This window comes from Petromyzon marinus, unplaced genomic scaffold, assembly GCF_048934315.1.
Source record: "Petromyzon marinus isolate PM22_M1 ecotype Great Lakes invasive population unplaced genomic scaffold, UKy_Petmar_22M1.pri1.0 PM_G_Scaffold_57, whole genome shotgun sequence".
Classification (NCBI taxonomy): Eukaryota; Metazoa; Chordata; class Hyperoartia; order Petromyzontiformes; family Petromyzontidae; genus Petromyzon; species Petromyzon marinus.
The window spans coordinates 432,612-502,908 of record NW_027423010.1 but is presented as its reverse complement, the minus strand read 5'-3'; the positions used below and the strand labels follow the sequence as shown (position 1 = coordinate 502,908).

General features: G+C 48.5%; 2 protein-coding genes and 1 long non-coding RNA gene across 3 annotated transcripts; 2 read left to right on the top strand and 1 right to left on the bottom strand.

Annotated features, from left to right (window-relative positions):
* Nucleotides 1-38,147: 38,147 nt before the first annotated feature.
* On the bottom strand, nt 38,148-48,616 carry LOC142918208 (uncharacterized). The gene is made up of 3 exons (XM_076062338.1): nt 48,485-48,616; nt 42,498-43,658; nt 38,148-38,153 (listed from the first exon to the last, which is right to left on the bottom strand). Exons 1-3 carry the CDS (start codon nt 48,533-48,535, stop codon nt 38,148-38,150), a joined length of 1,218 nt encoding a protein of 405 aa, XP_075918453.1. The 5' UTR covers nt 48,536-48,616.
* Nucleotides 48,617-49,530: 914 nt separating this feature from the next.
* LOC142918207 (mutS protein homolog 4-like) lies at nt 49,531-59,424 on the top strand. The gene is made up of 7 exons (XM_076062337.1): nt 49,531-51,022; nt 51,445-51,608; nt 52,973-53,236; nt 54,881-55,071; nt 57,248-57,355; nt 58,530-58,645; nt 59,247-59,424. The coding sequence occupies exons 1-7, from the start codon at nt 51,018-51,020 to the stop codon at nt 59,422-59,424; spliced, it is 1,026 nt and encodes a 341-aa protein (XP_075918452.1). The 5' UTR covers nt 49,531-51,017.
* Nucleotides 59,425-60,825: 1,401 nt separating this feature from the next.
* LOC142918198 (uncharacterized) lies at nt 60,826-68,590 on the top strand. Its single transcript, XR_012937433.1, has 4 exons — nt 60,826-61,001; nt 62,877-62,951; nt 64,642-64,706; nt 68,424-68,590. It is a non-coding gene; the product is annotated as an uncharacterized LOC142918198 (long non-coding RNA).
* The last annotated feature ends 1,707 nt before the right edge of the window (nt 68,591-70,297 follow it).

Below are 70,297 nucleotides of genomic sequence, written 5' to 3'. Positions count from 1 at the left end.
TTTCTGGATAATGTTTGGAATTTCCGCAATTTTGACCGTGACACCAACATGCAATGTGCGTTGTGAATGACGCAACGTTATGTTTTACATCTGCCGTTTAGCAGACTGCGCATATTGTGGTGAATGTTACTGGGGTAGCCAGGTGTGCCTGTCAGATTTTAACCTTGAACCTCTGCAATAAATAGAGAATGTGCTACCACATTCTTGGTTCTTTCCATAAAGTCACGTAGATAGAAAATAAGAAAAACAAGAAAATTGGAAAATTATAAATTGATGAAAAGATGCCCATTGGTCGACTGAGATGACTGTGCCCCCCACAATTTACACACACACACAGTGCACACACAGTGCACACACCCTCAGTGTACACACACACACAGTGTACACACACAGTGTGTACGTGTACACACAGTGTACACACACACAGTGTACACACACACACAGTGTGTACGTGTACACACACACAGTGTACACACACAGTGTACACACACAGTGCACACACAGTGCCCACACACACAGTGTACACACACACACACAGTGTACACACACACAGTGTGTACGTGTACACACATAGTGTACACACACACAGTGAACACACACAGTGTATACGCACACACAGTGTACATACACACAGTGCACACACAGTGTGTATGTGTACACACACAGTGTTCACACAGTGTACACACACAGTGTACGTACACACAGTGTGTACACACACAGAGTGTACACAATAATTTCAGTTTATTTTGGTATACCACTGTGAGCCATTCGGCTCTTGAATCAAGTGCAACCACAACAAACACGAACAAGAAACACATCTTAAAGTGACTACTTTGTGTGACTGCAAACAGAAAATCCATGAATAAAAAACAGCAAAATATTCCTGAAAAAAGCACCGTACACCAACGCTGTGTGCTAAAATTCCCAGTGGGATGCAATGTCCACGTTGTTGTTGTTGCTGAGTTCAAGGGAGGGAGCAATGGAAAATGAATCTAAATAAACTTAAACTCCAATCCCGCTCTGTGACATCACTACTCAGCATCACCTCATCGGCGTGAAACGCCAGGGGGAGGTGTCCCTCGCTAGGACGTCATGTCACCAAGGTATTCACCCCACCCCGTCTACCGCGCCCTTGAGCGTGACGCCACCTCTGCCTGGGTCACTTCCGTTATCTGTACAATCCTTATTTGGGCAAAGCTACGCCCGGTGACTGGCGGCTCATTAACATAATATATTCGTGAAGGCCATCGCGAGTTTATTGCAACGGGTTTCAGCACCCACGCCCCATCCCTCCACGTATGGCCCGGGCTCATTAACATAATTTATTTAAATTAGGACCCGCTCGTTGCGGGAGGGGAGTGTCTTGTACCACGCAAGTGACGTCATCTCCTGCTGCCGGGTGACGTCACGATGTAACAGAAATCTGCCGCTCCGCGCGTGAACTGAAATCCGAGGTGAGAAATTCTCATCGCGGTTGTGGTGTTGGTCGTTGTGCTGGTGGTTGTTGTTGTTTACCAAGGTAGAGCCTCTCTTTCGTAGGGATGTCAATTGAGTAGCAGCGAGCATGGGAATCGATGTCCAGGTTGGAACTTTACAACGCGGGGCCTAGCCACGCGGGGCCTTGCCTCCTGCCCTCGCCTGATCGCGTTTGCTTCAATTATCTCGCTTAGTTGAGCAATCTTTGTAAGAAAGTAATCTACCAGGCTATGCGTTTATTGTGTGTTGACCGACTCTCTGTGTTGCATTGCATTACATTTCCAAATTTTACTCAGTTTGTTTGATTAAGTGAGCTTTTGATTTAAAGCTTTCTTGACTGCAGGGATTCATATTCTTGGTTCTGTCGGTAAAGTTACCACCACGTAGAAGGGAAACAATAAAATAATAAAAATATAAAACAATAAAATTCTCACGACATTTCGACTGCAACACAAGCAATCATCATCAGGTGTGAAAACCATCAGCAAGAAAATGTTCTTGTGTTGCTGTGGTTTTCACACCTGATGATGATTGCTCGTCTTGCAGTCGAAACGTCGTGAGAATTTTATTGTTTTATATTTTTATTATTTTATTGTTTCCCTTCTACGTGGTGACTTTACCGAAAGAACCAAGATTATAAGTGAGCTTTCTCTCTCTCTCTGCGTGTGCTCGTGTTATTATTATTTCCTGCAGTCACCAAAGTTCCAAATCTCTCATTGACACAAGGCCGTAATGATAATATGTTATAATAGTTATGATATATATTGGTGGGGGACATATCCCCCCCCAATAATCAAATATGCTCAAAATATATTGCATTAAAAATATTATTTAAAATAATAATTGCTATGCTATGTTAATAAAAACAATTTGCTAAACCTTGGCCACAAAATGTGGACTTGTCTTCACGTAACAATGCGTAGATTTGTGTTTGTATGATTGCCTTGTACTTTATGAATCCCTAATCTCTGCCAATACATACTATGAAACAAGAAAAGTTAAAGAATAAACAACACAGAGCAATGTAATACAATACAATATTATACATTATTGTATCAAATAAAACAAAAATTCCATCCCATGTGTTAGTGAAATTTTTCAATATTTTAGGAAATGTCAGGAAATTAGTTTTCAAATTTAGATTTTTCTTTCTGGGGGGGGGGGGACCCCAGACCCCCTGGTAGATTTGGTCCCCCCCAATGTTGACTCCATGGCTACGGCCTTGCATTGACTCGCGGATTTCTCTACACCCCCTCCCCTCTCTCTCTGCCCCCCTCTCTCTCTATTTAAGGCCTCGACACTGAGGCGTTGTTTCTCTGTGTGCCTACAGTGAGGGAAAAAAGTATTTGATCCCCTGCTGATTTTGTACGTTTGCCCACTGACAAGGAAATGATCGGTCTATAATTTTAATGGTAGGTTTATTTGAACAGTGAGAGACAGAATAACAACAAGAAAATCCAGATAAACGCATGTCAAAAATGTTATAAATTGATTCGCATTTTAATGAGGGAAATAAGTATTTGACCCCCTCTCAATCGGAAAGATTTCTGGCTCCCAGGTGTCTTTTATACAGGTAACGAGCTGAGATTAGGAGCATACTCTTAAAGGGAGTGCCCCTTATCTCAGCTCGTTACCTGTATAAAAGACACCTGTCCACAGAAGCAATCAATCAATCAGATCCCAAACTCTCCATCATGGCCAAGACCAAAGAGCTCTCCAAGGATGTCAGGGACAAGATTGTAGACCTACACAAGGCTTGAATGGGCTACAAGACCATTGCCAAGCAGCTTGGTGAGAAGGTGACAACAGTTGGTGCGATTATTCGCAAATGGAAGAAACGCAAAAACTGTCAATCTCCTTCGGCCTGGGGCTCCATGCAAGATCTCACCTCGTGGAGTTGCAATGATCATGAGAACGGTGAGGAATCAGCCCAGAACTACACGGGAGGATCTTGTCAATGATCTCAAGGCAGCTGGGACCATAGTCACCAAGAAAACAATTGATAACACACTTCACCGTGAAGGACTGAAATCCTGCAGCACCTGCAAGGTTTCCCTGCTCAAGAAAGCACATATACATGCCCGTCTGAAGTTTGCCAATGAACATCTGAATGATTCAGAGGACAACTGGGTGAAAGTGTTTTGGTCGGATTAGACCAAAATGGAGCTCTTTGGCATCAACTCAACTCGCCGTGTTTGGAGGAGGAGGAATGCTGCCTATGACCCCAAGAACACCATCCCCACCATCAAACATGGAGGTGGAAACATGCTTTGGGGTGTTTTTCTGCTAAGGGGACAGGACAACTTCACCGCATCAAAGGGACGATGGATGGGGCCATGTACCGTCAAATCTTGGGTGAGAACTTCCTTCCCTCAGCCAGGGCATTGAAAATGGATGGTGGATGGGTATTCCAGCATGACAATGACCCAAAACACACGGCCAAGGCAACAAAGGAGTGGCTCAAGAAGAAGCACATTTAGGTCCTGGGGTGGCCTAGCCAGTCTCCTGACCTTAATCCCATAGGAAATCTGGAGGGAGTTGAAGGTTCGAGTTGACAAACGTCAGCCTTGAAACCTTAATGACTTGGAGAAGATCTGCAAAGAGGAGTGGGACAAAATCCCTCCTGAAATGTGTGCAAACTTGGTGGCCAACTACAAGAAACGTCTGACCTCTGTGATTGCCAACAAGGGTTTAGCCACCAAGTACTAAGTCATGTTTTGCAGAGGGGTCAAATACTTTTTTCCCTCATTAAAATGCAAGTAAATTTATAACATTTTTGACATGCGTTTATCTGGATTTTTTGTTGTTATTCTGTCTCTCACTGTTCAAATAAACCTTCCATTAAAATTATAGACTGATCATTTCTTTGTCAGTGGGCAAACGTACAAAATCAGCAGGGGATCAAATACTTTTTTTCCCTCACTGTATGTATCTCTCTCTGTGTGTCTCTGTGTTATCTCTCTCTGTCTATGTGTCTCCGTGTCTGTGTTTTGTCTCTCTTTCAAATTGAGCAATCTTTGGAAGAACGTTATCAACCAGGTGGGGTGTTGACTCTTATGTTGGCCGACTCTCTGTGTTGTATTGCATTACATTTCTATTCTAGATTTTAAAGCTTTCGTGACTGCTAGGATCCATACTCTTTGGTGCTATTGGGTAAAGTCACGTAGGTAAAAAATAAAATAACAAAAATCACGACGTTTCGGCCACAACACAAGCGGCCTTCATCAGGTGAAGGGACGAGACTGTCTGGAGGACAGCACATAATTACAAGTTACCGTTGTAATTATGTGTAAGATGTACCCTTTTTTGAGCTGCCGTTTTGTATTTACAAGAGGTGGTCCTTTTTTGAGCTGCCGTTTTGTATGTGTAAGATGTTGCGTGTTTGAGCTGCCGCTCTCGCTCTGGCCCCTCCCCCCCTCCAACCGTATTTCCTATTTAAGCTTCTGTTCATCCCTCCCCCCCCTCTCTCTCTGCCTCCCTGTCCGTCTTTCCTCCCTCCTTACCTCTTGGTGGACTTGTATATGTATTTCTACTGACCGTGTACCTCGTATTTTTCATTCTATCTATGCTGGTATCTGCAATCCAAAGGTTGAACATGAAATTTAACACTCTTCTGAAATTCGTGGTCCGCCAGGAGATCATACAAACTCCACTCACTCTGTAGAACAGGGGGAGATCATACAAACTCCACTCACTCTGTAGAAGAGGGGGAGATCACACAAACTCCACTCACTCTGTAGAACAGGGGGAGATCATACAAACTCCACTCTGTAGAACAGGGGGAGATCATACAAACTCCACTCACTCTGTAGAACAGGGGGATATCACACAAACTCCACTCTCTAGAACGGGGATATCATACAAACTGCACTCACTCTGTAGAACAGGGGGAGATCATACAAACTCTACCCTCGCTAACTTTGCAAAACAGAAGGATAGAGGGAATTAACACAGATATACCAGGGGATACAGAGAGACGGAGCATCACACTAAATCAAACAGGGTTTAGCAAAATTTGGAAACTATGTAAAGCAACACAGATGGTCGGTTTAAGCACAATTAACGCATGGTCTAGTTGAATATGCTATTTCAAAGATTGTTAAATTGTAAGTTGAGTGTGAAATTTAAGATAGTGATAGAATACATACCGTAGAGAGACCTATGGGGGAGACACGCACACAGTTAAGAGGTGAAGCAGCTCTGTACCGAGCCCTTAAATAGCCAGAGATGAAGGGACTGGGTTTCAGAGACAATGGGACACAAATTAGCATGTACCCAGGCGCAAACCGTTTAGCTATTGCGAATCGTGTGTTGTGTTTCACATCGATATTCTCGGTCCTTTCGGTAAAGTCACGTAGACGTAACGGCAAATGAGGAATATTTTAATTCCTGCAGCCGCGAAAGTTCTCCGTCACGGCTAACCGTCAAGTGGCGGAGTGACACCTGAGCCAGACCTGGACACCGCCTCATTCAGTCAACCCGCACACTGTGTGTACAGTGAGGGAATGTATGTATGTACAGTGAGGGAAACAAGTATTTGATCCCCTGCTGATTTTGTACGTTTTCCCGCAGACAAAGAAATGATCAGTCTAGAATTTTAATGGTAGGTTTATTTGGCCAGTGAGAGACAGAATGACAACAAAAAAATCCAGAAAAACGCATGTTAAAAATGTTATAAATTGATTTGCATTTTAATGAGGGAAATAAGTATTTGACCCTTCTGCAATTTGTCGCTAATGTTTAGAATTCGCCAGCATGTAATGGCCTACTCGTTTTGAATGACACTACAATAGTATGTTTTACATCCACTGTTAAGCAGACGCTGCATATTTTTTTAAATAGCTTCTTAATCAGATGTTATCTGATGCAGTATATTTCACTGCAGTAATTAAATTTTGTTAAAATGCCTGTCAATTATTTCGATTGAACACTTGTCTGATTTTGTGTGTACATGCATCATTTCATTTATAAGGGTCACACATTGAATAAGTGATGTTAGGACAAAGTGTGTGTGTGTGTGTTTTGGAAGTAACCTGTACAGATAACTCAGGTGAGACCCGTTGTTCTTGTGATACAGGTCAAAGGGTATTTTGTGTTTCACGAAGCATCTGGAGCAACTCATTGTCTTTGAAATAGGAAGCACACTCGGATCATTCATCAGTTACAAGGCATACCACCTTAAAGTTACACGTAGAGGAGGAGGTACATTCTCTACAACACGAATTATAATTTTGTCTTACGTGTTGACGTAGATTTTGTCGAACTTGGACTAGAAATGCTCCTTGCTGATTAACGTCTGGATGTTCACGACCATGGCTTGAAGCAAACCCCACTGCTGTTGAGACATTGTCCACCAAAACCGGTCCACAGTTGGCTTGCACACACAGTGTACACACACAGTACACACACACACAGTGTACACACAATGTACACACACACTGTACACACACACAGTGTACACACAGTGTACACGCAGTGTACACACGCACAGTGTACACACACACATAGTGTACACACAGTGTACACACACACATTGTGTACACACACAGTGTACACACACACAGTGTATACAAAATAATGTCCACGTTGTTGTAGCTGAGCCCACGCACCCAAGGGAGGGAGCAATGAAAATGAATCTAAATCAACTTAAACTCCAACCCCGCTCTGTGACGTCACCACTCAGCATTACTTCATCGGCGTGAAACGCCAGGGGGAGGTGTACCTCGCTAGTGACGTCATGTCACCAAGGTATTCCACCGCGCTCTTGAACGTGACGTCTCCTCCGCATGGGTCACTGGCGTTATCGTTCCAGTGCCAATCCTTATTTGGGCAAAGCTACGCCCAGTGACTGGCGGCTCATTAACATAATGTATTCGTTAAAGCCGTCGCGAGTTTATTGCGACGGGTTCAGCACCTATGATATATCGCATGGTACATTAACATAATTTAATCATACTCTAATTTATTTATTTACGGAGCAGCTCATTGTGGGAGCGTGTCTCGTACCACGGAAGTGACGTCACGCCACCTGCTGCCGCGTGACGTCACGAGGTACAGGAAGCAATAGCTTCCTGTACTGAAATCCGAGGTGAGAAATTCTCATTGCGATTGTGGTTGTTGTGGTGGTGGTTGTTGTTGTTGTTTACCAAGGTAGAGCCTCTCTCTCGTAGGGATGTCAGTTGAGTAGCAGCGAGCATGGGAATCGATGTCTAGGTTGGAACTTTACAACGCGGGGCCTAGCCACGCGGGGCCTTGCCTCCTGCCCTCGCCTGATTGCATTCACTTTAATTATCTCGCTTAAGTTTAATTTGTCTTCACCCGGCTCGCCACTTTGTAACTTTGTTTTATTGTAAATATTCACGCAGTTTTTATTTTTTTCACCAGGCCAAGCCCGCTTGAGCTGCTATACCGCTCTTGTTATCAGAAGTGACCTGCCCACAACAACACAAGGTGAGGCTTTGGCAACGTGTGTGAATGTTTTGACTTAAAACTTTGGTGACTGTAGGAATTAATATTCTTGGTTTGGTAAAGTTACGTAGATAGAAAATAAAATGTAAATAGCAATAAATAATAAAACTAAATTGTAAATAAAGCACAACTCATGTCGTTTTGATCGCAACACAAGTGGTCTTTAATGTAATTGTATTATCTGTTATTGTTATTTTCTATCTACGTAACTTTACCAAAAGAAACAAGAATACGTGTGTCAATGTCTATCGGTCAAAGACGCTAAACGGAGTGACACACAAACCCACGACTTCCTGTATACCAGGTGAGGTAGTTAACATCTCACCACGGAGAGAGACACGCAAACTCCAGTTAGCCTCAGCTATGTTCGTTGATCCTCAATTAACTACTTGGTGGAGTGAGGAAGCATTCATGCCAAGCAGATGAAGGTGGCCAGGCGTGATTCTAGACACGCCACCGCCTGTTTACCCAGTGACAGTGTACAGTTTGTGTTTGCAGTAACGTCTATTAACTCTGTTGAACACGGAGGTTATATCATAACAATAGTTTACTTTTGTTTTCCTCTGGAACTCTTTATAAGAATGGAAACAGGAAGTTAACACAGCACCCACATGCAGCTGAAGTCGGAACTGTTCATCCCAGCATTCAAGGACATCTGAGCCTGGATTCACACCTCTAAGTTGCGATTGAACGTTAATTTATGAATTTCTGCATTACAGAAATAGTATTGTTTTCAACAGCCTCTGCTATGTCAGCTGAATTTAGCTCTCATAAATATTCCTTTTGTAGCCAGACAGCTGAAATTGTGTGCTCGGAGTTTTGGGTGAACATTCATTTTGAAGATACGAGGACTTCAAGGCATGTTTATAACCATTTGCCCTTTCATTGTGTGCCATAACAGCCCTGTGATGAATTTGGGAAACGTTTTACTACATCATGAATATATGAACAAGTATAGTATAGACGTGGAAGTCACATGTGACTATATATGCATTCCTCTGTGCCTCGATACTGACGTGTAGATGGTGTGGATATTATTTTTTTCTGTCTGCAGCTGACGCTTCCTCTGACGCTTCCTCCGCAGAATTGGTCTGATGGAGCAAATGCAGTCAGCGCAGCTCGGTATGACAAGTCAACAATGCGACCAGCGTGCATACAGCACGGATCGGACTGGAAATTTGACACAGCACCAGAGAACTCGCACAGGAGAGAAACCCTTCAAGTGCACTGTGTGTGGCAAGGCATTTTCAGATTCATCGACTCTTAAAAAACACCAGAGAACACACACGGGAGAGAAACCCTTCAAGTGCAGTATGTGTGTGAAGACATTTTCAGATTCATTTGCTCTTAAAACACACCAGAGAACACACACGGGAGAGAAACCCTTCATGTGCAGTGTGTGTGGGAAGGCATTTCCAGATTCATCTAATATTAAAAAACACCAGAGAACACACACGGGAGAGAAACCCTTCAAGTGCAGTGTGTGTGGGACGGCATTTTCATGGTCATCTGCTCTTAAAGCACACCAGAGAACACACACGGGAGAGAAACCCTTCAAGTGCACTGTGTGTGGGAAGAAATTTTCAGATTTATCTACTCTTAAAACACACCAGAGAACACACACGGGAGAGAAACCCTTCAAGTGCAGTGTGTGTGGGAAGGCATTTTCACGGTCATCTGCTCTTAAAACACACCAGAGAACACACACGGGAGAGAAATCCTTCTTGTGCAGTGTGTGTGGGAAGACATTTTCTGATTCATCTGCTCTTAAAAAACACCAGAGAACACACACGGGAGAGAAACCCTTCAGGTGCAGTGTATGTGGGAAGGCATTTTCAGATTCATTTGCTCTTAAAACACACCAGAGAATACACACGGGAGAGAAACCCTTCAAGTGCAGTGTGTGTGTGAAGGCATTTTCACAGTCATCTGCTCTTAAAACACACCAGAGAACACACACGGGAGAGAAACCCTTCAAGTGCAGTGTGTGTGGGAAGGCATTTTCACAGTCATCTGCTCTTAAAACACACCAGAGTACACACGGGAGAGAAACCCTTCAAGTGCAGTGTGTGCGGGAAGGCATTTGCACATTCATCAAATCTTCAACTACACCAGAGAACACAGAAGCATCAGAAGATCCACAATGAGTAGAGTCTGAAATCAGCTTGTGAAAGTCAAAGTGCCGCAATGAGCCCATCCCTCATGAAACACGAACCAGAAGAAAATTCCAGCTTGGACAGTTTTAAAGGTATCCAGGTGAAATATGAAGAAGTGAAGGTGAAGAGGGAAGAAGTGATGGTGAAGAGCGAAGAAGTAAAGGTGAAATGTGGTGAAGTGATGGTGAAGAGCAAAGAGGTGAAGGTAAAACATGAAGATGAAGATTCAACTCCAAAATGGGACCTTCACATCGTGAAGCAGGAGAATTCTGACTGTGAGGCAGAGCGAGGCAACTCCCAGCAGTTTGTGGAAGTGGAGGTTTGGGTGGACTTCCTCCGAGACAATACAAAGTCAAGTGGAGACCCGGTAGATGTGTAAGCCAGAGATGATGTCGCTACAATAAATGCACCTTTGTCACAGGCCTTTAATGACAAGAACGTGAAGTTGAACACTTTGTGGGCCCGTGGGTTGGGTAGATCTCTAACCAGGAGCAAGAGCCAATAAGCTCCCAAGCATTCACTATGTTACAATAATTGCTTTTACATGGTGCTTGCTTAATCGCCTCAGCAACTCGGAGTTTTGTATCTCATCTCACGCTCGTGCATCCCCAAATAGCAGCTGCCCCTGTGTGGTACAAGGTGGTGTCCCTGCACCGGCCTGCATGTGGACAAGAGCCTGTCATCTTCTTTGGTTCTTTCGGTAAAGTCACGTAGAATGAGAATAAAATAATAAAATAAAACAATAAAATTCTCAAGACGTTTAGGCCACAACACAAGTGGCCTTCAGGTGAAGGAACAAACCTGTCGGGACGTCAGAGCTACAATGAACGCTGCTAAGATTCTACGTGACTTTACCGAAAGAACCAAAGAAGATGAATCCTTGCAGTCACGAAAGCTTTAAATCGAAAAAAAGAGCCTGTCAGTAGGGGGCGATGATTGTTGTGTCATCTCAGTTGTGTAGTTTGTAGGTAATGTTTAGAATTTGCTACATTTTCACTCAGACGCCAGCATGCAATGGCCTACTCGTTTTGAATGACACAATAGTATGTTTTACATACACTGTGAAGTAGACTGTGCCACTTTTTTTAAAAGCTTCTTGTTAATACGATGTAACGTGATGCAGTATATTTCACTGCAGTAATCCAATTTTGTTAATATGCCTGTCAATAATTTAAAATGTATACTTGTCTGGTTTTGTGCTTACTTGTAACATTTGATCTATAAGGGTCAAACATTGAATAAGTGATGTTAGGACAAAGTGTGTGTGTTTGAAAGTAACCTGTACAGAGAACTCAGGTGGGACCCGTTGTTCTTGTGATACAGGTCAAAGGGTATTTTTGTGTTTCACGAAGCATCTGGAGCAACTCATTGTCTTTGAAATAGGGAACACGCTCGGATCATTCATCAGTTACAAGGCATACCACTTGAAAGTTACACGTATAGGAGGAGGTACATTCTCTACAACACGAATTGTAGTTTTGTCTTACGTGTTGATGTAGATTTTGTCTAACTGGGACTAGAAATGCTCCTTGCTGATTGACGTCTGGATGTTCGTTACCTATCGGTTGAAGCAAACCCCACTGCTGTTGTTGAGACGCTGTGCACCAATAATGGTCCAACACATTGACGGCCTTCAGGCCAGGAAAGTCACAACATTTGCACACGAAGGACGCATTCACGCAAGTACCCCATGCTCCGTTTTGAAGTTTTAAAATGAAACATCTTTGAATTGTGTTGTGTTTTGAATTAGATTATTTTATTTCTTCATTAAAAGCTTGTATCAATTTACATCTGGAAGACTTCATTGAAAAGGACATTTCGTGTGAATTTTCTCTCGTCATTAAGTAGATGGCCTTGCCGGGGGTTCGGTTCGATGCGGACACAAACAGTGTACACACACAGTGTACACACACACAGTGTACACACACAGTGTACACACACAGTGTGTACACACACAGTGTACACACACAGTGTAGACACTGTACACACGCAATGTACACACAGTGTACACACAGTGTACACACACAGTGTATACACAGTGTACACACACAGTGTACACACACAGTGTACATACAGGGTACACACAGTGTATACACACACACAGTGACACACATAGTGTGCACACATAGTGTACACACAGGGTACACACACAGTGACACAACAATCGCCATTCGCCACTAAGTGGCAGTGACGTCACCACGAAGCTTGTGCCAGGCACAGTGACACACACACAGTGACAGTGACACACAGTGTATACACATAGTGTACATACACACACAGTGTACACACACAGTGTATACACATAGTGTACACACACAGTATACACACAGTGTACACACACAGTGTACACACACACAGTGTATACACAATAATGCCCACGTTGTTGTTGCTGAGCTCACACACCCAAGTGAGGGAGCAATGGAAAATGAATCTAAATCAACTTAAACGCCAACTCTGTGACGTCACCACTCTGCATTGCCTCATCGGCGTGAAACGCCAGGGTGAGGTGTACCTCGCTAGTGACGTCATGTCACCACGGTATTCACCCCTCCCCCGTCCACCGCGCTCTTGAGCGTGACGTCACCTCCGCTGGGTCACTGCCGATATCGTTCCAGTGGCAATCCTTATTTGGGCAAAGCTACGCCCAGTGACTGGTGGCTCATTAACATAATGTGACCGTTAAAGCCGTCGCAAGTTTATTGCGACAGGTTCAGCACCCACGCCCCCATCCCTCGGCATATGGGCCGGCAACATTAACATAATTTATTCAGTTACAGAGCCGCCCTAGGGAGGGAAGTGACGTCATACTACTTCCTGCTTTCGCGAGGTAACAGGAAGCTGCCGTGTGCGCGCTTGCACTGAAATCCGAGGTGAGAAATTCTCATCGTTGTGGTGGTGGTGGTCGTTGTTGTTTACCAAGGTAGAGCCTCTCTCTCTCGTAGGGATGTCAGTTGAGTAGCAGCGAGCATCGGAATCGATGTCCAGGTTGGAACTTTACAACGCGGGGCCTAGCCACGCGGGGCCTTGCCTCCTGCCCTCGCCTGATTGCGTTTACTTTAATTATTTCGCTTAAGTTTAATTTGTCTTCACCCGGCTCGCCACTTTGTCACTTTGTTTTATTGTCAATATTCACGCAGTTTTTATTTTCTTTTGTTAGCAGGCCAAGCCCGCTTGAGCTGCTATACCGCTCTTGTTATCAGAAGCGACCTGCCCACAACAACACAAGGTGAGGCTTTGTCAACGTTTGTGAATGTTTCGACTTAAAACTTTGGTGACTGTAGGAATTAATATTCTTGGTTCTTTCGGTAAAGTCACGTAGATAGAAAATAAAAATTAAATTAAATGAAAAATTGAAAATAAAGCAAAAAAACCCACGAGGTTTCGATTGCAACACAAGTGGTCTTTATCTTATTGAATTTAATCTGTTATTTTTATTTTCTATCTACGTGACTTTACTGAAAGAACCAACAATACGTGCGTCAATGTCTATCGGTCAAAGACGCTAAGCGCGTGCCGCTGTTGACTCTGAATGTGTGGAGGGGAACACCTTCACCACGGGGAGAGAGAGACAGAGACACGGATAGCCTCGGCTATGTTAATTGATCTTCGATTCATTACTTGGTGGAGTGAGGAAGAATTAATGCTGAGCAGATGAAGGTGGCCAGGCATGGTTCTGGTCACACCACCACCTGTTTTATGCATTTCTGCCTAACACAAATAGTATTGTTTTCAACACCCTTTGCTATGTCAGCTGAATTTAGCTTTCATAAATATTCCTTTTGTAGTCAGACAGCCAAATTTGTGTGCTTAGAGTTTTGGGTTAACATTCATCTTGGAAGATATGAAGGCTTCCAGGCATATTAATGACATTTTCCCTCTCATTGTGTGCCCTAACAGCCCGTGGAGAGAAACCCTTCAGGTGCACTCTGTACATGAAGGCGTTTGCACGTTCATCAAATCTGATGAATTTGAGAAACTTTTCATTACATCATGAATATATTAATAAGTATAGACGTGTAAGTCTCGTGTGCATTCCTCTGTGCCTGACGTGTAGATGGTGTGGATATTCTTTGTTTCTGTCTGCAGCTGACGCTTCCTCTGCAGAATTGGTCTGATGGAGCAAAGGCACTCAGCGCAGCTCGGTGCGACAAGTCAACAATGTGACCAGCATGCATACAGCACGGACCGGACTGGATATTTGACACGTCACCAGAGAACACACACAGGAGAAAAACCCTTCAGGTGCACGATGTGCGGGATGGCGTTTGCACAGTCATGTAATCTTGTAATACACCAGAGAACACACACGGGAGAGAAACCCTTCAAGTGCAGTGTGTGTGGGAAGGCATTTGCACATTCATCTTCTCTTAAAAAACACCAGAAAACACACATAGGAGAGAAACCCTTAAAGTGTACTTTGTGCGGCAAGGCGTTTTCAGATTCATGTCATCTTGTAACACACCAGAGAACACACACGGCAGAGAAACCCTTCAAGTGCACTGTGTGCGTGAAGGCATTTGCACATTCATCTGCTCTTGTAAAACACCAGAGAACACACACGGGAGAGAAACCCTTCAGGTGCACGATGTGCGGGATGGCGTTTACACAATCATATAATCTCGTATTACACCAGAGAACACACACGGGAGAGAAACCCTTCAAGTGCAGTGTGTGTGGGAAGGCATTTGCATGGCTATCAGTTTTTCAGACCCACCAGAGAACACACACGGGAGTGAAACCCTTCAGGTGCAGTGTGTGTGGGAAGGCGTTTGCACATTCATCAAGTCTGCAAAGACACCAGAGTACACACACGGGAGAGAAACCCTTCAAGTGCAGTGTGTGTGGGAAGGCATTTTCACAGTCAACTGTTCTTAAAAGACACCAGAGAACACACACAGGAGAGAAACCATTCAAGTGCAGTGTGTGTGGGAAGGCATTTTCACAGTCAACTGTTCTTAAAAGACACCAGAGAACACACACAGGAGAGAAACCCTTCAGGTGCTTTTTGTGCGGGATGATGTTTGCACAGTCATCAAATCTTCAAGTACACGAGAGAACACACACGGGAGAGAAACCCTTCAAGTGCACTCTGTGCGGGAAAGCGTTTGCACAGTCACCACATCTTCAAAGACACCAGAGAACACACACGGGAGAGAAACCCTTCAAGTGCAGTGTGTGCGTGAAGGCATTTGCACATTCATCAAATCTTCAAGTACACCAGAGAACACAGAAGCATCAGAAGATCCACAAGGAGTGGAGTCTGAAATCAGCTTGTGAAAGTCAAAGTGCCGCAATGAGCCCATCCCTCATGAAACAAGAACTGGACGAAAATCCCAGCTTAGACACTTTTAAGGTATAAAGGTGAAATATGAAGAGGTGAAGCTGAAATATGAAGAGGTGAAGGTGAAATGTGAAGAAGTGATGAGCGAAGAAGTGAAGGTAAAATGTGAAGATGAAGATTCAACTCCAAAATGGGACCTTCACATCGTGAAGCAGGAGGAGAATTCTGACTGAGGCAGAGCGAGGCAACTCCCAGCAGTTTGTGGAAGTGGAGGTGTGGGTGGACTTGCTCCTAGACAATACAAAGTCAAGTGGAGACCCGGTAGATGTGTAAGCCTAAGACGATGTCGCTACAATAGATGCACCTTTGTCACAGGCCTTTAATGATTAGAACGTGAAGTTGAACACTCATTTCTTAGGTTCATCCTGCAGAGTAAGGGCGGCCAGTCTTTGTGGGCCCGTGGGTTGGGTAGATCTCTAACCAGGAGCAAGAGCCAATAAGCTCCCAAGCATTCATGGTGCTTGCTTAACCACCTCAGCAACTCGGAGTTTTGTGTCGTACCTCGTCTGAAACACTCGAAGAGCATCCCCAAGTAGCAGCTGCCCCTGTGTGGCACAAGGTGGTGGCCCTGCACCGGTCTGCATGTGGACAAGAGCCTGTCAGTAGGGGGCGATGATTGATGTGTCATCTCAGTTGTGTAGTTTGTAGGTAATGTTTAGAATTTGCTACATTTTCACTCAGACGCCAGCATGCAATGGCCTCGTTTTGAATGACACAATAGTATGTTTTACATACACTCTGAAGCAGACTGCAACTTCTTTTTTAAAAGCTTGTTAATACGATGTAATGTGATGCAGGATATTTCACTGAAGTAATTCAATGTTGTTAATATGCCTGTCAATAATTTAGAATGTATACTTGTCTGGTTTTGTGCATACTTGTAACATTTGATCTGTAAGGGTCAAACATTGAATAAGTGATGTTAGGACAAAGTGTGTGTGTGTGTTTGGAAGTAACCTGTACAGAGAACTCAGGTGAGACCCGTTGTTCTTGTGATACAGGTCAAACGGTGTTTTTGTGTTCCACGAAGCATCTGGAGCAACTCATTGTCTTTGAAATAGGTAGTACGCTCGGATCATTCATCAGTTACAAGGTATACCACTTAAAGGTTACACGTATAGGAGGAGGTACATTCTCTACAACACGAATTGTAGTTTTGTGTTACGTGTTGACGTAGATTTTGTCTAACTGGGACTATAAATGCTCCTTGCTGATTAACGTCTGGATGTTCGTTACCTATCGGTTGAAGCAAACCCCACTGCTGTTGTTGAGACGCTGTGCACCATTTAATGGTCCAACACATTGACGGCCTTCAGGCCAGGAAAGTCACAACATTTGCACACGAAGGACGCATTCACGCAAGTACCCCATGCTCCGTTTTGAAGTTTTCAAATGAAACATCTTTGACTTGTGTTGTGTTTTGAATTAGATAATTTGTATTTCTACATTAAAAGCTTGTTTCAATTTACATCTGGAAGACTTCATTGAAAAGGACATTTCGTGTGAATTTTCTCTCATCATTAAGTAGATGGCCTTGCCGGGGGTTCGGTTCAATGCGGACACAAACACAATGTACACACACAGTTTATACACAGTGTACACACAATGTACAGACAGTGTACACAGACAGTGTACACACACAGTGTACACAGTGTACACAGAGTGTACACACACAGTGTACACACACTGTATACACAAAGTGTACACACACACAGTGTACACACACAGTGAACACACAGTGTACACACACAGTGTCTGTACACAGTGTATACACAGTGTACACACTGTACACACATGCACAGTGCACACACACAGTGTACACACACAGGGTACACACAGTGTATACACAGTGTACACACACAGTGTACACACACTGTATACACAGTGTACACACACAGTGTATACAAAGTGTACACGCAGTGTATACAAATAGTGTACACACAGTGTACACACACAGTGTGCACACACAGTGTACACACAGTGTATACACACAGTGTACACACACAATGTACACACACAGTGTACACACACACAGTGTACAAACACGCAGTGTACACACAGTGTATACACACAGTGTACACACAGTGTACACACACGCAGTGTACACACACAGTATATACACAGTGTACACACACAGTGTACACACACACAGGGTAAACACAGTGTACACACACACAGTGTACACACGGTGTACATACAGTGTATACACCCAGTGTACACACACAGGGTACACACACAGTGTATATATATACACACAGAGTGTACACACAAAGTGACATAGTGACACACACACACTGACACACAGTGACACGCACACAGTGACACAATGACACACAGCGACACACAGTGACAGTGTACACACACACAGTGTACATACACAGTGTATACACACAGTGTATACACAATAATGTCCACGTTGTTGTTGCTGAGCTCACACACCCAAGGGAGGGAGCAATGGAAAATTAATCTAAATCAACTTAAACTCCAACTCTGTGACGTGACCACTCTGCATTACCTCATCGGCGTGAAACGTCAGGGTGAGGTGTGCCTCGCTAGTGACGTCATGTCACCAAGGTATTCACCCCTCCCCCGTCCACCGCGCTCTTGAGCGTGACGTCACTTCCGCTTGGGTCACTGCCGATATAGTTCCAGTGGCAATCCTTATTTGGGCACAGCAACGCCCAGTGACTGATGGCTCATTAGCATAATGTGTCCGTTAAAGCCGTCGCGAGTTTGTTGCGACGGGTTCAGCGCCCACGCCCCCATCCCTCGACATATGGGCCGGCCTCATTAACATAATTTATTCAGTTAGTCGCTCGTGGGAGGAAAGTGACGTCATACTACTTCCTGCTGTCGCGAGGTAACAGGAAGCTGCCGTGTGCGCGCTTGCACTGAAATCCGAGGTGAGAAATTCTCATCGTTGTGGTGGTGGTTGTGGTGGTGGTGGTGGTTGTTGTTGTTTACCAAGGTAGAGCCTCGCTCTCTCTCCTAGGGATGTCAATTGAGTAGCAGCGAGCATCGGAATCGATGTCCAGGTTGGAACTTTACAACGCGGGGCCTAGCCACGCGGGGCCTTGCCTCCTGCCCTCGCCTGATTGCGTTTACTTTAATTATTTCGCTTAAGTTTAATTTGTCTTCACCCGGCTCGCCACTTTGTAACTTTGTTTTATTGTAAATATTCACGCAGTTTTTATTTTCTTTTGTTACCAGGCCAAGCCCGCTTGAGCTGCTATACCACTCTTGTTATCAGAAGCGACCTGCCCACAACAACACAAGGTGAGGCTTTGTCAACGTGTGTGAATGTTTTGACTTAAAACTTTGGTGACTGCAGGAATTAATATTCTTGGTTCTTTCGGTAAAGTCACGTAGATAAAAAAATAAATTAAAATAACAGAAAATAAAATTAAATGAAGAATATTTTTTTTTAAATAAAGCAAAAAACCCACGACATTTTGATCGCAACACAAGTGGTCTTTATCCTATTAAATTTAATCTGTTATCTTTATTTTCTATCTACGTGACTTTACTGAAAGAACCAACAATACGTGCGTCAATGTATCTATCGGTCAAAGACGCTAAGCACGTGCCGCTGTTGACTCTGAATGTGTGGAGGGGAACACCTTCACCACGGGGAGAGAGAGACAGAGACACGGATAGCCTCGGCTATGTTGATTGATCCTCGATTCATTACTTGGTGGAGTGAGGAAGAATTAATGCTGAGCAGATGAAGGTGGCCAGGCATGGTTCTGGTCACACCACCACCTGTTTACTCATGGCAGTGTGTGACAGTGTCAAATTTGTGTTTGAAGTAAAGTCTATTAACTCTGTTGAACACGAGGATATATAAAAACAATAGTTTATTTTTGTTTTCCTCTGGATCTCTTTATACGAATGGAAACAGGTGAACACAGCACACACATTCAGCTGAAGTCGGAACTGTTCATCCCCAGCATTCAAGGACATAGCCTGGATTCACACCTGAGTTGCGATTGAACGTTAATTAATGCATTTCTGCACAACAGAAATAGTATTGTTTTCAACACCCTTTGCTATGTCAGCCGAATTTAGCTTTCATAAATATTTCTTTTGTAGTCAGCCGAAATTGTGTGCTTAGAGTTTTGGGTTAACATTCATCTTGAAGATATGAAGGCTTCCAGGCATATTAATGACATTTTCCCTCTCATTGCGTGCCATAACAGCCCGTGGAGAGAAACCCTTCAGGTGCACTCTGTACGTGAAGGCATTTGCACGTTCATCAAATCTGATTAATTTGGGAATTTTTTTCACTACATCATGAATATATTAATAAGTATAGACGTGTAAGTCACGTGTGCATTCCTCTGTACCTGACGTGTAGATGGTGTGGATATTCTTTTTTTCTGTCTGCAGCTGACGCTTCCTCTGCAGAATTGTTCTGATGGAGCAAAGGCAGTCAGCGCAGCTCGGTACGACAAGTCAACAATGCGACCAGCGTGCATACAGCACGGACCGAACTGGAAATCTGACACGGCACCAGAGAAGTCACACAGGAGAGAAACCCTTCAAATGTACTGTGTGTGGGAAGGCATTTTCATGGTCATCTGCTCTTAAAAATCACCAGAGAACACACATGGGAGAGAAACCCTTCAAGTGCAGTGTGTGTGGGAAGGCATTTTCAGATTTATCTACTCTTAAAAAACACCAGAGAACACACACAGGAGAGAAACCCTTCAGGTGCACGATGTGCGGGATGGCGTTTGCACAGTCATGTAATCTTGTAACACACCAGAGAACACACACAGGAGAGAAACCCTTCAAGTGCAGTGTGTGTGGGAAGACATTTTCAGATTTATCTACTCTTAAAACACACCAGAGAACACACACAGGAGAGAAACCCTTCAAGTGCAGTGTGTGCGTGAAGGCATTTGCACAGTCATCTGATCTTGTAAAACACCAGAGAACACACACGGGAGAGAAACCCTTCAGGTGCATGATGTGCGGGATGGCGTTTGCACAGTCATGTAATCTTGTAACACACCAGAGAACACACACAGGAGAGAAACCCTTCAATTGCACTGTGTGTGGGAAGACATTTTCATATTCATCTCATCTTCAAAGACACCAGAGAACACACACGGGAGAGAAACCCTTCAAGTGCAGTGTGTGTGGGAAGACATTTGCAGATTCATTTGCTCTTAAAACACACCAGAGAACACACACGGGAGAGAAACCCTTCAAGTGCAGTGTGTGCATGAAGGCATTTGCACAGTCATCTGATCTTGTAAAACACAATAGAACACACACAGGAGAGAAACCCTTCAGGTGCACGATGTGCGGGATGGCGTTTGCACAGTCATGTAATCTTGTAACACACCAGAGAACACACACAGGAGAGAAACCCTTCAATTGCACTGTGTGTGGGAAGACATTTGCATATTCATCTCATCTTCAAAGACACCAGAGAACACACACGGGAGAGAAACCTTTCAAGTGCACTGTGTGTGGGAAGACATTTGCAGATTCATTTGCTCTTAAAACACACCAGAGAACACACACGGGAGAGAACCCCTTCAAGTGCAGTGTGTGGGAAGGCATTTTCACATTTATCTACTCTTAAAAAAACACCAGAGAACACACACAGGAGAGAAACCCTTCAAGTGCAGTGTGTGTGGGAAGACATTTTCAGATTTATCTACTCTTAAAAAACACCAGAGAACACACACAGGAGAGAAACCCTTCAAGTGCAGTGTGTGCGTGAAGGCATTTGCACAGTCATCTGATCTTGTAACACACCAGAGAACACACACAGGAGAGAAACCCTTCAGGTGCACGATGTGCGGGATGGCGTTTGCACAGTCATCTACTCTTGTAACACACCAGAGAACACACAGAGGAGAGAAACCCTTCAATTGCACTGTGTGTGGGAAGACATTTTCAGATTCATCTACTCTTAAACACACCAGAGAACACACACTGGAGAGAAACCCTTCAGGTGCAGTGTGTGGGAAGACATTTTCACATTCATCTACTCTTAAAAAGCACCAGAGAACACACACGGGAGAGAAACCCTTCAGGTGCAGTGTGTGGGAAGACATTTTCACATTCATCTCTTAAAAAGCACCAGAGAACACACACGGGAGTGAAGCCCTTCAGGTGCAGTGTGTGTCGGAAGACATTTTCAGGTTCATTTGCTCTTAAAACACACCAAAGAACACACACAGGAGAGAAACCCTTCAAGTGCAGTGTGTGTGGAAAGGCATTTTCAGATTCATCTCATCTTCAAAGACACCAGAGAACATGCACGGGAGAGAAACCCTTCAAGTGCAGTGTGTGTGGGAAGACATTTTCAGATTCATTTGCTCTTAAAACACACCAGAGAACACACACAGGAGAGAAACCCTTCAAGTGCAGTGTGTGTGGAAAGGCATTTTCAGATTCATCTGCTCTTAAAACACACCAGAGAACACACACGGGAGAGAAACCCTTCAAGTGCACTGTGTGTGGGAAGGCATTTGCACAGTCATCTGCTCTTTAAAAACACCAGAGAACACACGGGAGAGAAACCCTTCAAGTGCACTGTGTGTGGGAAGACATTTTCAGATTCATCTGCTCTTTAAACACAACAGAGAACACACACGGGAGAGAAACCCTTCAAGTGCACTGTATGTGGGAAGGCATTTGTACAGTCATTTGCTCTTAAAACACACCAGAGAACACACACGGGAGAGAAACCCTTCAGGTGCAGTGTGTGTGGGAAGACATGTTCACAGTCATCTGCTCTTAATACACACCAGAGTACACACACGGGAGAGAAACCCTTCAAGTGCAGTGTGTGTGGGAAGGCATTTTCACAGTCATCTGCTCTTAAAACACACCAGAGTACACAGCAGCATCAGAAGATCCACAAGGAGTGCAGTCTGAAATCAGCTTGTGAAAGTCAAAGTGCCGCAATGAGCCCATCCCTCATGAAACACGAACCGGAAAAAAATCCCAGCTTGGACACTTTTAAAGGTATCGAGGTGAAATGTGAAGAAGTGATGGTGAAGAGGGAAGAAGTGAAGGTAAAATGTGAAGATGAAGATTCAACTCCAAAATGGGACCTTCACATCGATGGAGGCAACGTAAAGCAGGAGGAGAATTCTGACTGTGAGGCAGAGCGAGGCAACTCCCAGCAGTTTGTGGAAGTGGAGGTGTGGGTGGACTTCCTCCGAGACAATACAAAGTCAAGTGGAGACCCAATAGATGTGTAAGCTTGAGATGATGTCGCTCCAATAGATGCACCTTTGTCAAAGGCCTTTAATGACAAGAACGTGAAGTTGGACACTCAATGGCTAGGTTCAACCTGCAGAGTAAGAGCGGCCCGTCTTTGTAGACCTGTGGGTTGGGTAGATCTTTTACCAGGAGCGAGAGACAATAAGCCCCCAAGCATTCACTATGTTATCATAATTGCATTTATACGGTGCTTGCCTTATCGCCTCGGCAACTTGGAGTTTTATGTCGTACCTCGTCTGTAACACTTGAAGAGCATCCCCAAGTAGCAGCTGCCCCTGTGTGGCACAAGGTGGTGGCCCTGCACCGGCCTGCATGTGGACAAGAGCCTGTCAGTAGGGGGCGATGATTGATGCGTCATCTCAGTTGTGTAGTTTGTAGGCAATCTTGATTCGAAGCTTTCGTGACTGCAGGAATCCACACTGTTGAGTTATTTCGGTAAAGTCACCACGTGGGTAGAAACATAACAGATCACGGCGTTTAGATCACAACACAAGCAATCGTCATCAGGTGGGACAACCACAGCAAGAGAAACTGCTGAAGTAGTAGGCGCCTACTCCAGCAGTTTCTTCTTCTTGCTGCTGTGCTTGTCCCACCTGATGACGATTGCTTGTGTTGCCATCGAAGTGCCGTGATCTATTATTTGTAGCGTGATGTTTAGAATTTGCTACATTTTGACCCAGACGCCAGCATGGAACGGCCTACTCGTTTTGAATGATGCAACAATAGTACGTTGTACATACACTGTTAAGCCGACGGTGCGTATTTGTAAAATAACTTCTTGTTAATACGATGTAACGTGATGCAGTCAATTTCGCTGCAGTAATTCAATTTTGTTAATATGCCCGTCAATAATTTAGAATTAATACTTGTCTGATTGTGCGCGTACATGTAATATTTTGTCTGAGGGTCAAACATTGAATAAGTGATGTTAGGACAAAGTGTGTGTGTGTGTTTGGAAGTAACCTGTACAGAGAACTCAGGTGAGACCCGTTGTTCTTGTGATACAGGTCAAAGGGTACTTTTGTGTTTCACGAAGCGTCTGCCTCTGGAGCAACTCATCGTCTTTGAAATAGGGAGCACGCTCGGATCATTCATCAGTTACAAGGCATACCACTTAAAGGTTACACGTATAGGAGGAGGTACATTCTCTACAACACGAATTGTAGTTTTGTCTTACGTGTTGACCTAGATTTTGTCTAACTGGGACTAGAAATGCACCTTGCTGATTCACGTCTGGATGTTCGTGACCATCGGTTGAAGCAAACCCCACTACTGTTGTTGAGACGCTGTGCACCAATAAGGGTCCAACACATTGACGGCCTTCAGGCCAGGAAAGTCACAACATTTGAACACGAAAGACACATTCACGCAAGTACCCCATGCTCCGTTTTGAAGTTTTAAAATGAAACATCTTGGAATTGTGTTGTGTTTTGAATTAGATGATTTTATTTCCTCATTAAAAGCTTGTATCAATTTACATCTGGAAGACTTCATTGAAAAGGACATTTTGTGTGAATTTTCTCTCGTCATTAAGTAAATGGCCTTGCCGGGGGTTCGGTTCAATGCGGACACAAACAGTGTACACACACACACACAGTGTACAAACACACAGTGTACACACAGAGTCTATACACACAGTGTACACACAGAGTCTATACACACAGTGTACACTGTGTGTGTGTACACACACACAGTGTACACATACACACTGTACACACAGTTTATACAGTGTACACACAGTGTACACACAGTGTACACTGTGTGTACACAAACAGTGTACACACAGTGTACACATAGACAGTGTACACACACAGTGTACACACAGTGTACACACACACAGTGTACACACAGTGTACACACACAATGTACACACACACTGTACACACACAGTGTACACACACAGTGTATACACACAGTGTACACACAGAGTGTACACAGTGTACACATAGTGTACACACACACAGTGTACACACACTGTATACACAGTGTACACAAACACAGTGTACACACACAGTGTACACACAGTGTACACACAGTGTACATACAGTGCACACACAGTGTACACACACACAGTGACACACAGTGACACAGTGATACAGTGTACACACACAGTGTACACACACAGTGTACACGCACAGTGACACAGTGACACAACAACAATCGCCATTCGCCACTAAGTGGTGGTGACGTCACCACGAAGCTTGTGCCAACAACAACAACCGCCATTCGCCACTAAGTGGCGGTGACGTCACCACGACGCTTGTGCCAGGCTATGTGCACCGTGAGGCCACGTGAAGTGTCGAACGCCCGCTGGCAGGAGGTCACTGGGCAGACCCAGGTGCCACGGGTCGACTGACTGAGATGACTGGCTGATGCACCACCTGTGCCCCCTACTGTGCCAACCTGCTGTGCTTTAGCCACCCGGCGCTCCGCTCGTTGTTGTGAGCGTCGCTCCTCCGCCCTCCATTGTTGTTGGAGGGCGACTGCCTCCAACTGCCCAGTAGCATCCTTCACGAGCCTCCTCCACAGAGGCCGATCTTGACACCGCTGGTACCAGTCATCGGCAAGTCCACTCAGCTCCACGTCCTCCTGTACCACATCACTCCATCTCTTCTCTAGCCCGTGCCGCGCCCGCTTAGCCCCCTCAATCCGGCCAACAAAAGCTGTTTCGGCATGCGGTGGCTGGGCATGCGGGCTACATGACCCAGCCATCGCAGCCTTGCCTGCCGGAGGAGCTCACCGATGGGACCCTGCCCAGATCTTTCAAGGATTTGTGAGCTCCTCACACAATCCAGTCTGGTTAAACCCAGGATGGATCGTAAGCAGGCCAGCCTAAATGTTTCTAACCGGCGAAGATGTTCCATTAGGGGGGTCCACGTTTCGCAAGCGTAGAGAAGGGAGGGAATGACCGTGGCCGAGAAGACCTGAAGCTTAGTGCGGAGCGACAGACCAGGTAGCTTCCACACAGCGTTACCCAACCGATGAAAACATATTGCCGCTCGACTGATTCGGAGTGAGACCTCTGCTGTTAAACTGGAGCCAGTCATAAGCACACTGCCCAGGTATGGGAAACTCTCCACTCTCTCCACAACTGCCCCACCGATTGGGAGTTTTGGGGGTGGAGTGTCCGATGGTACAAAATTCCCAGGCAGGTGCTTAGTTTTGGTGGGGCTGATGGTAAGGCCCCACCTCTTAGTGGCACGCTCCAGTCTCAGCAGCAGCGTCTCCAACTCCTCCTCTGACTGAGCAGCTATTACCAACTCATCAGCATACATAACGTGGTTGAGCAATAGGGAGCCATCCCTTGACCGCACCCGGGCATCGATTAGCCTCCCATTATATCTGTACCATATGGAGATTCCCCCGGTACAGCTATTGAAGGCTTCACGAACTACGTGGTCAAAATAGATGTTAAATAATGTGGGAGCCAGAGGACATCCCTGTCGCACCCCAAGGTGTACAGGGAATGGCTCTGACTTCCGGCCACGTAGTTTTACCCGGGCCCGCTCACCATCATGAAGGTCCTTAATGATCGTGAGCAGAGGGTCAGGTACTCCAAAAGCACGAAGAACGACCCAGAGGCCAGGCCTACTGATGGTATCATAGGCCTTGACCAGGTCAATAAAGCAGAGATGTAGGTCTTGTTGGAATTCCCTACACCTCTGCTGTAGCAGACGGACAGAAAATATGGCATCTGTGCAGGACCGCCCTTTCCTGAAATCGCATTGGGGCTCCGCAAGCCTCTCCTCAGCGTGCCTGGCAAGGCGATGCTGAATAATCCTTGCCAGGACCTTTCTCGGCACACTGAGGAGTGAGATGCCCCTGTAGTTGTTACAGTCTGTGCGGTCCCCCTTCTTAAAAAGGGGGACCACCAGGGCATCCTTCCAATCCTGCGGAACCCGTCCAGTGGTCCAGACTGTTGTTATGATGTCATATAGGGCAGTCTGTGCACAAACGCCACCCTCCCTCAGCATTTCGCTTGGGAGATCATCTCTGCCCGCTGCCTTTCCTGGTCTAAGACTCCGGATCGCCTTCAATACTTCCTCAGCAGATGGCACCTCAGCCAGCCACTCACAGGGGGTGACTTCTTCCAATATTTGAGGCACCGCAGCCTCAGCAGGGCCATACTCACTTTGTGCCACGATGTTTTCCTGGCTGAGGGATTTTCCCTCCCCCAGGACCTCACAGAAATGCTCAGCAAATCTGCGAACCTGTTCCTGGGGGTCGGAAATTGGATCACCGTTTTTTCCCCTAATGATGGTAATAGGTGTGGCGCTGCAGGTTACTTTTTTGATGGAGTTAAATAGAGATTTGTGATCACGGGCCACTGAGGCAGACTCCATCTCCTCAGCAACCTGCGACCACCACCCATCCTTGCAGCGCCTCACGGCTCTCCGAACCTCCGAGCGAAGGCTGCGGTAAGCCTCCTCATTCTCTGACGTGGGATTCTGTAGCCGATGACAGTGGGCCTGTCGCTTTTTCTCAACCATCCTGAACACCTCCTCTGTCAGCCAGGGTCTCTGGGGAGGTCTGGACCGCGTACCCAAAGCAGCCATTGCAGCTGCATGAGTCACAGTCCTAAACCTCGCCCATTTACCCTCGACATCAGGAGGAGTCGGGGACGATGCCAATCCCAGCCGCAAGCGATGATGAAATTCTCGCTTGCAACTTTCATCAGATAACTGAGACCAGGCCACTTTATGTTGGAATGGGGTCCTGGGTGTACACCCACCACCAAGCTTGTGCCAGGCACAGTGACACACACACAGTGACACACAGTGACACACACAGTGTATACACATAGTGTACATACACAGTGTACACACACAGTTTATACACATAGTGTACACACACACAGTGTACACACACACAGTGACACACAGTGTATACACATAGTGTACACACACACAGTGTACACACACACTGTACACACACAGTGTACACACACACAGTGTACACACACACAGTGACACACACACAGTGTATACACACAGTGTACACACACATTGTACACACACACACAGTGTATACACAATGTCTACGTTGTTGCTGAGCTCACACACCCAAGGGAGGGAGCAATGGAAAATGAATCTAAATCAACTTAAACTTCAACTCTGTGACGTCACCACTATGCATTACCTCATTGGCGTGAAACGCTAGGGTGACGTATACCTCGCTAGTGACGTCATGTCAGCAAAGTATTCATCCCTCCCCCGTCCACCGCGCTCTTGAGCGTGACGTCACCTCCGCTCGGGTCACTGCCTATATCGTTCCAGTGGCAATCCTTATTTGGGCAAAGCTACGCCCAATGACTGGCGGCTCATTAACATAATGTGTTCGTTAAAGCCGTCGCGAGTTTATTGCGACGGGTTCAGCGCCCACGCCCCAATCCCTCCACATATGGGCCGGCAACATTAACATAATTTATTCAGTTACAGAGCCGCTCGTGGGAGGGAAGTGACGTCATACTACTTCCTGCTGTCGCGAGGTAACAGGAAGCTGCCGTGTGCGCGCTTGCACTGAAATCCGAGGTGAGAAATTCTCATCGTTGTGGTGGTGGTCGTTGTGGTGGTGGTGGTTGTTGTTTACCAAGGTAGAGCCTCTCTCTCGTAGGGATGTCAGTTGAGTAGCAGCGAGCACGGGAATCGATGTCCAGGTTGGAACTTTACAGCGCGGGGCCTAGCCACGCGGGGCCTTGCCTCCTGCCCTCGCCTGATTGCGTTCACTTTAATTATCTCGCTTAAGTTTAATTTGTCTTCACCCGGCTCGCCACTTTGTAACTTTGTTTTATTGTAAATATTCACGCAGTTTTTATTTTCGTTCTTTTGTTAGAAGGCCAAGCCCGCTTGAGCTGCTATACCGCTCTTGTTATCAGAAGCGACCTGCCCACAACAACACAAGGTGAGGCTTTGTCAACGTGTGTGAATGTTTTGACTTAAAACTTTGGTGACTGCAGGAATTAATATTCTTGGTTCTTTTGGTAAAGTCACGTAGATAGAAAATTAAATAAAAATAACAATAAAATAAATGAATAATTCGAAATAAAGCAAAACAACTCACGTCATGTTGATCGCAACACAAGTAGTCTTTATTTAATGTAATTGTATTATCTGTTATTGTTATTTTCTGTCTACGTAACTTTACCGAAATCAACAAGAATACGTGTGTCAATGTCTATCGGTCAAAGACGCTAAACGGAGAAACGCTCAAACTCAAAATATACAGCAGGCGTCAGGGTCGGGATCGAACCCACGATTTCCTGTATACCAGGTGAGGTAGTTAACATCTCACTAGTTAGTCTCGGCTATGTTCATTGATCCGCGATTAATTACTTGGTGTAGTGAGGAAGCACTAATGCTGAGCAGATGAAGGTGACCAGGCATGATTCTAGACATGCCACCGCCAGTGTGTGACAGTGTTAAGTTTGTATTTGCAATGAAGTCTATCAACTCTATTGAACACGGAGGTTATATCAAAACAATAGTTTATTTTTGTTTTCCCTCTGGAAATCTTACTAAGAATGGAAACAGGATGTGAACACAGCACACACATGCAGCTGAAGTCGGAACTGTTCATCCCAGCATTCAAGGACATCTGAGTTGCGATTGAACATTAATTCATGCATTTCTGCATAACACAAATAGTATTGTTTTCAACACCCTTTGCTATGTCAGCTGAATTTAGCTCTCATAAATATTCCTTTTGTGACCAGACAGCCGACATTGTGTGCTTGGAGTTTTGAGTTAACATTCATTTTGAAGATACGAGGGCTTCCAGGCATGTTTATAACCATTTGCCCTCTCATTGTGTGCCATGACAGCCCGTGTGATGAATTTGGGACACTTTTTCACTACATCATGAATATATGAATGAGTATAGACGTGTAAGTCACGTGTTACTGTGTATATATGCATTCCTCTGTGCATCGATACTGACGTGTAGATGGTGTGGATATTATTTTTTTCTGTCTGCAGCTGGCGCTGGTCTGATGGAGGAAAGGCAGTCAGCGCAGCTCGGTACGACAAGTCAACAATGCGACCAGCGTGCATACAGCACGGATCGGACTGGAAATTTGACACAGCACCAGAGAACACACACAGGAGAGAAACCCTTCAAGTGCACTGTGTGTGACAAGGCATTTGCATGGCCATCAATTCTTCAGACCCACCAGAGAACACACACAGGAGCGAAACCCTTCAGATGCACAATGTGCAGGAAGGCATTTTCACAGTCATCAAATCTGCAAAGACACCAGAGAACGCACACGGGAGAGAAACCCTTCAAGTGCACTGTGTGTGGGAAGGCATTTTCACAGTCATCAGCTCTTAAAACACACCAGAGAACACACACAGGAGAGAAACCCTTCATGTGCAGTGTGTGCGGGATGGCGTTTGCAGTTTCATCAAATCTTAAAGTACACCAGAGAACACACACAGGAGAGAAACCCTTCAAGTGCATTCTGTGCAGGATGGCGTTTTCAGAGTTGCCACATCTTCAAAGACACCAGAGAACACACACAGGAGAGAAACCCTTCAAGTGCAGTCTGTGTGGGAAGTTGTTTCCAGATTCATCAAATCTTCAAGTACACCAGAGAACACAGAAGCATCAGAAGATCTGCAAGGAGTGGAGTCTGAAATCAGCTTGTGAAAGTCAAAGTGCCGCAATGAGCCCATCCCTCATGATACAAGAACTGAAGGAAAATCCCAGCTTGGACACTTAAAGGTATCGAGGTGAAATATGAACAGGTGATGGTGAAATGTGAAGAGGTGATGGTGAAGAGGGAAGAAGTGATGGTGAAGAGGGAAGAAGTGATGGTGAAGACCAAAGAAGTGATGGTAAAATGTGAAGATGAAGATTCAACTCCAAATGGGACCTTCACATCGATGGAAGCAACGCGACGTAGGAGGATAATTCTGACTGTGAGGCAGAGCGAGGCAACACCCAGCAGTTTGTGGAAGTGGAGGTGTGGGTGGACTTCCTCCGAGACAATACAAAGTCAAGTGGAGACCCGGTAGATGTGTAAGCCAGAGACGATGTCGCTCCAATAGATGCACCTTTGTCACAGGCCTTTAATGACAAGAATGTGAAGTTGGACACTCAATTCCTAGGTTCAACCTGCAGAGTAAGGGCGGCCAGTCTTTGTGGACCTGTGGGTTGGGTAGATCTCTAACCAGGAGCGAGAGATAAGCCCCCAAGCATTCACTATGTTATAATAATTGCATTTACACGGTGCTTGCTTAACCGCCTCAGCAACTCGGGAGTTTTGTGTCGTACCTCGTCTGAAACACTCGAAGAGCATCCCCAAGTAGCAGCTGCTCCTGTGTGGCACAAGGTGGTGGCCCTGCACCGGCCTGCATGTGGACAAGAGCCTGTCAGTAGGGGGCGATGATTGATGCGTCATCTCAGTTGTGTAGTTTGTAGGTAATCTTGATTCGAAGCTTTCGTGACTGCAGGAATCCACACTCTTGAGTTCTTTCGGTAAAGTCACCACGTGGGTAGAAACATAACAGATCACGGCGTTTAGATCACAACACAAGCAATCGTCATCAGGTGGGACAACCACAGCAAGAGAAACTGCTGAAGTAGTAGGCGCCTACTCCAGCAGTTTCTTATTGCTGCTGTGCTTGTCCCACCTGATGACGATTGCTTGTGTTGCCATTGAAACGCCGTGATCTATTATTTGTAGCGTAATGTTTAGAATTTGCTACATTTTGATCCAGACGCCAACATGCAATGGCCTACTCGTTTTGAATGACGCAACAATAGTACGTTGTACATACACTGTTAAGCAGACGGTGCGTATTTGTAAAATAGCTTCTTGTTAATACGATGTAACCTGATGCAGTATATTTCACTGCAGTAATTCAATGTTAATTAGAATTAATACTTGTCTGATTGTGCGCGTACATGTAACATTTTGTCTGAGGGTCACACATTGAATAAGTGATGTTAGGACAAAGTGTGTGTGTGTTTGGAAGTAACCTGTACAGAGAACTCAGGTGAGACCCGTTGTTCTTGTGATACAGGTCAAAGGGTACTTTTGTGTTTCACGAAGCGTCTGCCTCTGGAGCAACTCATCGTCTTTGAAATAGAGAGCACGCTCGGATCATTCATCAGTTACAAGGCATACCACTTGAAAGTTACACGTATAGGAGGAGGTACATTCTCTACAACACGAATTGTAGTTTTGTCTTACGTGTTGACGTAGAGTTTGTCTAACTGGGACTAGAAATGCTCCTTGCTGATTGACGGCTGGATGTTTGTACCTATCGGTTGAAGCAAACCCCACTGCTGTTGGGGTCCAACACATTGACGGCCTTCAGGCCAGGAAAGTCACAACATTTGCACACGAAGGACGCATTCACGCAAGTACCCCATGCTCCATTTTGAAGTTTTAAAATGAAGCATCTTTGAATTGTGTTGTGTTTTGAATTAGATGAGTTTATTTCTTCATTAAAAGCTTGTATCAATTTACATCTGGAAGACTTCATTGAAAAGGACATTTCGTGTGAATTTTCTCTCGTCATTAAGTAGATTGCCTTGCCGGGGGTTCGGACACAAACAGTGTACACACACAGTGTACACACACACAGTTTACACACAATGTATACACACTGTACACACACACAGTGTACACACACACAGTGTACACACAGTGTGCACACAGTGTACACACAGTTTATACACAGTGTATACACAATGTACACACACAGTGTACACAGTGTACACACACACAGTGTACACACACAGTGTACACACACACAGTGTATACACATAGTGTACACACACAGTGACACACAAAGACAACGATCCCCCGAGTAGCCTTAACAGACTGTAGGGGCAAGTGCTGTTAGCGAGCACCTATGAAGGCCGGAACGGTACACGAGGGGATGGGTGGCCAGCACCACGCCCGACCGCCTTTGTCTCCCTAGTGGCGATATTTACACACCGCACCAGGTACTCAGTGACACAGTGACACACACAGTGTATACACATAGTGTACACACACACAGTGTACACACACACGGTGTATACACAATAATGTCCACGTTGTTGCTGAGCTCACACACCCAAGGGAGGGAGCAATGGAAAATGAATCTAAATCAACTTAAACTCCAACTCTGTGACGTCACCACTCTGCATTACCTCATCGGCGTGAAACGCCAGGGTGAGGTGTACCTCCCTAGTGACGTCAGGTCACCAAGGTATTCACCCCTCGCCCGTCCACCGCGCACTTGAGCGTGACGTCACCTCCGCTTGGGTCACTGCCGATATCGTTCCAGTGGCAATCCTTATTTGGGCAAAGCTACGCCCAGTGACTGGTGGCTCATTAACATAATGTGTCCGTTAAAGCCGTCGCGAGTTTATTGCGACGGGTTCGGCGCTCACGCTCCCATCCCTCACAGTTTGGGCCGGCTCATTAACATAATTTATTCAATTTTGATTTAAAGCTTTCGTGACTGCAGTAATTCATATTCTTAGTTTTTTCAAAATAATAAATAATATATTTTATTATTTTGTTGCTTCTCTTCAACGTGACTTTACCGAAAAAACTAAGCATATAATTTATTCAGTTAGAGAGCCGCTCGTGGGAGGGAAGTGACGTCATACTACTTCCTGCTGTCGCGAGGTAACAGGAAGCTGCCGTGTGCGCGCTTGCACTGAAATCCGAGGTGAGAAATTCTCATCGTTGTTGTGGTGGTGGTCGTTGTGGTGGTTGTTGTTGTTGTTTACCAAGGTAGAGCCTCTCTCTCGTAGGGATGTCAGTTGAGTAGCAGCGAGCATGGGAATCGATGTCCAGGTTGGAACTTTACAACGCGGGGCCTAGCCACCCGGGGCCTTGCCTCCTGCCCTCGCCTGATTTGCATTCACTTTAATTATCTCTCTTAAGTTTAACTCGTCTTCACTCGGCTCGCCACTTTGTAACTTTGTTTTATTGTAAATATTCACGCAGTTTTTACTTTCGTTCTTTTGTTAGCAGGCCAAGCCCGCTTGAGCTGCTATACCGCTCTTGTTATCAGAAGCGACCTGCCCACAACAACACAAGGTGAGGCTTTGTCAACGTGTGTGAATGTTTTGACTCAAAACTTTGGTGACTGCAGGAATGAATATTCTTGGTTCTTTCGGTAAAGTCACGTAGATAGAAAATTAAATGAAAATAACAAGAAAAATAAATGTAAATAAAGCAAAAAAACTCATGTCGTTTTGATCGCAACACAAGTGGTCTTTATTTAATCTAATTGTATTATCAATTATTGTTATTTTCTATCTACGTAACTTTACTGAAAGAAACAAGAATACGTGTGTCAATGTCTATCGGCCTGGTATACTTCCTGTATACCAGGTGAGGTAGTTAACATCTCACCACGGAGAGAGACACGCAAACTCCAGTTAGCCTCGGCTATGTTCGTTGATCCTCAATTATTTGGTGGAGTGAGGAAGCATTCATGCCAAGCAGATGAAGGTGGCCAGGCATGATTCTAGACACGCCACTGCCTGTTTACCCAGTGACAGTGTACAGTTTGTGTTTGCAGTAACGTCTATTAACTCTGTTGAACACGGAGGTTATATCATAATAGTTATTTTTTGTTTTCCTCTGGAACTCTTTATAAGAATGGAACAGGAAGTTAACACAGCACACACGTGCAGCTGAAGTCGGAACTGTTCATCCCAGCATTTAAGGACATCTGAGCCTGGATTCACACCTCTAAGTTGCGATTGAACATTAATTTATGCATTTCTGCCTAACACAAATAGTATTGTTTTCAACACCCTTTGCTATGTCAGCTGAATTTAGCGCTCATAAATATTCCTTTTGTGCTCGGAGTTTTTGGTGAGTATTCATTTTGAAGTATAGACGTGTAAGTCACATGTGACTATATATGCATTCCTCTGTGCCTCGATACTGACGTGTAGATGGTGTGGATATTATTTTTTTCTGTCTGCAGCTGACGCTTCCTCTGACGCTTCCTCCACAGAATTGGTCTGATGGAGCAAATGCGCTCAGCGCAGCTCGGTAGGACAAGTCAACAATGCGACCGGTGTGCATACAGCACGGATCGTACTGGAGATTTCACACGGCACGAGAGAACTCACACAGGAGAGAAACCCTTCAAGTGCAGTGTGTGTGGGAAGGCGTTTGCGCATTCATATAATCTTGTAACACACCAAAGAACACACACAGGAGAGAAACCCTTCAGGTTTCAGTGTGTGTGGGAAGGCGTTTGCACATTCATCTACTCTTGTAGACCACCAGAGAACACACACGGGAGAGAAACCCTTCAAGTGCAGTGTGTGTGGGAAGGCGTTTGCACAGTCATCTACTCTTGTAACACACCAGAGAACACACACAGGAGAGAAACCCTTCAGGTGCACTCTGTGCGGGATAACGTTTTCACAGCAACAACATCTTCAAGTACACCAGAGAACACAGAAGCATCAGAAGATCCACAAGGAGTGGAGTCTGAAATCAGCTTGTGAAAGTCAAAGTGCCGCAATGAGCCCATCCCTCATTAAACAAGAACCGGAAGAAAATCCCAGCTTGGACACTTTTAAAGGTATCGAGGTGAAATATGTAGAGGTGATGGTGAAGAGGGAAGAAGTGATGGTGAAGAGGGAAGAAGTGATGGTGAAATGTGAAGAAGTGAAGAGCGAAGAAGTGAAGGTGAAATGTGAAGATGAAGATTCAACTCCAAAATGGGACCTTCACATCGATGGAGGCAACGTGAAGCAGGAGGAGAATTCTGACTGTGAGGCAGAGCGAGGCAACTCCCAGCAGTTTGTGGAAGTGGAGGTGTGGGTGGACTTCCGAGACAATACAAAGTCAAGTGGAGACCCGGTAGATGTGTAAACTTTACGTTTTAATAATTGTGTTTTTTTTATTTTATTTTGGGCACCTTTATAATACATGCCACAGGACCCGCACGAGCTTAATCCGGCACTGTCTGGGATACCGTTCCAGTGCCCAACCAGGCAGTGTTGAAAACACCGCGGGTGGAGTTGAGGGTGACGGTGGAGGGCGCGACGGGGGCGAGTGATGCCGATGGGCGGCGAGGTGGTCATCCGAGAGGATGCCCAGTGGGGAGATGAAACAATTAAATCGCTCCACGTGTCAGGTGATGTTGATATCGAAAACTGACACGTAACTGGCATGCCATAAATAGGAAATTAACTCTGCTTATTAGAATAAATGTATTTATATATGTTGATAAACTGTTTTCAAGCATATTTTGTGTCTCTAACGGCGACTACAGGGACCACGTGATTGTTTAAAAATGTCTTTGATTATAACTATAATTGCCTACAATTCGTCATGTGTAGCTTATTTAGACTATAATTTATTCACTACCCAAACTGTATTGACTTGAAAACATAGAGCTGATAGTTTTAAGCAGTTTTTTTTATTTATACGTTTGAAAAAATATATTTGCACAAATTGAACTTGTTCAGATACAAGGTGAATTCACAAGGCTTTGTAAAAAATCCAATATTTCAGAATTTTGACTTAAGGGAGAATATTTTTTTAAATGTTGGTAAAAATAAAGATTCAGAAATATATATTGTGCCGTGTCTACAATTTTACTGTAAAGTGGAATTGGTAAAAAAAATAGATGGTTCAATGAGCCACTCTGTCTAGGGGAAAGCTACCCATATGGATGCTTACCTGAAACAGGATTCCCACCACCATCCATCCCAGAAGAATTCCCTCATCAAGACTCTGCACCATAGAGCCCAATGCATATCCGACCAGGAACACATAGCCAGTGAACTAAAGCACGTACACCAAGCTCTTAAGGCTAATGGTTACTCTGACTACACAATCCGCAAAGCTATCACTGCAACCATGAAGAAGGACCCTTTTGAGGAGCCTTTCAAAACCATCACTTTGCCCTACATTGCGGGGATCACAAAAAAGATCTCCAAAATCTTGAATGAACACAAGATCCAGGTCCGTTTCAACACATAACATAAAATCCGTGATCTGGTTCCGTCTGTAAAAGATGTGATTCCGGACATACAGTATCCTGGTGTCTATAAACTAAGTTGCCTCTGTGGTAGTAGTTACATTGGAGAAACCATACGACATGTCTCGGACCTCATTCGTGAACAGAATGCAGACCTAAAACACGGTAGGACCAACACCTCGGCCGTGGCAGATGACTTATAATTCAGTAGGCTCACATGACATTGACTTCTCCAAGACGGAGGTTATTTGCAATCCATCTGGCTACCATGAGAGATTCGTTCATGAGGCTATCCACATATACAGAGACAATTTCAACCGAGAGGAAGGAATTCTGGCTTAGGAATCATTGGAAGGATTTGATAAACCATTTCGGGTCTTAAATGATTGTTCACACTTATGGTGGCTTCCAGACTGCATCCATTATTTTCGTCTCCCCCCTCCTCTATCCCCAACATATATGGACTCGTCCATCTGAATGACTGTCAAATCGCTCTCTGTGGTGCTAACGTTAAAAAAACGCCACTTTTTTTAATTTTCTTGCTGTGGTTTTCACACCTGATGATGATTGCGTGTGTTGCAGTCGAAACGTCGTGAGAATTTTATTGTTTTATATTTTTATTATTTGATTGTTTCCCTTCTACGTGGTGACTTTACCAAAAGAACCAAGAATAGTTCATAGTTCCATTTATTTGGTATAGCCCTGTGAGCCATTCGGCTCTTGAATCGGGTGCAACCGCAACATACAAAAAAACATGAACAAGAAAACATCTTAAAGTGATTATGTGACTGTGCAAACAGAAAATCCAGGAAAAAAACATCAAAATATTCCTGAAATAGCACCGTACACCAACGCTGTGTGCAAAAATCCCAGTGGGATGCAAGTCAAACAACAACAACAACAACCACAAGACAACTAAGATTAAGGCCATCAGTCTAACTCCGTGCTACAATAAACAAAAACATGGCCAAACCAAAAAAACGTTTTCGAAATCACCAAAATAGAGCCATAAATGCAATGTAACCGTGATCATATGGACTGTGACCGAACTTTTAACAATAAACTACATAAATAACATGTAACACCAAACCCTAGAGCCATAGCTGGCTGCAAATATGAATCCCTGCAGTCACGAAAGCTTTAAATCAACATTTATTATTACTCCGCTAACACCTTTCACTTTCACACGCCGCTAATTTTTTGCGACAAGAGGTTTCATTACCACAGGTTACACGTGCAGTGGGCCCAAGACGAGGCGAGACGGTTCGCTAGAGGCAACACGTTTATTCAACAAGGGAACCACAGCACAGAGGGGTGACGACCCCTCACAGCCGATAACCTCAGGAGGCAGTCCCTCCACACTACGGTGCCCTTACTCTGGTTCTAGCGCTAACCCTACACTGGTTATGTCTGAACCCGACCCTAGCCAGGGTCACTGGGCTCTTCGCTTCAGGGTCTTCAGAGTCTTCAGGGTAGTGCTCAGAGTCTTCTTCAGAGCTTCAGGTGGACAAGGACCGCCAAACCCGTTCAGGGGTCCGGCTTTTATCCCCGTTCCAGGGTCTCTCTGCCCCTGGCCAAGCCTTCTGGAACTCTCTAGGGGGCCCTGGAACATCCCTCAGCCCCCCCCCCCTCCCCTCTTGGGGTCTGGGGGCCCTGTTCGTCCCACCTGGTCTGTACACCACCCCCTGTTGACGCATGTCCGCTATTACAGGTCAGCTCCCGTGGTAATACGCATACAGCCCAACATGGCGCTACATCATCCCCCCCCCCCCCCCCCCCCCGTAGCATCCAGGCGTCTGCTACGTTCACAGGAAGCCCTAGACGCATGCACGAATATGCTCAAGGTGCCATGTCATACGTTCGAGCGTATGGATGTCCCCGACTTATTTATTACCTTTACATGTAATCCAACTTGGCCTCAGATAAAACAAAAAAAGTAATAACTTTCATTCGGCCAGACACCCAGCCGTCGATACGACTTCACAGCCAGGGTGTTCAGACAAAAGCAAGTCAAATTCATCGAGAGCATTCACTGAGAGTCGTGTTTTTTGGAGAAACAAGATGCTGGATGTACTCAACTGAGTGGCAGAAACGAGGACTTCCACATCATAGGGGTTTCCCCTTTTTTTCTGGCAACAAAACTGAAACCTTTTGGCGTCCTCTGGTCGAGCACCAATTGGGTCGAGGCTCTAAAGAAAGCCGTCCCTTGGTGTGGACCAATCGGTTTCAAGGACAATGCCACATATATTATCATAGTGCGTGTGTTTTGTTTGCATTTTGACTGCAGGTATTGTGGTTAATGCAGTAGACATGAATCCTTGTAAAAAGGTTTCAGTTTTGTTGCCAGAAAAAAGGGGAAAAACCCCTATTATTATATTTTGGTACTGGCAAAGGAGGTCTAATGATGTAGATGACTTCCCCACGCTCATATTTTAATCCGGCTGAAAGAAAAAAATCATCCAATCCAAATCGATGTTATATCTGCCGAGTTTCCAAATCCAGAGGAAGACCCAAAATCTGTTTGCAGTAGTGACCGCAAATATGATTCATGGGCCATGCGGAAACCTTAATGTCAATGTAGCAGCATGTATGAAGGATATAGAGAGCAGCAAGAAATATCCGAGACAATTTATTAAAGACACACAAACTGGAGATGATGGATATCCTCGCTATAGAAGGTGAGCTCCAGCAGACGGTGGATACACAGCAAGACTGAAGATTAGAGGCAACGCGGAAATCGAAATGGACAACAGGTGGGTTGTTCCGTATTCTCCGCTTCTTTCTAAAATGTTTCAGGCGTAGATGTGTTGACCACGCTCCACCTCCTCCAGTCAGTGTGTGTATCATGGTGTGTGTGTCAGTGTGTGTGTCAGTGTGTGTGTGTGTCTGAGTGGCTGGGTCATGTAGCCCGCATGCCCAGCCACCGCATGCCGAAACAGCTTTTGTTTGGCCGGATTGAGGGGGCTAAGCGGGCGCGGCACGGGCTAGAGAAGAGATGGAGTGATGTGGTACAGGAGGACGTGGAGCTGAGTGGACTTGCCGATGACTGGTACCAGCGGTGTCAAGATCGGCATCTGTGGAGGAGGCTCGTGAAGGATGCTACTGGGCAGTTGGAGGCAGTCGCCCTCCAACAACAACGGAGGGTGGAGGAGCGACGCTCACAACAGCGAGCGGAGCGCCGGGTGGCTAAAGCACAGCAGGTTGGCACAGTAGGGGGCACAGGTGGTGCATCAGCCAGTCATCTCAGTCAGTCGACCCGTGGCACCTGGGTCTGCCCCGTGACCTCCTGCCAGCGGGCGTTCGACACTTCACGTGGCCTCAGGGTGCACATAGCCTGGCACAAGCGTCGTGGTGACGTCACCGCCACTTAGTGGCGAATGGCGGTTGTTGTTGTTGTCTGAGTGTGTGTGTGTCAGTGTGTGTGTCAGTGTGTGATTAACTCTCTGCTTTATTGACCTGGTCAAGGCCTATGATACCATCAGTAGGCCTGGGCTCTGGGTTGTTCTTCGTGCTTTTGGAGTACCTGACCCTCTGCTCACGATCATTAAGGACCTTCATGATGGTGAGCGGGCCCGGGTAAAACTACGTGGCCGGGAGTCAGAGCCATTCCCTGTACACCTTGGGGTGCGACAGAGATGTCCTCTGGCTCCCATATTATTTAACATCTATTTTGACCACGTAGTTCGTGAAGCCTTCAATAGCTGTACCGGGGGAATCTCCATATGGTACAGATATAATGGGAGGCTGATCAATGCCCGGGTGCGGTCAAGGGATGGCTCCCTATTGCTCAACCACGTTATGTATGCTGATGATTTGGTAATAGCTGCTCAGTCAGAGGAGGAGTTGGAGACGCTGCTGCTGAGACTGGAGCGTGCCACTAAGAAGTGGGGCCTTACCATCAGCCCCACCAAAACTAAGCACCTGCCTGGGTATTTTGTACCATCGGACACTCCACCCCCACAACTCCCAATCGTTGGTGGGGCAGTTGTGGAGAGAGTGGAGAGTTTCCCATACCTGGGCAGTGTGCTTATGACTGGCTCCAGTTTAACTGCAGAGGTCTCACTCCGAATCAGTCGAGCGGCAATATCTTTTCATCGGTTGCGTAACGCTGTGTGGAAGCTACCTGGTCTGTCGCTCCGCACTAAGGTTCAGGTCTTCTTGGCCACGGTCATTCCCTCCCTTCTCTACGCTTGCGAAACGTGGGCCCCCCTAATGGAACATCTTCGCCGGTTAGAAACATTTAGTCTGGCCTGCCTACGATCCATCCTGGGTTTAAGCAGACTGGATTGTGTGAAAGATCTGGGCAAGGTCCCATCAGTGAGCTCCTCCGGCGGGCAAGGCTGCGATGGCTGGGTCATGTAGCGCGCATGCCCAGCCACCGCATGCCGAAACAGCTTTTGTTCGGCCGGATTGAGGGGGCTAGGCGGGCGCGGCACGGGCTAGAGAAGAGATGGAGTGATGTGGTACAGGAGGACGTGGAGCTGAGTGGACTTGCCGATGACTGGTACCAGCGGTGTCAAGATCGGCCTCTGTGGAGGAGGCTCGTGAAGGATGCTACTGGGCAGTTGGAGGCAGTCGCCCTCCAACAACAACGGAGGGCGGAGGAGCGACGCTCAGAAAAACGAGCGGAGCACCGGGTGGCTAAAGCACAGCAGGTTGGCACAGTAGGGGGCACAGGTGGTGCATCAGCCAGTCATCTCAGTCAGTCGACCCGTGGCACCTGGGTCTGCCCCATGACCTCCTGCCAGCGGGCATTCGACACTTCACGTGGCCTCAGGGTGCACATAGCCTGGCACAAGCGTCGTGGTGACGTCACCGCCACTTAGTGGCGAATGGCGGTTGTTGTTGTTGTCAGTGTGTGTGTCAGTGTGTGTGTGTCAGTGTGTGTCTGAGTGACTGAGTGTATGAGTGAGTGACTGAGTGACTGTCTGAGTGAGTGACTGAGTGTCTGAGTACGTGTCTGAGTGACTGAGTGTCTGAGTGTCTGAGTGAGTGTCTGAATGAGTGACTGAGTGTCTGAGTGAGTGACTGAGCGAGTGACTGAATGAGTGTCTGAGTGAGTAACTGAGTGACTGAGTGAGTGTCTGAGTGAGTAACTGACTGACTGTGTCCGAGCGAGCGAGTGAACCACTCCCAACGCCCTCACCCGCTGCCCTGGAGTCTCCTCACCCTCCTCCTCACCACCCTACACCTCACCACCCAGCCCCTCCTCACCACCCTACACCTCACCACCCAGCCCCTCCTCACCACCCTACACCTCACCACCCAGCCCCTCCTCACCACCCTACACCTCATCTGCTCCTCCTCACCCTGCATCTCCCCTCCAGCTGGTGTATCTCAGCCATGATGTCGTCTATCTGCTTGAGAATCCAGCACTCCTCCACCCTCTTGAGACTCGCCACCCTCTCCTCCTCCTCCACCTCCTCCTCGTCGCCCGACTTGCAGTCGCCATCATCGGCTGCACTGCGTGATCTCCGTAGTCCCCTCCTCCTCCTCCTCGTCCTCTTCTTCTTCTTCCTCCTCCTCCTCCTTCTCCTCGTCCGCCACCTCCTCATCGTCTCGTGCTATGTCGACACTCGGCTGCAGGCGGCTGGCGTAAAATTTCAGCAGCAGCCTGCGGACGCCCCCCGTAGACTCCACCACCTCCTCCTCCTCCTCGTTCCTCCGCTCCTTCACCTCGTCACCCTCCACCACTACCTCCCCCTCCTCCTCCTCGTCGTCCCTCCGCTCCTTCACCTCGTCATCCTCCACCACCACCTCCTCGTCCCTCCGCTCCTTCACCTCGTCACCCTCCACCACCACCTCCCCCTCCTCCTCCTCGTCGTCCCTCCGCTCCTTCACCTCGTCACCCTCCACCACCACCTCCCCCTCCTCGTCGTCCCTCCGCTCCTTCACCTCGTCACCCTCCACCACCTCCTCCGGCGTTGAAGACGACGACGACGACGATGCGTCCGAGAACGACCAACAGTTGGACGACGATGACGACGCTCTCTGCTGCCGGTATTGTTGCTGAATTTGTTTCCGTCGCTGCCGCTGCTTCTCCAGGGCGCGACCCCGGCGCCTCTCGGTGGGTGGCGGCGGCTCAGCCAGCGGCCGCGGCATCAGCGAGGAGAAGTGGAACGTCGCCCCACGCGGGGCCGAGCGCCGCTTGCCCGCGACCGCCGGCGCCAGCAGCGTCGGAGGAGGAGCCGGCGGCGTCGGAGGAGACGGAGGAGGCGGAGGAGGCGGAGGAGGCGGAGGAGCGCGGCAGGTAGAGGAGCCCGGGCAGGGATTGGGATTCGGTCCCGCCGGGCAATCCGCCGCCGCCGCTGCCTCCCGCCGCTTGCTTAGCGGTGACCGCCCGGCCAAAACCTCCTCCTCCTCTTCCTCCGCCGCCGCCTCGGCCTCCTCTTCCCCTCCTCCTCTCGCTCCTCCTCCTCCGCCCCTCCTGCTGCTCCCCCTCCTGCCCACGCCCTGCCACCAAAAGTCGAAGTGTCTCTTCCACGCCGCACGCGGTCCAACCGCGTCCTCCCTGCGTCTCTCCGCCTCCTCCTCCGCCGCCTCCTCGCCCGCTGCCTCGTCGGCGCCGAGCGCCGGCCCCGACTCTCCGCCGCCGTCTCCGCGCTCCGGGGCGACCCTCGGGCCGATTCCCGGCGTCGGCGTCGTCCGGGCGCCGCCGCTGCCGCCGCCGCCGCCGCCGTGGGAGCTCTCCCGGGGGGGTGCCGCCGCCGCCGGAGTCTCCCGGCGGCGGCGCCCCCCCCCCTCGAGAGCCCGGAACGTCACGGGGCGACGAAGACGACGGCCGCGGCGGGGAGGCCCCGGCGCGGGCCCCGGCCCCCCGGCGTCGTCGCCGAGCGGGCGAGCGACCTTGGAGGGCGCCGCGTGGGACTCGGCTCCTCCTCCTCCGGCGTCGTCCGCGGAGCGCTTGGGCACCCGGATGGGCCAGGAGGAGCGAGCCCTCGCGGAGGGGGCGGCTGTGGCCCTGGCCGGGGCCGGGGCCGGGGGAGGCTGTCTGGGAGGCCGCTGGTGAGGGGGGAGGGCCGGAGGAGAGGGAGGAGACGCGGGATCAGATTCCAGCATTCAGCACGCAAAAGTCCTGGTAGTGGTGGTGGTATTGGTGGTAGCGGTGGTGGTCAGTGATTGTAGTGATGTTGGTAATGGTGGTGGTGATAGTAGTGATGGTAGTGTACGGTAGTAGTGGTGGTGGTGGTAATGGTGGTGGTAATGGTGGAAGTGGTGGTAGAAGTGGTGGTGGTGATGGTGCTAGTGGTGGTGGTAGTAGTGGTGGTGTAATGGTGGTGGTAGCGTTGCTGGTAGTAGTGGTGGTAATGGTGGTAGTGATGGTAGTGTATGGTAGTAGTGGTGGTAATGGTGGAAGTGGTGGAAGTGGTGGTGGTAATGGTGCTAGTGGTGGTGGTAGTAGTGGTGGTGTAATGGTGGTGGTAGTGTTGGTGGTAGTAGTGGTGGTAATGGTGGTGGTGTCCGGCAAAACAACCCCCTACCTCCTTGTGATGCCGGACGGGCAACGCTGCCGTGGGCAGTGCCGGGGGGGAGGGCCAATTCGGATTGGCCTTTCCCCTCATGGCGTTTGTAACCACCACAGTGGCTAAGTGGGGGCCCTGGACAGGTGTGAGGGGCTGGTAACCCCTCCACCTCCAATTAATTACCGCTAAACCACGACCACAACATTTTATAAATAAGCTTGTGCCGGACGCCCCGGGGGGACAGGCGTCTATGACGTCTCCTGACCAAACCCCATTTGGCGGAGCCAGGAGACTGAATCCTTCCCCTCGGGGCTCCTCCAAAAACAACAAAAAACCACTACGTGTGGCCACGTGGAATGTTCGAACGCTCACTGCGGAGGAGAGGCTGCCACTCCTCTGTCAAAAGCTGGACCGGTACCGCCTGGATCTCTGTGGTAATAAGGAGGTCCTGTGGACCGGCTCTGGCTCCTGCCACCATGAGGGGTGGACAGTCCTCTACACGGGGCAGGAGACTGCCAAACAACAGGGTGTGGCTCTTTTTCTGAATAAAAGAATGAAGGGGTGTGGGAGCATGGTGATGAGGTGTGGGAAGCTGTAAGCCCCAGGCTACTTTGGGCTCGCCTTCCCATCAACCACAGGTGAGGAGTGGTGGTCATGGTAACTTATGCCCCCACCAAAGACGAACATCCGTGGAGGGATGGAAGCAAGGCCAATGAGTCAAATGCCTTCTATGACCTCCTGTCACAGGTGCTGGCTAAAGTGGCCCCTCGGGATAGAGTCATCTTGTTGGGTGACTTCAATGCCTGAGTTGGTCATGATGCTGGCACCTGGTCTGGAGTAATTGGAAGGCATCGGGCAGACCAGCTCAATAACAACGGCAGGAGGCTGCTTAATTTTTGTGCAGCCCATGGGCTTGTAATTACCAACACGCTGTTCCGGCATCGGCGCATCCACACCACATCATGGATGCATGCCGGGTCCAAGCAAGATCATCTGCTGGACTACATAGTGATGGAACAGCGAATGCGGGCCCATGTCCTTGACACCAGGACCTACCGTGGAGCTGATCTGCCCACTGACCATCGACTTGTCATCTGTAAGATGCACCTGCAATTCTTCCACTCCGGTGGTGGGTGTACACCCAGGACCCCATTCAAACCCTTAGTGGCATGGTCTCAGCTAGCTGATGAAAGTTACAAACGAGAATTTCATCATCGCTTGCGGCTGGGATTGGCATTGTCCCCCACTCCTCTTGATGTCGAGGGGAAATGGGCGAGGTTTAGGACTGTAGCTCATGTAGCTGCAATGGCTGCTTTGGGTACACGGTCCAGACCTCCCCAGAGACCCTGGCTGACAGGAGGTGTTCAAGCCGGCTGAGAAAAATCGACAGGCCCACTCTCATCGGCTACAGCATCCCACGTCGGAGAATGAGGAGGCTTACCGCAGCCTTCGCTCGGAGGTTCGGAGAGCCGTGAGGCACTGCAAGAATGGGTGGTGGTCGCGGGTTGCTGAGGAGATGGAGTCTCCCTCAGTGGCCCACGATCACAAACCGCTCTTTAATTCCATCAAAAAAGTAACCTGCAGCGCCACACCTATTACCATCATTAGGGGAAAGAACGGTGATCCAATATCCGACCCCCAGGAACAGGTTTGCAGATTTTCTGAGCATTCCTGAAGTCCTGGGGAAGGGGAAATCCCTCAGCCAGGAAAACAACGTGGGACAAAGTGGGGATGACCCTACTGAGGCTGCGGTGCCTCAAATATTGGAGGAAGTCACCCCCTGTGAGTGGCTGGCTGAGGTGCCATCCGTTGAGGACAGCAAGTTGCACAGTAGGGGGCACAGGTGGTGCATCAGCCAGTCGTCTCAGTCAGTCGACCTGTCGCATCTGGGTCTGCCCCGTGACCTCCTGCCAGCGGGCGTTCGACAATTCACGTGGCCTCAAGGTGCACATCGCCTGGCACAAGCGTCGTGGTGATGTCACCGCCACTTAGTGGCGAACTGCGGTTGTTGTTGTTGATAGTGGAACTGCTGGTAGTATATTTGGAGTGTGCGTGTCTCTGCCTCGTGGTTGCATGGATGTTTCTGGTTCCTCCGGTTTCCCCCCCTCCAGATTTAGAATTAACATCACGCATGTAAAATATTTAACTGCGATACATTTCCACACGATGAAGTCACTTTGTGTTGAGCTTTTATTCGTGATGGCCAGGTCGCTTGTGAAAAAAAGCTACATAGCTCAGTGGGTCTTACCTTGTACAATAAAATAGAAAAACTAGTTTATAGTTTAAGAGAGATGAGTTGGATCTGTCACGTGGGTTATTTAAAAAAAGAGGTCATTCATTTCATCAGGTTATGCGCACAGATTACAAAAACATTTGGAGGGGAAAAAAACATGCTGGCCGTTATGTGACTTCACCGAAAAAGCCAAAGAGTACGTTATGGTCAAGTTTTATTAAAACATTTTTTGTTTAGGATATTTGCTCTTAATGTGCTTACTTTCCCCCAGCACATTCACTGCATTGTCTTGGTGAATGCGAGGCATCGCGTGGTCATAACCCACCGGGATATTTTCCCCTTACGCGTCAAGAGATTGACATTCTCAATGAAAATCATTTCAGGTATTCACTGAAAGTGTCAGAGATGAATTTTCAGGATAAAACTGAACATTCGTGCTAAAGATTGGTGCCATATTGTACTATTATAATTGTGCAAAATGCAACCAGAACACAATTAGCACGGTTAGCTACGTACCGCTACAGTCTACATTATAGACTGTCAGTACACTCACTCAGCTTAATAACCAGGCTACATTCTACATTATAGACTGTCAGTACACTCACCATACTTAATAACCATTACTACAGTCTACATTATAGACTGTAGTACACTCACCATACTTAATAACCAGGCTACAGTCTACATTATAGACTGTCAGTACACTCACCATACTTAATAACCATTACTAGTCTACATTATAGACTGTCAGTACACTCACCATACTTAATAACCATTACTACAGTCTACATTATAGACTGTCAGTAAACTCACCATACTTAATAACCAGGCTACAGTCTACATTATAGACTGTCAGTACACTCACTCAGGTTAATAACCATTACTAGTCTACATTATAGACTGTCAGTACACTCACTCAGCTTAATAACCATTGCTACAGTCTACATTATAGACTGTCAGTACACTCACTCAGGTCAATAACCATTACTAGTCTACATTATAGACTGTCAGTACACTCACTCAGCTTAATAACCATTGCTACAGTCTACATTATAGACTGTTAGTACACTCACTCAGGTTAATAACCATTACTACAGTCTACATTATAGACTGTCAGTACACTCACCATACTTAATAACCATTACTACAGTCAACATTATAGACTGTCAGTACACTCACCATACTTAATAACCAGGCTACAGTCTACATTATAGACTGTCAGTACACTCACCATACTTAATAACCAGGCTACAGTCTACATTATAGACTGTCAGTACACTCACCATACTTAATAACCAGGCTACAGTCTACATTATAGGCTGTCAGTACACTCACCATACTTAATAACCAGGCTACAGTCTACATTATAGACTGTCAGTACACTCACCATACTTAATAACCAGGCTACAGTCTACATTATAGACTGTCAGTACACTCACCATACTTAATAACCATTACTACAGTCAACATTATAGACTGTCAGTACACTCACCATACTTAATAACCAGGCTACAGTCTACATTATAGACTGTCAGTACACTCACCATACTTAATAACCAGGCTACAGTCTACATTATAGACTGTCAGTACACTCACCATACTTAATAACCAGGCTACAGTCTACATTATAGGCTGTCAGTACACTCACCATACTTAATAACCAGGCTACAGTCTACATTATAGACTGTCAGTACACTCACCATACTTAATAACCAGGCTACAGTCTACATTATAGACTGTCAGTACACTCACCATACTTAATAACCAGGCTACAGTCTACATTATAGACTGTCAGTACACTCACCAAACTTAATAACCATTACTACAGTCTGCATTATAGACTGTCAGTACACTCACCATACTTAATAACCATTACTACAGTCTACATTATAGACTGTCAGTACACTCACTCAGCTTAATAACCAGGCTACAGTCTACATTATAGACTGTCAGTACACTTACCATACTTAATAACCAGGCTACATTATTATTCACAAATTAAATCGTTTGTATTTTGTCAATGTCCATAGACTCAGCACCGCGCCCATTGACCCAACACTGCCCATAAATTCAACAGTGCATTTGTAAACTATCTGCGAATCACGGGCTGGACATTTGAGGCCACTTTTTACCTCACGTTTTCCCTCACGAGAGGCGATCTCGCACCCCTGGGGGGTCGTCATCGTCGTCAATTTCTGCTCCAAAATAAAAAAAAATTCAAAACCGCACCTCACGACTTTCAAAACGGCGCCTGGCCGAGGGAAAGGAGTCACAAAACATTTGGCGGGAAAAAAAATCTCGCGTCACGTGGCTAGGGAGGAACCAAATCTGATTGGCTCCAAGGCGTAGCGAGGAGGGCGAGACGCCAAAATAATTTAGCGGGAAAAAAAAAATCTCATGTCACGTGGGTAGGAGGGAACCAAACCTGATTGGCTCCAAGGCGGGGGTGGGGAGGAGCCAAAAAAAATTTGGCGGGAAAAAACTCCCGCGTCACGTGGGTAGGTTTAGTTACTTGTAGGAACAACCACAAAGCACACAGATGTAGTTTTATATCACTCCCATTGTTTCCCTCCACGATGTCTCCTTTAAGCAATAAATTACTCGCGGGGTGAAAAGAAAACAGTCATCTCGACGAATACTGGCACATCTTATGCCCCTCACGAGGCAAACTATTCACAAATTACATCGTTTGTATTTTGTCAATGACCATAGCCTCAGCCCTGCCCCATAAACTCAGCAGTGTCCCATAGACTCAGCACTGTCCCATAGACTCAGCACTGTCCCATAGACTCAGCACTGCCCCATAGACTCAGCACTGCCCATAAATTCAACAGTGCATATTTAAACTATCTGCGAATCACGGGCTGGACATTTGAGGCCACTTTTTACCTCACGTTTTCCCTCACGAGAGGCGATCTCGCACCCCTGGGGGGTCGTCATCGTCGTTAATTTCTGCTCCGAAATAAAAAAAAATTCAAATCCGCACCTCACGACTCTCAAAATGGCGCCTGGCCGAGGAGGAGTCTCAAAAATTTGGCGGGAAAAAAAAATCCCGCGTCACGTGGCTAGGGAGGAACCAAATCTGATTGGCTCCAAGTCGCCGCTTGGACCAATCAGAGAGCTCCAAGCGCCTCGCCTCACAGCAGCTCCGCTCCTGCACTGATAGATCACTGCAGAAGGTCTCTCGTCTATAGTTGAATAGTGTAATAGTGTGTGTGTCTGTGTGGATGTGTGTGTATGTATCTGTGTGTATGTGTGTGTATGTATCTGTGTGTGTGTATCTGTGTGTGGTGTGTGTCTCTGTGTGTGTCTGTGTGTGTCTCCGTGTGTGTGTCTCTGTGTGTGTGTCTCTGTGTGTGTGTTTGTGTGTGTGTCTGTGTGTGTCTCTGTGTCTCTGTGTGTGTGTGTCTGTGTCTCTGTGTGTGTCTCTGTGTGTGTACATGTGTGTGTGTCTCTGTATGGGTGTCTCCGTGTGTGATGTGTGTGTCTCTGTGTGTGTGTCTCTGTGTGTCTCCATGTGTGATGTGTCTCTGTGTGTGTCTGTGTGTGTGTCTCTCTGTGTGTCTCCGTGTGTCTCCGTGTGTCTCTGTGTGTGTCTGTGTGTGTGTATGTGGGGAGCGGTAGTGTAGTGGTTAGCGCTACGCCGCGCTACGATTCTCTGAACCGGTCCTGGGCCTCCCCTAGGTCGACTCAGCCTCAAATGAGTACCTGGTGTGGTGGTGTGTGTAGTAAACATCACCACTGGGGGAGACAAAGGCGGTCGGGCGTGGTGCTGGCCACCCACCCCCTCGTGTGCCACAGTGCCGGCCCTTATAGGTGCTGCTACTCGCTTACAGCACTCGCCCCTACAGATTGTTAAGGCTGTACGGGGGGTCTTTGTGTGTGATATCTGTGTGTGTCTTGTGTGTGTGATGTGTGTGTGATGTCTGTGTGTGTCTTGTGTGTGTGTGATGTCTGTGTGTGTGTGATGTCTGTGTGTGTGTGATGTCTCTGTGTGTGTCGTGTGTGTGTGATGTCTGTGTGTGTGTGTGATGTCTGTGTGTGATGTCTGTGTGTGTGTCGTGTGTGTGTGATGTCTTTGTGTGTGTGTGATGTCTGTGTGTGTCTTGTGTGTGTGTTGTGTGTGTGATGTCTGTGTGTGTCTTGTGTGTGTGTGTGATGGCTGTGTGTGTCTTGTGTGTGTGTGTGTGATGGCTGTGTGTGTGTGATGTCTGTGTGTGTCTTGTGTGCGTCTGTGTGTGTGTGATGTGTGTGTGATGTCTGTGTGTGTCTTGTGTGTGATGGCTGTGTGTATGTGATGTCTGTGTGTGTCTTGTGTGTGTCTGTGTGTGTGATGTCTGTGTGTGATGTCTGTGTGTATGATGTGTGTGATGTCTGTGTGTGTCTTGTGTGATGTGTGTGTGTCTGTGTGTGTCTTGTGTGTGTGATGTCTGTGTGTGTGTCTTGTGTGTTTGTGATGTCTGTGTGTGTGTGTGTGATGGCTGTGTGCGTGTGATGGCTGTGTGTGTCTTGTGTGTGTGATGTGTGTGTGATGTCTGTGTGATATCTGTGTGTGTGTGATGTCTGTGTGTGTCTTGTGTGTGTGTGTGATGTCTGTGTGTGTCTTGTGTGTGTGTGTGATGTCTGTGTGTGTGTCTGACAGGTGATCCGCTCTTTTGAAATCGGATGAGGTAATCTCGCAGATCCTCATCGTTTGAGCAGCGTTAAGCCCCTCGCACAGATTTGAATATTCCCCAAGCTTCCTAATCACTGCCAGGCTCAGGCGTTAACATCTCCTAGCCACCGTGATGATGATGGTGGAACCCACGACCTCCTGCTGTATACCAGGCGAGGTAGTCAACATCTAGCCACCGTGATGATGATGATGATGGTGGAACCCACGACCTCCTGCTGTATACCAGGTGAGGTAGTCAACATCTCCTAGCCACCGTGATGATGATGGTGGAACCCACAACCTCCTGCTGTATACCAGGCGAGGTAGTCAACATCTCCTAGCCACCGTGATGATGATGATGGTGGTGGAACACACGACCTCTTGCTGTATACCAGGTGAGGTAGTCAACATCTCGCTCACCCCCAGGCTTGGTTGCAGGATGTCCACGAAGGGTCCCAAGTACTCGTTTGGCCTACTGCTGGATTCTCCTCCCCGGCGCACAAAGACCAGAGCCAAGCTACACAGCACCACCGCCTCCACCTCCTCCGCCTCCTCGTCTTTGCTCAGCTCCACGCCCGCGGCACGCCACTCCAGGATGCAAGGTCGGAGAGAGTGCAGGAGGGCAATCAGCGGCGGAGCCAGGGGGCGGGGGGGGGGGTGACAGGGTTAGACAATTGTCACCCCCGAAAAAAAATAAAAAATCGAAAAATCTGAAACATTGTGCGTGTAAATGCACGACACTCGGTCCGGCGGACTTCGTGTAACTGCACCGTCAGAGCGTGTCGCCAAACCGATGGCGTCTGGTTCAACAAGCCTGACTCTCTAATCATCTTCTTTGGTTCTTTCGGTAAAGTCACCACCACGTAGAATGAGAATAAAATAATAAAATAAAACAATAAAATTCTCACGACGTTTCGGCCGCAACGCAGGTGGCCTTCTTCAGGCCACCTGTCGTCCCAACAGGTCTGTCCCTTTAAACCTGAAGAAGGCCACTTGTGCTGTGGCCGAAACGTCGTGAGACTTTTATTGTTTTATTATTTTATTCTCATTCTACGTGGTGACTTTACCGCAAGAACCAAAGAAGATGAATCCTTGCAGTCACGAAAGCTTTAAATCGAAATCTCTAATCATTCTTGAAGTTAACATTTGTTGAATGTCACCCCGGGCTGAAAATTCTGGCTCCGCCCCTGAGGGGGATGACGCCTCTCCGCGGATTATTTTGATGTTGACGGATTACCGTACTTTGGCTCCTCTTGCTCCATATCCTTTGGTTCTTTTGGTGAGGTCACGTGGACTGCTCCTACGTCAGCTCCTACATCGGCGGTCCACCTGCTGTGTTCGTTTCACACCTGGTGACGGTTGCTTGTGTCGCGATCCAAACGTCGTGATCCATTAAAATGTTTTCGTACCTATGTGAGTTTTTGCCGAAATAACTCAACAACATGAATTCCTGTGGTCACGACAGGTTTAAGGAACAGATTGCATCTGGCTGCTCTCCGCTCCCTGCGGAGCGTTAAGGCCCCGACAAGCCCACGGCTTTCCATTCCGGGCACCGTTCTGTGATATTGCGTCGAGCGAATGTGTGGCCCTACGCAGCCTCTCCACCCCCCCCCCCCTTTCGAAAATCAGCTCGCACCCTCCGCTAGGGTCTTGTCAAAGGGGAGCACCGTTAATCCTGCCGAACAGGATTTTTGCAGAAGACCTCGCTGGGGTTGGTGGGCAGGAGACGAGAGGGAGGCGTCGTTCCTCGCCAGCTGTCGAAGTATGCAAGCTCTCTCGCTTCTGTTTTTGGTGAAGCCTCTCTCTTGAACGATGTCGGTCTTCTGGTGCCCGCGTCCACTGGGGACGCCATCGCGCTCCCCACGTGCCACGTTAGAACAGGGCCGAGAGCGTGAGGAGCCTCAAAGAAAACGGATCGCTTTAATTAAGTCTCCGTCCGCCGCCCCCCCGTTTCTCTTGTTCCCAGAGTCGGGTTGGGCCGACCGGAGCGGCAACGCCGACACCGCCACAACCACCAGCGGCGGCGGCAGGGCCCGCGGCGGCGGCCGTGGCGGCGGTGGTGGCGGTGGCGGCTGCGGTGATGCTCCCACCGTGGTGATGCCAGGCTTCTCCTCCTGGGCCCCGCGGGTGCCCCTCCCCGCTTCCCGGTTCCGTGCAGCGCCGGGCAGCTCGCGGCGGCAACGCCAGAGGCATGCGCCCGGCAGCAGCAGCAGGGCCACCACGTCCACCGGTAGACTCACACAGAGTCCCGTAGACTCACACAGAGACCCGTAGACTCACACAGAAACCCATAGACTCACACAGAGACCCGTAGACTCACACAGAAACCCATAGACTCACACAGAAACCCATAGACTCACACAGAGACCCGTAGACTCACACAGAGACCCATAGACTCACACAGAGACCCATAGACTCACACAGAAACCCATAGACTCACACAGATACCTGTAGACTCACACAGAGACCCATAGACTCACACAGAAACCCATAGACTCACACAGAGACCCACAGACTCACACAGAAACCCATAGACTCACCACCCTTCATAGACTCACACAGAGACCCGTAGACTCGCACAGAGACCCATAGACTCACACAGAGACACATAGACTCACACAGAGACCCGTAAACTCACACAGAAACCCATAGACTCACACAGAGACCCATAGACTCACCACCCTTCATAGACTCACACAGAGACCCATTGACTCACACAGAGACCCGTAGACTCACACAGAGACCCATTGACTCACACAGAGACCCGTAGACTCACACAGAGACCCATAGACTCACACAGAGACCCGTAGACTCACACAGAGACCCATAGACTCACACAGAGACCCGTAGACTCGCACAGAGACCCATAGACTCACACAGAGACACATAGACTCACACAGAGACCCGTAAACTCGCACAGAAACCCATAGACTCACACAGAGACCCATAGACTCACCACCCTTCATAGACTCACACAGAGACCCATTGACTCACACAGAGACCCGTAGACTCACACAGAGACCCATTGACTCACACAGAGACCCGTAGACTCACACAGAGACCCATAGACTCACACAGAGACCCGTAGACTCACACAGAGACCCATAGACTCACACAGAGACCCGTAGACTCACACAGAGACCCATAGACTCACACAGAGACCCATAGACTGACACAAAAACCCATAGACTCAGACAGAGACCCGTAGACTCACACACAGAGACCCATAGACTCACACAGAGACCCATAGACTCATCACAGAGACCCATAGACTCACACAGAGACCCATAGACTCACCACCCTTCATAGACTCACACAGAGACCCGTAGACTCGCACAGAGACCCATAGACTCACACAGAGACCCATTGACTCACACAGAGACCCGTAGACTCACACAGAGACCCATAGACTCACACAGAGACCCGTAGACTCGCACAGAGACCCGTAGACTCACACAGAGACCCGTAGACTCACACAGAGACCCATAGACTCACACAGAGACCCATAGACTCACACAGAGACCCGTAGACTCACACAGAGACCCGTAGACTCACACAGAGACCCGTAGACTCACACAGAGACCCGTAGACTCACACAGAGACCCATAAACTCACACAGAGACCCGTAGACTCACACAGAGACCCATAGACTCACACAGAGACCCGTAGCATCACACAGAGACCCATAGACTCACACAGAGACCCATAGACTGACACAAAAACCCATAGACTCACACAGAGACCCGTAGACTCACACACAGAGACTCGTAGACTCACACAGAGACCCGTAGACTCACACAGAGACCCGTAGACTCACCACCGTTCATCGACTCACGACAGGAGGCAGCACCCCGTCTCTCTTGTGGCCCCGCAGCGACCTCGTTCTCCACGACTGACGACGCCGGCGACGACGACGAGGAGGAGGAGGTGGAGGCGAGGTCGGTGGTGGTGGCGTTGGCAGAGGGCCGAGGTATCGCTCGGGGCGAGGTTGGCCTGGCCAGCACCGACCTGCGCTGCCCCGAGCTGGTCCTGTGTCAGTTCCCCGACAGCCAGCCCTACGTCAAGGTCAGCCTCCTTCTCTCTCCGTGCACGAACATAAAGGGCCCCCCCCCCGTGCAGTGCATGTTATGAAGCGGGCCCTGAATTAAAAACTAAAACACGCACATTCTTCACCTGCGCGGTATAGCGATTGTCATTTTTGTCACTTGCCGTACGGCCGGATAATGCGACGCATCTCTAACCTAAGTTTGCTTGTGGCGGTGGTTGTTTTGATTTAAAGCTTTCGTGACTGCAGTAATTAATATTCTTAGCTCTTTCGGTAAAGTCGCGTTGAAGGGAAACATTAAAATAATAAAATATATATAAAACAATAAAAATTCTCACGACGTTTCGACCATAACACAAACAGTCGTCATCAGGTGTGTGGGTTTGCATTTATGTATTTATTTTTAAACGGTGCATTTATTTATTTATAAAACGTTAGCACCATGGGCAGCGATTTGACAGTTTATTTAGAAGGACTAGTCCATCTATGTTCTGAAAAGAGGAGGGGGGAGACGAAAAATTAATGTATGCTGTCTGAATGCCACCGTAAGCGTGAACAATCAATTAAGACCTGAAATGGTTTATCAAATCCTTCCAATGATTGCTAAGTCAGAATCCATCTTCTCGGTTTAAATTGTCTCTGTGCTTATTATTTTATTATTTCCCTTTAACGTGACTTTACCGAAAGAGCTAAGAATATGAACCACTGCAGTCACGGAAGCTTTAAGTCAAAATTTGATGCTTTTCTTGTTCGTGTTTTTGTTGGTTTGTTGGTTTGTTGCGGTTGCACTCCGATTCAAGAGCCGGATGGCTCACAGGGCTATACCCAAAATAAACTGAAAACTGAAACTGAACCTTCAACACACTCGGCCGTTCGTAAAAGCTGAAGGGCGGTTTCGTACTCTGGTAAGAGAGCGGAATCACCGAACCGGAATTGATCGCTTGAAAGCGTTTAGCGCGGGGCCCTTGAAAGTGCGGGGCCCCGTAGCCACGTAAGTAGCTACGTGCCAATGTGTGCGTGTCGTTATTCTGACGGTATGCAGTATATATACATTGACAGGTTAGGTTAGTCTTAAACTATTAAACACTAGTTTTTTTTTTATTTTACCTTACCTCATGCACCTAGCTTGGCACAGCAGTCAACCCACTGCACCTGTGTCTGTCCCGTGACCTCCTCCTGGTGCACCTAGCCTGGCACAGCAGTCAACCCACTGCACCTGGGTCTGTCCCGTGACCTCCTCCTGGTGCACCTAGCCTGGCACAGCAGTCAACCCACTGCACCTGGGTCTGTCCCGTGACCTCCTCCTGGTGCACCTAGCCTGGCACAGGAGTCAATGCACTGCACCTGGGTCTGTCCCGTGACCTCCTCCTGGTGCACCTAGCCTGGCACAGGAGTCAACGCACTGCACCTGGGTCTGTCCCGTGACCTCCTCCTGGTGCACCTAGCCTGGCACAGCAGTCAACCCACTGCACCTGGGTCTGTCCCGTGACCTCCTCCTGGTGCACCTAGCCTGGCACAGGAGTCAACGCACTGCACCTGGTTCTGTCCCGTGAGCTCCTCCTGGTGCACCTAGCCTGGCACAGCAGTCAACCCACTGCACCTGGGTCTGTCCCGTGACCTCCTCCTGGTGCACCTAGCCTGGCACAGCAGTCAACCCACTGCACCTGGGTCTGTCCCGTGACCTCCTGCTGGTGCACCTAGCCTGGCACAGGAGTCAACGCACTGCACCTGGATCTGTCCCGTGACCTCCTCCTGGTGCACCTAGCCTGGCACAGGAGTCAATGCACTGCACCTGGGTCTGTCCCGTGACCTCCTCCTGGTGCACCTAGCCTGGCACAGCAGTCAACCCACTGCACCTGGGTCTGTCCCGTGACCTCCACCTGGTGCACCTAGCCTGGCACAGGAGTCAACGCACTGCACCTGGGTCTGTCCCGTGACCTCCTCCTGGTGCACCTAGCCTGGCACAGCAGTCAACCCACTGCACCTGGGTCTGTCCCGTGACCTCCTCCTGGTGCACCTAGCCTGGCACAGCAGTCAACCCACTGCACCTGGGCCTGTCCCGTGACCTCCTCCTGGTGCACCTAGCCTGGCACAGCAGTCAACCCACTGCACCTGGGTCTGTCCCGTGACCTCCTCCTGCTGCACCTCAGCCTGTTGTTCTCGTTGCTGGCGCTGCTGCTGCTGCTGCTTGTTCAGGCGATCACCAAGCTGCAGGTGCTACGCCCACTGGAGGTGGTGATGCCCCACACGGCCTGCAACCCAAACGCCAGCAAAATGTTCACCCTGCTGAGGGACTACTTCCCTGTGAGCACGCACGGACGGCATCGCCACTACTCACCACGCGGAGACTCCTAGACTCATCACACAGAGACTCCTAGACTCATCACACAGAGAGCCATAGACTCATCACACAGAGACCCATAGACTCATCACACAGAGAGCCATAGACTCATCACACAGAGAGCCATAGACTCATCACACAGAGACCCATAGACTCATCACACAGAGACCCATAGACTCATCACACAGAGACCCATAGACTCATCACACAGAGACCTATAGACTCAGCACACGGAGACTCCTAGACTCATCACGCAGAGACCCATAGACTCATCACATACAGACCCATAGACTCATCACACAGAGACCCATAGACTCATCACACAGAGAGCCATAGACTCACCACACAGAGACCCATAGACTCACCACACAGAGACCCATAGACTCATCACGCAGAGACCCATAGACTCATCACACAGAGAGCCATAGACTCACCACACAGAGACCCATAGACTCACCACACAGAGACCCATAGACTCATCACGCAGAGACCCATAGACTCATCACACAGAGACCTATAGACTCATCACACAGAGACCCATAGACTCATCACACAGAGAGCCATAGACTCATCACACAGAGACTCCTAGACTCACCACACAGAGACCCATAGACTCACCACACAGAGATCCATAGACTCACCACATAGAGTCCCATAGACTCACCAAACAGAGTCCCATAGACTTACCACACAGAGACCCATAGACTCACCACGCAGAGACCCATAGACTCATCACATACAGACCCATAGACTCACCACACAGAGACCCACAGACACATCACACAGAGACCCATAGACTCACCACGCAGAGACCCATAAACTCATCACATACAGACCCATAGACTCACCACACAGAGACCCACAGACTCACCACACAGAGACCTATAGACTCATCACGCAGAGACCCATAGACTCATCACGCAGAGACCCATAGACTCATCACACAGAGACCCATAGACTCATCACACAGAGACCCAGAGACTCATCACATAGAGACCCATAGACTCATCACACAGAGACCCACAGACTCACCACACAGAAACCCATAGACTCACCACACAGAGACCCACAGACTCACCAGAGACCCACAGACGCACCACAGTGGGTGCTGCCACCTCGTGGTGAGTGCGTGTGCAGGAGGCCCACGTGACCACGGTGCTGAGGAAATACTTCAACGATGAGCGGGGCACGGACGCCGTGCGGAGGCTCTGCGTGCCCCACATGGCCACCGTGCTCATGGACGTGCAGGGGAAGTGAGTGGGTGAGTGTGTGGGTGTGTGTGGGTGAGTGGGTGAGTGGGTGGGTGAGTGGGTGAGTGAGTGTGTGGGTCTATGGGTGAGTGGGTGAGTGGGTGTGTGGGTGTGTGTGGGTGTGTGTGTGAGTGGGTGTGTGGGTGTGTAGGTGAGTGAGTGGGTGAGTGTGTGGGTCTGTGAGTGGCTGAGTCGGTGTGTGGGTGAGTGTGTGGATGAGTGTGTGGGTATGTGGGTGAGTTTGTGGGTGAGTGTGTGGGTGAGTGTGTGGGTGAGTGTGTGGGTCTATGGGTGAGTGTGTGGGTGAGTGGGTGAGGAGCTCACCGGTGAGCTCCTCCGGCAGGCAAGGCTGCGTTGGCTGGGCCATGTAGCTCGCATGCCCAGCCACCGCATGCCCAAACAGCTTTTGTTCGGCCGCATCGAGGGGGCTAAACGGGCACGGTACGGGCTAGAGAAGAGATGGAGTGGTTAGGATTAGGGTTACCCACTCACTCACCCACCCACCCATCCACTCACCCATCCACTCATCCACCCACTCACCCATCCACTCACCCACCCCCCTCTCACCCTCCCACTCACCCTCCCCCCTGCCCACCACCCCCAGATACTACTGCCTGGCTTCGCTGGCGGCACTGCTGCAGTATGTGGAGTTCATCCAGGGCGTGGTGCTCACCCCGGCCTCCGTCCGCGTCTCCTTCTGCGGCAGTGAGCGCACTGCCATGATCGACGGCACCACGGCCGCCAACCTGGAGCTGCTGCGCTACTCCCACGACCCCCGGTAGACGATGCCTCCTCCTCCTCCCTCGCTAGCGGGGATAGCCGCTCCCCCTTCTGTGTGTTGGTGTGTGTGTGTTGGTGTGTGTGTTGGTGTGTGTGGTGTGTGTGTGTGGGTGTTGGTGTGGTGTGTGTGGGTGTGTGGGTGTGTGTGGTGTGTGTGGTTGTGTGTGGAGCCAGGAGATTGAATATCTACCCTCGGGGCTCCTCCAGAAACAACGAAAAACCACTACGGGTGGCCACGTGGAATGTTCGAACGCTCACTGCGGAGGAGAGGCTGCCACTCCTCTGTCGGGAGCTGGACCGGTACCGCCTGGATCTATGTGGCATTCAGGAGGTCCGGTGGACTGGCTCTGGCTCCTGCCACCATGACGGGTGGACAGTCCTCTACTCGGGGCAGCAGACTGCCAAACAACAGGGAGTGGTTCTTCTTTTGAACAAAAGAATGAAGGGGGCGTGGGAGCGTGGCGGTGAGGTGTGGGAAGCTGTAAGCCCCAGGCTACTTTGGGCTCGCCTTCCCATCAACCCGAGGAGAGGAATGGTGGTCGTGGTTACTTATGCACCCACCGAAGATGAACATCCGTGGAGGGATGCAGGCAAAGCCGATGAGTGAGATGCCTTCTATTACCTCCTGTCACAGGTACTGGCTAAAGTGGCCCCTCGGGATAGAGTGGCCCCTCGGATAGGTCATGTAACCCGCATGCCCCGCCACCGCATGCCGAAACAGCTTTTGTTCGGCCGGATTGAGGGGGCTAAGCGGGTGCGGCACGGGCTAGAGAAGAGATGGAGTGATGTGGTACAGGAGGACGTGGAGCTGAGTGGACTTGCCGATGACTGGTACCAGCGGTGTCAAGATCGGCCTCTGTGGAGGAGGCTCGTGAAGGACGCTACTGGGCAGTTGGAGGCAGTCGCCCTCCAACAACAATGGAGGGCAGAGGAGCGACGCTCACAACAACGAGCGGAGCGCCGGGTGGCTAAAGCACAGCAGGTTGCCACAGTAGGGGGCACAGGTGGTGCATCAGCCAGTCATCTCAGTCAGTCGACCCGTGGCACCTGGGTCTGCCCCGTGACCTCCTGCCAGCGGGCGTTCGACACTTCACGTGGCCTCAGGGTGCACATAGCCTGGCACAAACGTCGTGGTGATGTCACCGCCACTTAGTGGCGAATGGTGGTTGTTGTTGTTGGTTTGTGGTTTGTGTTGGTGTGTGTGTGTTGGTGTGTGTGTTGGTGTGTGTTGGTGTGTGTGGGGGTGTGTGTGGGTGCGAGTGTGGTAGTGTGTGTGTGTGTGTTGGTGTGTGTGCGTGTATGTGTGGGTGCGAGTGTGGTATGAGTGTGTGTGGGTGTGTGTTGGTGTGTGTTTGTGTGACCCTCCTCCACCCGTGTGTGTGCGTGTGTGCGTGCGAGCGTGCACCCAGGAGCTCCCACTCGCTATTCGGGGTGCTCAACTACACGAGGACGCGTGGAGGAGCGCGCCGGCTCAGAGCCAACATCCACGAGCCGCTGGTGGATGAAGAGATGCTCAGAAGCCGTCTCGACTGTGTGGATGAGCTGATGCAGGAAGACAACTTCTATAGAGTGCAGGCCGGTGGGTGGGTGGGTTGGTGGCTGAGTGGGTGGGTGGGTGAGTGGGTGAGTGAGTGGGTGGGTGGGTGGGTGAGTGGGTGAGTGAGTGGTTGGGTGGGTGGGTGAGTGGGTATGTGGGTGATGGGGCAGTTGTGGAGAGAGTGGAGAGTTTCCCATACCTGGGCAATGTGCTCATGACCGGCTCCGGTTTAACAGCAGAGGTCTCACTCCGAATCAGTCGAGCGGCATTATCTTTTAATCGGTTGCGTAACGCTGTGTGGAAGTTACTTGGTCTGTCGCTCCGCACTAAGCTTCAGGTCTTCTCGGCCACGGTCATTCACTCCCTTCTCTACGCTTCCGAAACGTGGACCCCCCTAATGGAACATCTTCACCGGTTAGAAATATTTAGGCTGGCCTGCCTACGATCAATCCTGGGTTTAACCAGGCTGGATTGTGTAAGGAGCTCACAAATCCTCGAAAAATTTGGACAAAGTCCCATCGGTGAGCTCCTCCGGCAGGCAAGACTGCATTGGCTGGGCCATGTAGCCCGCATACCCAATCACCACATGCCCAAATAGATTTTGTTCGGCCGGATTGAGGGGGCTAAACGGGCGCGGCATGGGCTAGAGAAGAGATGGAGTGATGTGGTACAGGAGGACGTGGAGCTGAGTGGACTTGCCGATGACTGGTACCAGCGGTGTCAAGATCGGCCTCTGTGGAGGAGGCTCGTGAAGGACGCTACTGGGCAGTTGGAGGCAGTCGCCCTCCAACAACAACGGAGGGCGGAGGAGCGACGCTCACAACAACGAGCGGAGCGCCGGGTGGCTAAAGCACAGCAAGTTGGCACAGTAGGGGGCACAGGTGGTGCATCAGCCAGTCATCTCAGTCATCTTAGTCAGTTGACCCGTGGCACCTGGGTCTGCCCCGTGACCACCTGCCGGTGGGCGTTCGACACTTCATGTGGCCTCAAGGTGCACATGGCCTGGCACAAGCGTCGTGGTGATGTCACCGCCACTTAGTGGCGAATGGCGGTTGTTGTTGTTGTGTATGTCTGTGTGTGTGTGTCTGTGTGTATATGTGTGATGTCTGTGTGTATGTGTGTGCAGCTATCAGTCAGTTTCTGAATGTAGACCACCTGCTCTCAATGCTGTTTCTAATCCCTAAGACAGAGACGGTGAGATGATCACTTTAATCATCATCAGCATCACCTCGCTCAGCATCACACAGTACCCCTTCATCACGTTAAACAGGGGTGGGGAACGTCCGGTCTCTGGCCCTGCCAAGGCAACCGCAGGCAGGACTCGAAATTCAATAAATCTAGGTAGAGAAAACCTGGAAGAGCAGTTGCGAGTAGCAACAACATCGTCAATACCGGCTAACATCACCAAACGCCTCGCCAAAGAGAAGCAGTTCCAGCCCATCGCATTAGGGGCGAGTTAATTAAACGTTTGACCAGATATAACGGGCTAATTTTTAAGTTGATCAATTTTGTATGGCCCGCGAATGATGTTTTAAATATCCAAATGGCCCTTGATAGAAAAAAGGTTCCCCACCCGTGATGTAGAGAGAGAGGCTATTTAGTGATCTATTTATTTGTCTATATTTATCTCTACATGTATCTATCTATATTCGGTAAAGTCACGTAGAAGGGAAATAATATAAATATAAAAGAATACAATTATCTTGCTGTGGTTTTCACACCTTGATGATGATTGCTCGTGTTGCAGTCGAAACTTCGTGATAATTTTATTGTTTTATATTTTTATTATTTTATAGTTTCCATTTCTACGTGGTGACTTTACCGAAAGAACCAAGAATATTAATCCCTGCAGTCACGAAAGCTTTAAATCAAAATGTATCTATCTATGTATCTGTCTATCCATCCACCCTGTTCCAGTTGAGAACTGCTGAGTCTAAGATCAACTACGCCATCCACCTCAAGCATGTCCTGGAGTTGGTGTCTCCACTGCAGGTTACATCGCCTGCCCAAGATCACTGTCATCACTAATTATTGTTCATCGCTATGATCACTAGTTATCATTAATCACTGTCATCACTAATTATTGTTAATCACTATCATCACTAATTATTGTTAATCACTATCATCACTAATTATTGTTAATCACTATCATCACTAATTATTGTTGATCACTGTCATCACTAATTATTGTTAATCACTATCATCACTAATTATTGTTAATCACTATCATCACTAATTATTATTGATCACTGTCATCACTAATTATTGTTAATCACTATCATCACTAATTATTGTTAATCACTATCATCACTAATTATTGTTAATCACTATCATCACTAATTATTGTTGATCACTATCGTCACTAATTATTATTAATCACTATCATCCCTAATTATTATTGATCACTGTCATCACTAATTATTGTTAATCACTATCATCACTAATTATTATTAATCACTATCATCACTAATTATTATTAATCACTATCATCACTAATTATTGTTAATCACTATCATCACTAATTATTATTAATCACTATCATCACTAAATATTGTTAATCACTGTCATCACTAATTATTGTTAATCACTATCATCACTAATTATTGTTGATCACTATCATCACTAATTATTATTAATCACTATCATCACTAATTATTGTTAATCACTGTCATCACTAATTATTGTTAATCACTATCATCACTAATTATTATTAATCACTATCATCACTAATTATTGTTAATCACTATCATCACTAATTATTGTTAATCACTATCATCACTAATTATTGTTGATCACTATCATCACTAATTATTATTAATCACTATCATCACTAATTATTGTTAATCACTGTCATCACTAATTATTGTTAATCACTATCATCACTAATTATTATTAATCACTATCATCACTAATTATTGTTAATCACTATCATCACTAAATATTGTTAATCACTATCATCACTAATTATTGTTAATCACTGTCATCACTAATTATTGTTGATCAGTATCATCACTAATTATTGTTACTCACTATCATCACTAATTATCGTTAATCACTATCATCACTAATTATTATTAATCACTATCATCACTGATTATTGTTGATCAGTATCGTCACTAATTATTGTTAATAACTGTCATCACTAATTATCGTTAATCACTATCATCACTAATTATTATTAATCACTATCATCACTAATAATTGTTAATCACTATCATCACTAATTATTGTTAATCACTGTCATCACTAATTATTATTGATCACCATCATTATCATTAAGCTGCCACTGGGGGTGCCCCTAGACCACAGCAGACTCACACACAGAGACAGCTGCCACTGGGGGTACCCCTAGACCACAGCAGACTCACACACAGAGACAGCTGCCACTGGGGGTGCCCCTAGACCACAGCAGACTCACACACAGAGACAGCTGCCACTGGGGGTGCCCCTAGGCTACAGCAGACTCACACACAGAGACAGCTGCCACTGGGGGTGCCTCCACAACACCCACAGATAGGGTGAGTGGCAGGTGAGGTGAGTGGTGAGGTGAGGGGTTGGTGAGGGGTGGGTGAGTGTTGAGTGAAGGGTGAGGTGAGTTGAGTGGTGAGGTGGTGAGGTGGTGAGTGGTGAGTGACAGGTGCAGGTGTCACCCTCACCTATCTCTCCCCTGCTGTGTTCCCAGCGAGCGCTCAGCCCCTGCAAGACTCCACTGCTGACAGCCTACCAGAGCTCCCTGTTGGACTGCAGGTGACGAGGAGACCAGGCTGGTGGTGGTGGTGGTGGGGGTGGTGGTGGGGGTGGTGGTGGTGATGGTGGTGACGGTGGTGGGGGTGATGGTGGTGGAGGTGGTGGGGGTGATGGTGGTGGTGATGGTGGTGACGGTGGTGGGGGTGATGGTGGTGACGGTGGTGGGGGTGATGGTGGTGGTGGGGGTGTGGGTGGTGGTGGGGGTGGTGGTGGTGATGTTGGTGGAGGAGGAGGTGGTGGTGTGGGTGGGGGTGGTGGAGGAGGTGGTGGTGATGGTGGGGGTGGTGACGGTGGTGGTGGTGGTGGGGGTGGAGGTGTGGGTGGTGGTGGGGGTGATGGTGGTGACGGTGGTGGGGGTGATTGTGGTGGTGGTAGTGGGGGTGGTGGTGGTGGTGTGGGTGTGGGTGGTGGAGGAGGTGGTGGTGATGGTGGGGGTGGTGACGGTGGTGGTGGTGGTGTGGGTGGTGGTGGGGGTGGTGGTGACGGTGGTGACGGTGGTGACGGTGGTGGGGGTGATTATGGTGGTGGTAGTGGGGGTGGTGGTGTGGGTGTGTGGTGGGGGTGGTGGTGATGGTGGTGACGGTGGTGACGGTGGTGAGGGTGATGGTGGTGATGGTGGGGGTTGTGACAGTGGCAAAAACAACCCCCTACCTCCTCGTTGGTGCCGGATGGCAACGCTGTGGTGGGCAGTGCCATGGGGGGAGGGCCTATTTAGATTTTTGGCTTTTCCCTTCATGACGTTTGTAGCCACCACAGCGGCCAATTGGGGGCTCTGGGTGGGTGCGAGGGGCTGGTAACCCATCCACGTTCAATTAATTATCACCAAACCATGAATGAAAAATGTAATTAATAAGCTTGTGCCGGAGGCCCCGGGGGGATAGGCATCTATGACGTCTCCTGGCCAAACACTATTTGGCGGAGCCAGGAGACTGAATCCTTCCCATCGGGGCTCCTCCTTTAACAACAAAAACCCACTACGGATGACCTCGTAGAATGTTCGAATGCTCACTGCGGAGGAGAGGTTGCCACTTCTCTGTCGGGAGCTGGACCGGTACCGCCTGGATCTCTGTGGTAATCAGGAGGTCCGGTGGACCGGCTCTGGCTCCTGCCACCGTGAGGGGTGGACAGTCCTCTACTCGGGGCAGCAGACTGCCAAACAACAGGGAGTGGCTCTTCTAAACAAAAGAATGAAGGGGGTGTGGGAACGTGGCGGTTGAGGTGTGGGAAGCTGTAGGCCCCAGGCTACTTTGGGCTCGCCTTCCCATCAACCGCAGGTGAGGAGTGGTGGTCGTGGTTACTCATGCCCCCACCGAATATGAACATCCGTGGAGGGATGCAGGCAAGGCTGATGAGTCAGATGCCTCCTATAACCTCCTGTCACAGGTGCTAGCTAAAGTGGACCCTCGGGATAGAGTCATCTTGTTGGGTGACTTCAATGCCCTAGTTGGTCATGATGCTGGCACCTGGTCTGGAGTGATTGAAAGGCATGAGCCAGATCAGCTCAATAACAACGGCAGGAGGCTGCTAGATTTTTGTGCAGCCCATGGGCTTATAATTACCAACACGCTGTTCCGGCATCGGCGCATCCACACAACATCATGGATGCATGCCAGGTCTAAGCAAGGCCATCTACTGGATGTCATAGTGACGGAACAGCGGATGCGGGCCCATGTCCTTGACACCAGGACCTACCGTTGTACTGATCTGCCCACTGACCATCGACTAGTCATCTGTAAGATGCGCCTGCCATTCTTCCACTCCGGTAGTGGGTGTACACCCAGGACCCGATTCAAACCCATAGTGGCCTGGTCTCAGTGCGGCTGGGGTTGGCATCGTCCCCCACTCCTCCTGATGTCGAGGGACAATGGGCGAGATTTAGGACTGTGGCTCATGCAGCTGCAATGGCTGCTTTGGGTAAACGGTCCAGACCTCCCCAGAGACCTTGGCTGACAGAGGAGGTGTTCAGGCTGACTGAGAAAAAGCGACAGGCCCACTCTCATAGCCTACAGCATCCCACGTCGGAGAATGAGGAGGCTTACCGCAACCTTCGCTCGGAGGTTTGGAGAGCCGTGAGGCGCTGCAAGGATGGGTGGTGGTCGCGGGTTGCTGAGGAGATGGAGTCTGCCTCAATGGCCCGCGATCACAAATCGCTCTTTAACTCCATAAAAAAAATATAACCTGCAGCGCCACACCTATTACCATCATTAGTGGAAAGAAAGGTGATCCAATCTCCGACCCCGAGGAACAGGTTTGCATATTTGCTGAGCATTTCTGTGAGGTCCTGGGGGAGGAAAAATCCCTCAACCTGGAAAACATAGTGGGCCAAAGTGGGGATGACACTACTGAGGCTGCGGTGCCTCACATATTGGAAGAAGTCACCCCCTGTGAGTGGCTGGCTCAGGTGCCATCTGTTGAGGAAGTACTGTCCTCTGGCTCCCACATTATTAAACATCTATTTTGACCACGTAGTTCGTGAAGCCTTCAGTAGCTGTACCGGAGGAATTCCCATCTGGTACAGATAGAATTGGAGGCTGATCGATGCCCGGGTGCAGTCAAGGGATGGCTCCCGATTGTTCAACCATGTAATGTATGCCGATGATCTGGGAATTGCTGCTCACTCAGAGGAGGAGTTGGAGGCGCTGCTGCTGAACCTGGAGCTTGCCACTAAGAGGTGGAGCCTTACCCACTGAAACTAAGCACTTTCCTGGGTATTGTGTGCCATCGGACACTCCACCCCCACAACTTCCAATTGGTGATGGGATAGTTGTGGGGAGAGTGGAGAGTTTCCCATACCTGGGCAGTGTGCTCATGACCGGCTCCGGTTTAACAGCACTCGGAATCGGTCAAGCGGCATTATCTTTTCATCGGTTGCGTAACGCTGTGTGGGAGCTACCTGGTCTGTCGCTCCACACTAAGCTTCAGGTCTTCTTGGCCACAGTCATTCCCTCCCTTCTCTATGCTTGTGCAACGTGGACCCCCCTAATGGAACATCTTTGCTGGTTAGAAACATTTAGGCTGGCCTGTCTACGATCCATCCTGGGTTTAACCAGGCTGGATTGTGTGAGGAGCTCACAAATCCTTGAAAGATCTGGACAAAGTCCCATCAGTGAGCTCCTCCGGCAGGAAACACTGCGTTGGCTGGGTCATGCAGCCCGCATGCCTAGCCATCACATGCCGAAACAGCTTTTGTTCAGCCGGATCGAGGGGGCTAGAGAAGATGGAGTGACGTGGTACAGGAGGACGTGGAGCTGAGTGGACTTGCCGATGACTGGTACCAGCGGTGTCAAGATCGGCCTCTGTGGAGGAGGCTCGTGAAGGACGCTACTGGGCAGTTGGAGGCAGTCGCCCTGCAACAACAACAGAGGGCGGAGGAGCGACACTCACAACAACGCGCGTAGCGCCGGGTGGCTAAAGCACAGCAGGTTGGCACAGTAGGGGGCACAGGTGGTGCATCAGCCAGTCATCTCAGTCATCTCAGTCAGTCCCCCCCTGGCACCCGGGTCTGCCCCGTGACCTTCGTGCCAGCGGGCGTTCGACACTTCACGTGGCCTCGAAGTGCACATGGCCTGGCACAAGCGTCGTGGTGACGTCACCGCCACTTAGTGGCGAACGGCGGTTGTCGTCGTCGTTGTTGTTGTCGGCGACGGTGGCGGCGTCGATGGCGGCGGCGACACCACAACCCCCACCGCGTCTCCTACCCCGCTGTCCCCGTGCCAGGTTCCCTGCGATCCTGGGCAAGCTGCGCACGGTGCTGACCGACGATTTGCCCTTCCGCAAGGGCAACCTCCTCTCGGCCAGGACACGGCGCTGCCACGTCGTGCGCCCCGGCCTCAACGGCTTCCTGGACCTCGCTCGGCGCATCCTCTCCGAGGCCGTCGGAGACATCGAAGGCACGGCACCGCTCACCCACCCGTAGCCCTCCCCGGCCGTCTTTGTATCTCTCTTCCTCTCTCTCTCTCTACCGCCTGCTGCTGTACGTTTGGAGTTTGCGTGTCTCTCTCATCATCGTCATCATCACGGTGGCTGCGAGATGTCAAGTACCTCGCCTGGTACGCAGGAGGTCGTGGGTTCCACCATCATCTCCCCCCCCCTCTCCTCCTTTCTCCCCCACTCTTCCCCCTCTCTCCCCTGCCCATTCTCTCTCTCCCAGAGATCATCAAACAGCTCTCTGTGATTCACAACCTGCCCATTCTCTCTCTCCCAGAGACCATCAAACAGCTCTCCGTGATTCACAACCTGCCCATTCTCTCTCTCCCAGGGATCAACAAACAGCTCTCCGTGATTCACAACCTGCCCATTCTCTCTCTCAGAGATCATCAAACAGCTATCCGTGATTCACAACCTGCCCATTCTCTCTCTCCCAGAGATCATGAAACAGCTCTCCGTGATTCACAACCTGCCCATTCTCTCTCTCCCAGAGATCATCAAATAGCTCTCCGTGATTCACAACCTGCCCATTCTCTCTCTCCCAGAGATCATCAAACAGCTCTCCGAGATTCACAACCTGCCCATTCTCTCTCTCCCAGAGATCATCAAACAGCTCTCCGAGATTCACAACCTGCCCATGTCCATGAGCTACAGCGCCGTGCGTGGCTTTTACATCCAGACGTCCGCTCACTCCCTGCAGCCCGAACAGCGTCTGCCAGAGGTCTTCATCAAGGTCAACGCACAGAGACTCACAGATTCACCACACAGAGACCCATAGACTCACCACACAGACTCATAGACTCATCACATAGAGACCCATAGACTCATCACATAGAGACCCATAGACTCATCACACAGAAACCCATAGACTCATCACACAGAGACCCATAGACTCACCACACAGACTCATAGACTCATCGCACAGAGACCCATAGACTCATCGCACAGAGACCCATAGACTCACCACACAGAGACCCATAGACTCACCACACAGAGACCCATAGACTCATCGCACAGAGACCCATAGACTCATCACACAGAGACCCATAGACTCATCACACAGAGACCCATAGACTCACCACACAGAGACCCATAGACTCATCACATAGAGACCCACAGACTCACCACACAGAGACCCATAGACTCATCACACAGAGACTCAGACTCACCACTCACAGACTCACCACTCATAGACTCACCACTCACAGACTCACCACTCATAGACCCAGAGTCTATGTGTGAGTCTATGTGTCTAGGTGTGAGTCTATGTGTATAGGTGTGAGTCTGTGTCTAGGTGTGAGTCTATGTGTAAAGGTGTGAGTCTGTGTTTATGTGTGAGTCTATGTGTGAGTCTATGTGTCTAGGTGTGAGACTATGTGTGAGTCTGTGTCTATGTGTGAGTCTGTGTCTATGTGTGAGTCTATGTGTCTAGGTGTGGGACTATGTGTGAGTCTGTGTCTATGTGTGAGTCTATGTGTCTTTGTGTGAGTATATGTGTCTATGTGTGAGTCTATGTGTCTATGTGTGAGTCTATGTGTCTATGTGTGAGTCTATGTGTCTATGTGTGAGTCTATGTGTCTACGTGTGAGTCTATGTGTCTATGTGTGAGTCTCACCCCTCAGCCCACCACTCACCACACCCCTCACTCACCCAACCCTCACCCC

What these genes read in the sequence shown, in the direction of transcription:
- LOC142918208 (XM_076062338.1), bottom strand. Translation starts at nt 48,535, where the DNA reads ATGACGACCCCCCAGGGGTGCGAGATCGCCTCTCGTGAGGGAAAACGT. An exon ending in CTCGTGAGGGAAAACGTGAG is followed by an intron (nt 43,659 to 48,484) that starts GTAAAAAGTGGC and finishes CCCCCTCACCAG; the next exon opens with CGGCCTCCCAGACAGCCTCC.
- LOC142918207 (XM_076062337.1), top strand. An exon ending in TGCTGAGGGACTACTTCCCT is followed by an intron (nt 57,356 to 58,529) that starts GTGAGCACGCAC and finishes GTGCGTGTGCAG; the next exon opens with GAGGCCCACGTGACCACGGT. An exon ending in CTCATGGACGTGCAGGGGAA is followed by an intron (nt 58,646 to 59,246) that starts GTGAGTGGGTGA and finishes CACCACCCCCAG; the next exon opens with ATACTACTGCCTGGCTTCGC.